Raw genomic sequence first — 57,982 nt, forward strand, 5'->3', positions numbered from 1 at the left:
CAAGCACTGAGCCACCTGCTCCAGAAGGGAGCTGTCAAAAAATTGTACTAATTCCAGGAAAACATTCTTAAATCAGGGTTCTACTGTAGTGTTTATGTTTATTTTCTATAGCATAAATAAAAATATATATGTAAAAATGATACTCCTATTTTGCGGATATAACTACATGGTAAAAGTAAGGTGTATCGAATAAATCCCAACCCAATAAGCACAACACACCAGAATTAAGTTGGAGACAGGCCGCAGCTTTATTGAGCTAACAAATAACTCCAGTTAAATACATGCATTAAACAACCATAGCCAGTCCCTGCTCACTGCCCCAGCTGTGTATAAATTTATACTATCCCCAGCCCTTTATAACTAACTCAGCGCTGTCCAACTGGCGGCCCGCCAGGCTGTATACTGCGGCCCGCGACACTGTGGCCAAATCTGAACTGTCTAGGCTGTGCGCGCACCTCCCCTAACTAATCCGATTACCAAACAGGCAGCCTGTGCGTCTCCACATTGAGCACTGTCTCCCGCGCCTTCAGTAAAGTCTCCCTGCTTGATCCAGTCAGTCTCCTCCGTGCTGATAGGACGGCCAGATGTGACGTCACAAGCCCGCCCCCTCGCGGCACAAGCCCCGCCCCCCGCAGGTCCCATTGTATTTGGCAACTTTCCCTGCGGCTGCGCGATCATCATCCAGTCTTTTACCACCTGCCATCTGCTGCCTCAACTTGGTCCCTAAACTTGCTGCCGATGCCTGCATCATACTACCAGAGCCTGCCCTAAAACTGGTGAGCCTAACTGCAGAAGTAATGATTTTTAGTGCAATACCCAGAGCACATGGGACAAATCTGGGCCAGAAGTCAGTGAACCAGTTGTGGGTTCATATTACATTTCAATGCTGGAGGTCAGTGTTCAATTTGATACAGGAGTACCAGTTGTTGCTGAGGGTTATTGTACCATTTTATGTGGGTTTAATGTGCCTTTTAATGAGTACTGTAAAATGTTTCCTTGTGTATAAATGTTGAGGATTATTCTGGTCTATATCAATCTATTGTGCTACTAAACCTGCAAAATTTTGTTTTGTAGTTTTGTATGTATGTATGTATAACTTTATTTAGAAAGCACTACAAGGATACACAGGGCTGTACAATTTTACAACAGATAAACTTACACACAGGGAGGACAAGTATTATAATAAATACAATAAATAAGTGTAAATACACAGTGCAATGTGGTATAATTTACGGTAGGAAGGAGGTCTCTGTCCTGTAGAGCTTACAATCTAAGTGCATGTATAAATATTTTGGGGTCCCACTGATCACTGAATCTCCTGTATTAGGGCACTATGCTAATCTGCACATAGTTAAGGCAATATTTTTCAAGATAAATACAGAGGGTGCTGGAGTGACTTCTTGACACTTCAAAATGCTGTTTTTTTGTGCAAAAGTAGAGGAAACAATATACCATAATCTGGCATGGAAAAATGTATGCACTACTATGGCTTCACTTTGATGCCAGTGGTACACCTGTTCTGTTCTGGTCTTTGAGTTTGTAGCAGTGCTGTGGCAGTGTATGTACCAGGCATTCTCTTACTGCTTTGTCAGCATATGTACCTACAGTAGGTGTGACTGGTGCATAGGTCCCCAGTTTGTGAATAAATGCTCCCAAAATACATTAATTTAGCTCTATGTGTCATTTTGACAATTTTTGCAATTTATTTATTGATTTTCTATTTTACACTATGAAATGGGGAGCTTGTACTTTGCAGCAGAGGCATGAGAAAAACATATTCTTACCTGTGCGCTCAGGGTCGGACTGGGCCGCCGGGACACCAGGAAAAATCCTGGTGGGCCCCGGCGGCCCAGTCCGACCTTTGCCAGCGCTCCCCCTACTGACTATTCCTCCCCTGACGCGTTCAATTTATACGCGCTCAGGGAGGACATCGGGTGGGGGCCCCTGGGGGGGTAGGGGACACGGCTGGCTGGGGCACCTGCAGGGCCCCCCGGTGGGCCCTGCACCCCCAGTCAGACCCTGTGTGCGCTAGCTCCCTCTCTGCAGTTTCTACAGATGCCAGCATGTGTGTTGTCTAAAAATGGGTGTGGCAAAGGGGTGTGTCTTGATAAGAGGGTGTGGCTTTTACATACATGGGCGTAGTCAATATTTGACTACCAATATCGGCCCCCCGCCACGTAGGTCAAAGAAATTCCGGCCCTCGGTACCACAGAAGTTGGACAGCACTGAACTAAGGGATAAATGCCCATTCTTATTTCAAATCACTTTCCTACAAACCAAATTTTTCTTTTTTTGAGGGTGAGTGGGTATGGGAACCGCTCTTGTCCAGCACTGAAGTAAGTAGGTTACCTCAGCCTGTTTGCCCCCACTATTTATAGCCTCTTCATATAGACCCTTCAAATCAATTATATGTATAATTATAATACAGGTATGGGACCTGTTATCTAGAATGCTTGGGACCTGGGGTTTTCCGGAAAAGGGATCTTTCTGTAAAATTTGATCTCCTTCCCTTAAGTGTACTAAAAAATAATTTAAACATTAATTAAACTCAATAGGATTGTTTTGCCTCTAAGAAAGATTAATTATATCTTGGTTAAGATCAAGTACAATATAATTTTTTATTAGGCAGAGAAAAAGTAAATTATTACTAATGATTATTTTGAATTATTTGATTAAAATGGAGTCTGCTGAACATGGCCTTTCTGTAATTTAGATATTTCTGGATAATGGGTTTCTGGATAACGGATCACATAACTGTATTTTTTTGATATAGGAATAAAAATAGTAGGGGTGCACCGAATCCCGGATTCGGTTCGGGATTCGGCCCAAATTCAGCCTTTTTTCAAAGTATTCGGTTTCGGCCGAATCCTTGCTCTGAGCCAAACCGAATCGAAACCAACAATGGGCTGCTGCTTCAGGTGAGCATGTATGTGAGCATGTATGAGTATGGAGGAAGGAGTGCAGTCATGGAGCTGCAGGGCCACCATCTTCTTTAATTGCCCTTAGAGACAGTGCCCCCAATAGAAAGTGCCCCCAATTGCCCCCATAGAAAGTACCCCCAATAGACCATGCCGTGCCCCCCCCAATTGCCCCCATAGAGAGTAGCCCCCCCATAGAAAGTACCTGCAACAGACCAAGTCATCGTCGGCAGCTCCTTCTCTCTTATGCGGCGGCGACAGACCCTTTTATAAGGTTGCGCCCGTGCGTACTGACGTCACACGTACGGACGAGGTGCAACCTTATAGAAGGGCCTGTTGCAGCCGCATAAGAGAGAAAGAGCCGCCGACGATGATTTGGTCTGTTGCGGGTACTTTCTATGGGGGGGACTACCCTTGCTGTGAGGGCAGTGAGGTTGGGGAATGCCCTTCCTAGTGATGTTGATTCTGTTAATGCCTTTAAGAGGGGGTTGGATGAGTTCTTGAACAAGCAGAATATCCAAGGCTATTGTGATACTAATATCTACAGTTAGTATTAATGTTTGTATATATGATTTATGTATGTGAGTGTATAGGATAGGTCAGTACAATATAGTACAGTATAATCTCTGCAAGTATGCATTTTATTTTTTTTTTCTTTCTTTTAACTTAATCAGTGCCTCAAAGGTATTGCTGAACCTAAACTTTAATGCTTTATGATCTAATTTATATTTATTTATTGGTTGCTGTACTTGTATATATGTGAATTGTTAATTGGTATTAGTGATGGTGAACATGATTATTTTTAGGTTTAAGTTTATGACATAGACTACTACTATGTGACTGTGCAAAAGTGACTGCTGCATGTTGTCTGTCTCTTTCTGATGAGTGTCACTAAGTTTAAGTTAGTTATCATTAGTTCAAGTTGCCAACTTGCCACTACCAGGAGGAATTCCACATATTCAAGCTATGCAAAAATGCAATGCAATTAACCCTTTTGACAGTTTTACTTCTTTTAATGTATAAATGATGATGATGTTGATGTGCACATAATGGCAAAGCTTTTCTTGTACTAAGTGACTACTACGAGTATAGTATTACTAGTATTTCATTATGCTTGATGCCTTTATTAGAACCGTCTTCAACAGTCTAGTCTTCAACTCAGTATGGCATGTACAGTCTGTGTGAATTCTGGACTTTTTCAATTCAATATGTCTTCTACAACTCCTCAATCAATAGCAGTAACACATTAAACATCTCTCTTTTTTATTTTATTTTTTAAAGTATAGCACAATAAAAAATTACAATCAATTTCAGTTACAGTTAGTCACGTACATTTTTATTTTTTTGGCAACTAAAAAGTGTTTACCATATATTACAATAATTAAACAAGCTGTAGGCAAAGGCTTGCTTTCTGTAATACCCTAGCCCTTCTCTACATATGTTTCCAATGTTTTCTGTAGCTTTAGTAAATGTTTTACTATCTACTCAATAGGATTCAATAGGATTCGGTTCGGGATTCGGCAGAATCCTTTAGGCTGGATTCGGGGGTTCAGCAGAATCCAAAAAAGTGGATTCAGTGCATCCATAAAAAATACTACCAAAACAATATTTAGTTAAACAGTGGTCAGTAGGTTGCCTTCATATAGACCTTAGTCATGATGTATTATATAATGATAATTACATTAAATTAAGCATCTTAGATTGATCGTCCCATTAATAGCAGCCCTGCAGGCATATACATTCATATAAATTCTGTCAATGCTAAAGACTGGGTGTAGCAGCATTATGATGCATTATGATTCTCATCCTTTTTTTCTAGATGTACTCTATGCAAGCCTATGCTTGTGTTGACGGTTTTTGATTGTATAATATTGTTAAAAGATGGCTCTTCCCATAATCCAGGCTACAACTGTACGTACCCAGTGGTACTAGTAGACTCAGTAAACAATAACATTAAAAAGTTTGCTTTCTCTATTGCAATTGGAATTTCATCATTTACAATGTCATCATGCAGGTTTTTACTTTACCCCAACAGTGTTCCTGCTTCTTACTCACAACAGAATGACCATGGGACTTTAATTTTATTTTTATTTCTGTTCAGGCTCTCTAATATTAATCTTACATTCTGACTTCCAACTGTTATATGGGTGACAAGACTGACAGCTGCAAAACTAGTTTAAAAAAAAATAAGGACCAACTGCAAATTTTCTTAGCAAGCCACTGTCTACATCATACTAAAACTTTTGCTTTTTACAGAAAAAAAATATTTTGGGAGAATATAGGGGCAATAGAAACAAGCATAATGATGAACATGTACAAACCTGCAGTGCCCAGGGTGATGGAGGCAATGAAGGAGATGCCTGTGAAGCCAGTCCATATCTTGAAACAGCATAGCATTCCCTGAGCTGCCTTGCAAATACGCTAAAGAAAAAGGTGTGTGGTATTTACCTCAACAATAAGTTGCTAAATAATGGTCAGTGTATTGGTCTATATTTTAGACCTTGTTCAGGACCACTCTACATAAATAATATATACTGTGTATGCATATTTCTATATACAGGTATGGGATCCGGAAACCCATTATCCGGAAACCCATTATCCAGAAAGCTCCAAATTACGGAATGCCTTTCTCCCAATAGACTCCATTTTAATCAAACAATTCCGAATTTTAAAAATGATTCCTTTTTCCCTGTAATAATAAAACAGTACCTTGTACTTGATCCCAACTAAGATATAATTAATCCTTATTGGATGTAAAACAAGCCTATTGGGTTTAATTAATGTTTTATTGATTTTTTAGTAGACTTAAGGTATGGAGATCCAAATTACGGAAAGATCCCTTATCCGGAATACCCTTGGTCCCGAGCATCCTGGATAATGGGTCCTATACCTGTATTATATATAGATACATATATTGAGACTGCCTGAATAATTAAAATGAGTAGCTAAGATTGATCGCCCTATTATTAACAACCCTGCAGACATACACATTTTGCCAATGGTAATGGTTGGGTGTGTCAGCATTAAAAAATGGCTTTTTACTATAATTTCTAAAATTAACTACAGATGGTATAAGGCTGATTTAATACAGACTTGGACCAATATATATATAAAGATATTAGTAGTTTCATACTGCTATATTGGACTTTCAGCTGCTCTCTCTTATTGTTGCTGTGCCAACAGCCCAGGCACTATCTCCAGTAAGATGCCACTGTGCGTACTGCTCTGTCAATCCTCTTGGGATCTGAAAGCTGTGCTGCTCCAACCCATCACTGCTTTCTAAAGGTGGCCATACACTGTAATATCACCTTATTTGTGAGGTTGCCAAGTGAGTGGATCTTCTACAAATATGCCCACCTAACAGTGGGTGATATCGGGCTAATTTGAGCGTTTGGCCCTAGAGCCAAATTTTCGAATGAAATGAAACGGCATAAGTACCATTGGTTCAGGGACCGAATAAAGAAGCTGATGCGGCCCCTGATTCAACAGTATATCAAACCTGCCCGATCGAGATCTGGGCGATTTTAGGTTAGATGTCAGACGGGGAGGCCTGTCATTGGTGCCCATACACGGGCAGATAAGCTGCTGAATCGACTGATATCGGAAGCTGAAATTGTCCCATGTATGGCTTCTAAGTGACCGACCATGTATGGCCTCTTAGAGTCCTCTAAGTCAGTGCTGTCCAACTTCTGCAGGGCCGAGGGCCGGAATTTCTCTCGCATACATGCTGGAGGGCCGCTAATGGAAGCCAGTTTTGGCCACTCCCCCATGTTAAACCACACCCACTTCAAACCACACCCGTTTTATCACAATGGTCGCTGCAGGGATATCAACCATCATTCATATGTTAAAGAATTATATTATGTCATATTAAGACACACCCTTAAATCCATATTACCTCCTCCCCTGTGGATAGCACAGCAACCTCCAGCATATAATTACACACCTTAGGGACCATTTAATGGCTATTTCCAACTGCTAACAAACTCCTAGAACAAACCCCTGCCAGGTTCACCTCCCACAGGCAGCATAGGGTAGGCAGAGTATGGCACACACAGGCAGCACTCTGCCTGTCCTATGCTGCCTGTGTGTGCCATACTCTCCCTGCCCTATGCTGCCTATGTGTGCCATACTCTGCCTGTCCTATGCTGCCTGTGGGTGCCATACTCTGCCTGTCCGATGCTGCCTGTGGGTGCCATACCCTCCCTGCCCTATGCTGCCTATGTGCCATACTCTGCCTATCCTATGCTGCGGTGTGAAGAGGTGAACAATGTGGGTGATTATAGCCTGAGCCTGAGGTGTGAACACTGCAGGGGGTGAACAATGCAGAGATTAAAAGGTGTGAAGAACACAGGGGATTACATTTTTAAACAATACAGAGGGATTACAGCCTGAATCTGAGGTGAGAACCATGCAGGGGGCCAGTTAATCTCAGTACTGATACCATTTAAAGCTAACACAAAATTAAGCCATCAAAGCAGCCAGACAGGTGGGGGGCCACACAGAGGCACTGCTCTAAGTGAATGACAATAAGCTCTCATTCGCAGTTTCTAGAAAAAGAGCAATATACAGAGCATTATTGGAGACACTGCCTGCAGACAGCTGCTAAGGCAAAAGCCCTGCTTAGCAGCATAAAATAGGTAACATAGCAAAGAAAAGTATATTGCAATAGTGCTCAGAAGAACATTCTGTGCATGGATACTTTAATTTCATTTTTGAATTAGATCTTCTTTAATAAAAATGAAGAAACTGTACTGGATCCATTATCCACAAACCCATTATCAAGAAACCTCTGAATTACGGGAAGGCCATCTCCCAGAGACTCCATTCTAATCAAATAATTACAATTTTTAACATTGATTTCCTTTTCCCAACTAATATATAATTAATGCTCTCCATATCCTGCATTTTTACATGAGTATGCCTTTCAAGTGTTTTACTGGCAAAGATTCAGATTGACTTCAGTACAAAGGTATTTTGAGACGTCCTGCTGGGGGAGATTTAGCAAAGGCAACTGAACGTCTCATGTGCCATCACCATAAAATTTTTTTTAAAAGGTTTTTAAGATCTCCCTTGTAATTAAGGTCAACCTAACAGCACTTAAAAATTCAGGTCAATAGTTCGGACACCTCAATTAATAGTGAGACAGATGGTTAATAGCTTGTAGCATTGAGAAAAATATATATTAGAAAACTAATATATGCAGAAAATCTTGCATGAAAAACCATGAAAAACATTGCTTTTAGGTTTGCAGAGAATCCAGGATTCAGTTCGGGATTTAGCAGAATATTATTTATCATATTAACACTTTTTAAGGATTTGGAAAAATACTTAGGGGCACATTTACTAAGACACGAATCTGAACCGAATTGGAAAAATTCCGATTTGAAAACGAACATTTTGCGACTTTTTCGTATTTTTTGCGATTTTTTTCGGCGTCTTTACGACTTTTCGGAAATTGACGCGACTTTTTCGTTACCAATACGATTTGCGCGAAAAAACTCGAAAATTCCAAAAGTTGCGCAAAATCTGGCGATTTTTTCGTAGCGTTAAAACTTGTGCGAAAAGTTGCGCCTTTTTCGTAGCGTTAAAACTTAAAAGGTGCGACGTTTCGTGCAAGTTTTAACGCTACGAAAAAATCGCAACTTTTTGCGCAAGTTTTAACGCTACGAAAAATCCCCAGATTTTGCGCAACTTTCGGAATGGCTACGAAAAACTCGCGTTTTTTCGCACAAATCGTATTAGTAATGAAAAAGTCGCGACAATTTTCCGAAAAAATCGCAAAATACTGATCATTACGAAAAAAACGCAATCGGACGCATTCGGCCCATTCGTGGGTTAGTAAATGTGCCCCTTAGTGTTAAGCCTAACTGAATCTATACCATTAAAGTCATGTGACTAAAGCACTTGACAAGTTAATCTGGCATATTTTTATTCACAGCTGCTATTTTTTTTTTACTTTACTCCATTTTAATTAAATAATTCTGATTTTTAAAAATGATTCCCTTCACTTCTTTAACAAAAAAAAACATTTAAATATAATCTCATAAACAGGTCATTTATGTTAAAATTATTTTTATAATTTTAATATCACCCCAAGGCGTGCATAGCAACAGCTGACCCAATAACAAGGAAACACTCTGTAAACCACTTCTGAACTAATGGTCGTGAATACTCATCTAGTGAGAGGAGCTTGTCTTCCCAGAATAGGAATGGGAAGAAGAGAAGTTCCAAGGCCCTTCCTATTTCATGATGAAACATGTTTCCGGAGTTGTTATCTGTGCTGGAGTGATCCCTCGAGCTGCTCAGTTAAAACTCAAGGTGAAGTTTAGGGCACAGACCTTCAGATATAGTTATTTAACAGACATTCTGTGACTTACAACCAGCTAAATTCAGCTTTTACTGCCGTTCTAAACTGTTCTTTAATTCACCATAAAACTGGAGTTGCATAAGCAAAGATGCAAATCGTATTTTTCAGCAGAAACAGTTTCTCATTATGAAGTGTAGCATTTGACTTCATGATTTATTATAAAGGGGTTGGCACAAATTTGAGATAACTTCCCTTATACAGAACAAACAAACAACTGCTTTATAAGGCCTGTAGTGAGGGGAAACATGATTCAATTTACTGAAATGCTTAACCTAGATTTGTCAGATCCTGATGATGGGAACCATATGCCCAGATTTCTGATTTTTGGCCACTGGTTGACATTTGTGTTGCACAGTGAAACGCACAGACATCTTGGATTTGAAGATGCACAATTTTGAAGGGAGGAATAGGAGAAGCCTTGTCCAGTAAGAAACACAGGACACATTGGAGGAACTGACATCAAGTGAAGGAATTGTAATCTTCACCATGCAGTGTTTGAGCAACTGGTTGGTGTGACTGATCCACTATTAGGTTTTATGGGTAATATATTGGTCTGGTTTATGTAAGGGGATGCCCCATAGCACCTGGCTTCATATAAGTAATGGACAGAGGCACTTCTTGACTATGCTAACTGGATATATAAGAGTTGCAGAGTGTTGTACCATGTTTGCCATAGAACAAAACCAGAAAATAAAGAGTAGGTGATACCTTTTATTGGCTAACTAAGCCATACCCCCCAACTGTCCCGCTTTTAGCGGGACAGTCCCGCTTTTTATGGCGCATCCCGCTGTCCCGGATAGTTCCATGAATGTCCCGCATTGCGGGACATTCATGGAACTATCCGGCACAGCGGGATGCGCTTGCTGTAGCCAGATGTTCTTGCTTCTTCTGCGGCTTCGTTATGCCTCTCCTTGTGCAGCGCGACAGGCCCTTTTATAAGGTTGCGCCTGTGGGTGTGACGTCATTACGCACGGGGCGCAACCTTATAAAAGGGCCTGTCGCGCTGCACAAGGAGAGGCATAACGAAGCCGCAGACGAAGGCTGCGCCTATGGGAGGTACTGTGAATGGGGGGCTACTGTGATAGGGCGACACTGTGTATTGGGGGGTACTGTGTATTAGGGGCTACTGTGTATAGGGGCACTGTGTATTGGGGGCTACTGTGTATAGGGGGCTACTGTATATAGGGGGCACTGTGTATGGGAGACTACTGTGTATTGGGGGGTACTGTGTATTGGGGGTACTGTGTATGGGGGGCTACTGTGTATGGGGGGGCTACTGTGTGTGGGGGGGGCTACTGTGTAGGGGGGGCTACTGTGTATAGGGGCTACTGTGTATGGGGGGGCAAAACTGGTACTTAGCTATAACTTATAACTGACTGCCTTCTCTCTATACTTGTATTTTAATGTAGGAGTTGCTGTATTGTTTTCCTTAGGTCGTTCAGTATGAGGGTATAGCACATTTTCGTCTGCGCCCGCCATTTGATCTATATAAAAGGGGTATTTTTTTTAAAATGGGGTGTGGTAATTGGGGCATGGCCACAAAAGGGGGCGTGGTCAAAAAATTTTGCCACGCTGCACGCGACAAATCTTTTTGTCCCTCTTTTCATTTTTCAAATGTTGGGAGGTATGACTAAGCAGATTAAAACTGTGAGCTTTCGGTGCTCCTTAGGTCCCTGTTTCTTCTTAAAAATAGTGGTTTGAAAATTCTATTGTGTTTGGACTCAGGGGTGCCCCAGGGGCCCCGCACCCTTCAAGGTGCCCCTGCCGGCCACGTCCCCCACACCCACTGGGTTTTTCCGGTGTCCTCGCAGCCCAGTTAGACCCTGTTCGAACTATATGGTGTCCTGATACAGTCTTCTCCTGACGGGCTTGCATATCAATCATTTTGCCCCAGGCCAATGCTTCAGATCAGCCCATTTTGGTCTTGCACATAAGTTATCAAATAGGACAAAGATCAGACTTTTTGGCAACCTTGCCAAACAAGTGAATGTAAAGTGAGTAGGGCTGGCACCTTTTTATATACACTAGACTGGCTGGGGCAGGGAGTGGAGGGGCAGGCCCACAAGAGGGCAGGTTGTGCTGTAAATGCATGGGGCTGTGAGTCATGACGTGTTGTCAATCCTTGAATAGTTTGCGGACCAGTTATTACACATTTGCTGGCAATGTGAATTGCTATTAAATTTGCAATACCAACCCTGGCTGGTATTTTACTGGCAGCTAAAATACTGCCCAGGTGGCAACCAACGTCTTCCACGGTGTAAGCGCGTGTTCCGTTGCGGAACAAACCACAACCAGTCTACCATCTGAGCGCAACAAAATCTTCAGGAAAAAAATACTGCGCATGCTCATTGAGGTCAACTCACTTAAGCATGCGCAGTAGAGAGCAACTGGCAGCAGGGCACGGCGACGTAAAGGGGGCGGAGTTTAAAGCTGCAAGAGGAAGTGACTGATCTGAGCTGGAGATCAGACTTAATGTAGACATACAAGCACCTTCTGGCTGCGTTAACCAATACTTACAAAAACGATAGTCTTCTCAGAGCTCTGTATCTGTAACTCACAGGGTAGCTCAGCGTTTTAGCTAAACACGGGAGACTTCTGTGAACTCACAAACTGCGCACTACCAGACTCCCGCCAGTAGGTGGAACTTATATACAGCACGTGAGGATGATGCAGGGTGTCACGTGTCAATGACGTTGACGGCGTTCCAAAAGGCACTAGGAACTAGCAGCTACCCTTAATGTAGGGATAGAGGTATGTTGTTTTGGGGACTGTTTAGAGGCAATTTAGAGAGTTGTTGGTATGTGATCTTTTACACCCCCAGCTATGGGTCTCTCTCACTCTCTCCTGGCTACTTACTCAGAATTAATCTATTTAGATTACGCTGTTTAGATTTGGAGGGGCAGAAAGGAACATATAAGCCTTGTGTGCCCCCTAACAATAGTATGCAGTAGAATATACTAATATGTATTTTGATTTTTTTTTGTATTGATCTTATTTTCTTTTTTTTTGTTATGTATAGAAATATTAACCACATCCTTCTGTTTCTTTTCAGATGAGGTTGCTTATACTGCAGCCAAATCTATTGCTCTGTTAGGCTAATATGTTATTATAATTTTATATTACTTAATGTCTCTGTACAGACCTCTCCTATTCATCTTCCAGTCTTCAAACATCTGCCTGGTTGTTAGAGTACATTTGACCCTAGCAACCAGATAGCTGCTGAAATTCGATAGTGGAGAGCTCCTGAGCAAAAGCTAAATAATTAAAAAGTGTCAGTGCTATCCTAAATAAGCATCAGGTCAACTCTTCTTACTGAATTATGAGGGTGCAACAACTTTCCGAAACTAACAATGACCTAAAAATGTGGCCATATTTTCCAAGACAAAACCCACATTCTTAAGCTCACAGTGATATAAAAATAGAGGGTTTAGTGAAATTGTATTAAAGCTAGCCTAAAAATAGGCTGCATCTCATAAAGTGGCCGTTTATATTGTCCCTCTTTTTTGGATGTCTTGTGTTCTTACCTGTGAATGCCACAATTAGGTAGACTTATATTACCAGTCTGTATGAATGCCACACTTCGGGTATGCTTAACAGTACCAGGCTATTGCCAGACTGTATTCAGGTTAAACTGGGTGAGTGCTTTATATAACCACCATTTAAAATGTCACACTGAAAGGACTGATTTATGCTACTAACCTGTATGAGTGCCTAAAGAAATGCCTCTCTTGCAGCTAATGTTGATCACCCAAATATAGCTGCTGGAGCAACACCGATATTCTGGCTGCTTCTTACTGATCAGTACACCTTATTCTGTACAAGATATGGATCTACAGGGCAATTGTGTAAGGCATGTAGCTATGAATCTGGTATGGAAGCAGTTTGTATGAGTATCTCATTAGGTAGTGCTTTATATAATAACTTTACAGTTACACCACTGAGTGATTACAGTCTGCAAGAACCACTGATGCAGCACTTTGACGGATATCTCCACTAGAGTCCATTTGAAGCCAATAATTATACTAATAATGATTTCCTTTTTCTATGTAATAAGCAAACAGAACCTTGTTTGGTTATTAAGCTGTGAACCCATATTGGTGGCAAAACAATCCAGTTGGTTTTATTTAATGTGTACATGTTTTTTTTATTTTTGCAGGCCAGGTATGGTGATCCAAATTATTAAAAGATCCCTTATACAATAAACCACAAGATAACGGATCCTATATATAATATGTAGACATAAGAATGTCACTAATACAGAGTAGAATATTTAGCTCTTCAATAGAGTTCAAAAGTGAAACTATGCTCCCATTTTTTACATGAGCTCATTCAGTTGGGCTTAAGTAAAAAAGATGCATAAACACTTTTTTTTTACACATACATGCCTGATTCGCACAAATTCTCTGTTTGCCAGTTCCCCACCTGCTTTAAGATCACAATGTGAGCTTAAAGCTCATCATCACATTTCTTTGCCCATTGCTAGTTCTTGCACATAACATGGCTTTTTTTATTCTAGGCTTGTGTGTGTAAGATAAATATACACATATTTATTTTTGGCTGCTAAGATAGTATTTATTCCCCTTTTCTACATAAGGCACTTGAATGATCTCACATTATGAGAGTGATTGTTAAAAACTTTAAAAAACCACACTATAGCTTTAGCTATGCGATTTGATTGTCCTGCTGGAAGGCAAACACCCTAAACTCTGGTCTCTTGCATACTGAAACAGGTTTTCCTTTAATCCTGGGTTTCCCAGTCGCTGACAATAAAAAACGTTCCCACAGCACAATGTTGCTGCTATTATACTTCACTATGAGGGCTGTGTTCTCTGGATGATGAGCAGTGTTAGTTTTTTTAGCAGTGTTATCACATAAAGTATTTTGCACTAAGGCTTTTTCTCACATTTGATGTGTGTCTTGCATATCTTTAGCAATTCCAAAAGTGATTTCTTGTGGGATTTTTTTCTGCTATTGCTTTCTTTTTGCCATTCTTTTATAAAAACCCAGAACCTTTGACTATCTAGTCTATAATTGGTCCATGGATGGTTCCTCCAATATCATCTATGGATCTCTCCAACTCTTTTAGGATCACCATTGGCCTCTTGGTTGCTTCTCTGACTAATGTCCCATTTGTCTGATCCCATGTTTTTGTGCATAGCATTCTCTATTGATTGTGCCATTTTCTTCCAGTTCCTTTATCACAGATTTAATGTTGCTCCAAGGGTTGTTCAAAGATTTTTTTCTTACAACCTAACCCTGATTGGAGCATCTCCAGACTGCACTTGTTTCTTAGCATCCTGTATCCTGAAGGTGTGGCTGGCAGCCCTATCTCAGTGAAGGTCCTTTATTGAATATTAAAGGATGTGGTTCCCAAGAGGTAGCATTACGCCTCGGAGGTCTCAGTGAGGTATATGTTGGGTTATAAGATTTGGGGGTGACTGCCTACTTCTGTCTCAGACAGCAGATATTTTTATGAGCTATGGGGAACCCATCTAAATGCATGGATCACAAAAAAGGTTTAAACATAAAGTATCTCTATTAAAGAATAAGCTACGTTAACTACGTTAATTTAGTCGCATCTAACCGGATCTTTTCATATTTTGTGTTTTTGATTTATGAAACATTTTGTTCTGCCACTTTACAGTTAAGAACTTTAACTGATGAAATGGATAATTGGTTGTTCCGGTATGGGGCCAGTTATCCTGAAACCTGTCATCCAGAAAGTTCTGAATTATGGAAAGGCCATATCCCATAGACTCCATTTTAAGGAAATAATTAACATTTTTAAAAAATCTAAAAAAAAAACTAAAAATCTTAAAAAGCTAAAATAGCAGCTGCAATCTTACCCAGAGACCACTGCTAGGGTTCTTTACTCAGGTATGGTAATGCTTTCTGCAGAATACATATACCGTTCTAGGTGGCACTAATGTCAAATGACTTTCCTTCTTTTAATGTTTAAATGATTTGTAGTAGACTTAGAGGTATATTTATCATGCTGTGTAAAAAGTGGAGTGAAGCATTACCAGTGATGTAGCCTAGGGCAGCCAATCAGCTATTAAAATTTCAACAGTTAGAAAACCAAAACAAAGCATATGATTGGCCGCTATGAGCAACATCACTGATAATGTTTTATTCCACTTTTTACACAGCATGATAAATATACCCCTTGGTATTGAGATCCAAATTACAGAAAGATTCCTTATCTAGAAAACCCCCAGATTACAAGCATTCTGCATAACAGGTCCAATACCTGTATAGAAAGATCAACCATAATAAGAATAACAGTAATTTTCTAGCCCCTTTAGTTGGGAGTTTACTGGCCTTATCAACACATAGTATTTTAAGTGGCAAGCTAGAGGCAATTTATTAAAAGTAAAGTTCCTATTTAATGATTTATTTTAGGGCTCAGGGCCACTCACTTCCACTAGTAGCCCTGTGCCTTGTATGCTACAGCCCCTCTCTCTAAAAGGCTTATCTTGTGGATTCCATGCTAGGGTGTTGCACATGCATAGGGGCTGATTTACTAATCCACAAATCCGAATCCCAAATGGGAAAAAATCGGATTGGAAACTAACATTTTGCGACTTTTTCGTATTTTTTGCGTTTTTTTTTTCGTCGCCATCGCAACTTTTTCGCGAATTGTTGCGACTTTTTCGTAGCCGTTACGACTTGCGCGAATTGTCGCAACTTTTTCGTATTGAGTGCTAGTAAACGGCGGGCAAACCTTTCCGATTTTTTCGCGACGGCTACAAAAAGTCGCGACAATTCGCGCAAGTCATAATGGCTACGAAAAAAAACGCATTTGGACGCTTTTGATCCGTTCGTGGATTAATAAATCGGCCCCATAGTGTTCCACCTTGGAGTGCAGGGTACTTCATGAACATCTTTACTCCAGGGTATTTTGGACAGGTATATCCCCCTCCCAGTGACAATAAAATGTAACTTTATATTCAAACACATGGACTGTAATTTCTATGTTCTGATGCTTAAGATAATTTCCTTTTTTGTTATTATTTTATTTGTGGCAGGGCAGCTTTCAGGCCTGCAGGTCTCAGTCTAGAGTTGCTAATATGTAGGCAATTCTATACAGTATAGACCAGTTGAATTTCGCTATGTCTTATAGTTTATAAAAAATAAATGAACTGAAGATGTTGTGCATACTTAATGCTTCACTTAATATGTAGCTGTGTTTTTTTTGTTTTTTTTTACAGCATGGAAAAAGTAGTAGTGAGTTTTGGAGATGCCCTCCTAAGGTCCTCAGATGTTGCCCTCCTTGATCCACCCCACTGGCTGAATGACAATATAATTGGATTTACCTTTGAGTTTCTGTCGTCATCCTTGCCTCCTTTGCAAGCCCAGCAAGTCTCATTCCTCAGCCCTGAAGTGAGCCAATTTATAAAGTGTTGTGGAAATGAGGCCTCGGATTTCCTGGAACCATTGGACCTGCCCAGCAAAGAACTTGTTCTGATACCTGTCAATGATAATACAGGCCCTGAAGCTGGAGGAACCCACTGGAGCCTTCTTGCTTATGTTCGACGATACACTGTTTTTCTACATTATGACTCTTCCCCTGGAACCAATGCACCACATGCCAGACTCATGGCCAAGAACCTTGATGTTCTTTTGGGAGGAAAACAAAATTACAGAGAAGAAGATGCCCCTGTCCAACACAATAGCTATGATTGTGGCATGTATGTGGTGTGTGTGGCGGAAGCACTAAGTGAACAGCATCTGCATGGTCATGATAGTATGTTCCTGCGCAATATCACACCCCAGTTTGTCACCCAAAAGAGAGTAAAGTGGAAAGAAATCATAAAAGGACTAAGCTGTAAGTCACTCAGTCACAACCTGCAAGTTTAAAGAACCCTAATATGTCTTGAGTCCTAAGCTATTGTCAGAAACATTAAGAACTTTGGAATAGATCAGAGAATACTGATTTGTTTGTATCGACTGTCATCTAGGAACAGAAGCCTATTATCTAAAATGAGATTTTACAGCAACTCTACAATCAAGTCCACACATTTCTAATAAAATAAACCTTTGCTAGAGGTATCATATATTTAAAGTGAATTTGCTACTACCATTGTGTCCCTCTTTGCTAATATAGGTGCAAACACTGTTTTCATGTTTACAAATAAAATATGGAGCTGGGGAATGTGCAGTGATAAGTAACCTTTTTTTTATGTTTGAAGTAAATTTGGGCAGATCAGTGGTGTGTCTATTGTAATTCACTTATACTTTAATTAGCCTTGGAGTGCTCCCAAAACCCCTTTTATATCTTCGCAAAGTTATTCTGCAGGAAGGAAGGCCAAACTTCCACTAATGGTTATTTTGTTTATCTTTAAATATGTGTTGGTCTTGGAGATGCTGCCCTTGTAAGAGGTGGGTAAGGATCAGTGTGTGAGACCAATGCTTTTGTAAGGAGGCAATGCTACCATTCAGGAAGGTGCCAGCCTATCAAAAGATTGGTAGTCTTGGCTGCTATAGGGGGTTTACCTTGAAGTGGTGTGGTGGCTTGGTCAGGGCTGTGGAGTCGGAGTCAAAGAGTCGGAGGCAATTTTGGGTAACTGGAGTCGGAGTCGGCAAAAAATGAACCGACTCCGACTCCTACTAAATTTAAATGGGAATAAAATAAAAAATAAAGCAAGTTTAAATGTCCCAATTCACAAACAGTCATAATTAATTACTTCTCTGCTATAAGAATAAAGCCCAATGCATGCAGTGCATAAACGAACACATTGAGTGACCATAAAGCATGCTTTTCATTGACTGTATGAATGTATAAAAAACATTAGCATATTAAAAACAGAGGAGTCAGAGTCGGAAGTATCAGAAACTGAGGAGTCGGAGTCGGAGAATTTATCTACCGACTCCACAGCCCTGGGCTTGGTATCAAAGATGTATCAAAACATCCTGGGTTGAAAGCAGTAGTGTATTTTCTACACTACAAGTTTTATGGGGAAAGTGCTGAATTTTTTGAGAGAATTTATTTTACCATAAAGATAAATTCAACACATTACTCTCGCAGCAGTATACTTAAAGGAGAAGGAAAGTAATTTTGACATTTATTGCCAACAGATTAGTCACAAAAGTGCAAGCTAGAACACTATATTTATTTTGCAGAAAGCTTTATACCTGAGTAAACAGCCATTGAAGCTCCCTCTGTTTGTTTAAGATAGCAGCTTCATTGCTGAAGCTCTGGTGGTTGGTAGCTCAGATTGCACAGAGTTGGGAGAGGGAGCAAATTCTGATGGGAGAGAGACAGGAGCAAGCTGCGCAGATACCGAAAAACATATTTACACAAAAGAAGAAAATAAATCCTGTTTCTTTTGGTAGAGGACCCAGTGCAGCGTTTCTGTGAGTGCTTATGGCTGTATTTACATAGACCTTTCTGATAAAGCTTACTTAGTTTTTACCTGTCTTTCTCCATTAAATTTTTAGTAAATTTGAGGTACCTATTGAAAATACCCTGTATTGAGGGGAACTTTAGCAGGGTTAGACCAAGAGAGAATTCGCATTTTACTAAATATGCCCTTAAGTAAGAAAAAACAACATCAATTTGCAAGGATTGCAGCACTCAAATTCCATAATGATAAAACTGTATATATTTCACAAAAGAATAGTGTAGATGTAAAGCAAAAATGGAGAAGGGCAAAATAATAAGCCCAGCCCTTTAAAACCAATGTTTTTTGGTTTCTATCTTATGTATATGAGTAAAAATGTATGTGGAACCTGGGCAGAGGCAATTATTGTAACAAAACTACATTAAAAAGCTACAAGTTAATAAGCTTGGCCAGTTGGGCTGTATAGTCATATAAAATATATCACAAATGTAAAAACCAGACAAACACTGTACGAGCTTGCAAATCTTTATTTTATTTGACATGAACAAGCATATGTAACTCATATGCAATTCATTGATAACAATAAAAATAAGTTGCCTTATCAAAGGGGACCTGTCACATCTGTATAATAAAAGTCCTTTTTAAATTAAACATTACACCCAAATTATATTTGTATTAAAACATCTATCCACCAGTTACAAACTTATTTAAACATCTCAGCTGTCAATCATATGTTGCCTGCCCCGCCTCTATTCCTCAGGCACTTTTTATTCTGCTTTTCCTTGATTTCACTGCCTTCCTCTCATTTCCCCTGTGTTCTCAATGTCTATAATTTATAACCAGTGCATGAGCATGGACATCAGATCCCCCAATGTGGCACATAAACAAGATTTGGGGATGATGATGCCAAGCTTGCCTTTATAACTGTTTACAAAATGGAGCCTGCCGCTTGCTGCAAGTGTGAATTCCAAGACTGAAGGAAACAAGATTAATATAATTTATATAGTAAAAGTAAAGTTTATTTTGCCTGACTAGCATAATACGTATGGAAATACATTCTGTAGTGGGTATTTTAATCTATGCAGCCCTACATTAAGGGGATAGTATTACTGCATTCTGTTTGCTTAAAAAGTGATGGGTTAGTGTAGACGGTAGCCTACTAAATACAGCAGCAAAGGCCCTTGTCTGCATTACACTGCTATAGTCTCCTACACGGGGAGTTTTGCACTTCTTTTAAAAACCAGCAATGGTCAAATGCACCTACACTGTTCAACTGTTTTTTCTGCTGTAAACCGCACATTTCTCTATTAAAAGCAGTGACATCAAAAAATCTGTTGACAACATATTTATAAATCATGAGTTGGGCCAAAATATAAAATAATAAAAAAAAAAATTTGTGGAAACAAGGGATTATCTCCTTTTAAGGTATCAATTTTTTCTTTACTGCAGTTCGGATTTTTTGACAGGCAGCAGGTCTGGACTGGAATGCAAAATGGGCCCTGGTAATTTAAGTACATAAAGGCCCAAACAGCCCCGTATGGTTGCTGTGGGGTATTCCCAATATCCCACAGCAACCATTCAGGTATTATCGTCTTTATTTCATTTACTTGTACATTGAGGGAGGAGGAGGCCAGCTCAACTACCTGTGATAACCGGAGCATTCATTATTATAAAATTCACAGGTCGCAGTCTGAGCCTGACAGGCAGTGAAGAGAGAAGTGCAATACAATGCAATGCAGTAGCTAGTAATTGCTTAGTACAGCTTCATTTATCTTGCTAGGCTGCCTGGTGCCAGAGATCACATAGAAACCCAGAACCGTAGCAGATCCCCAATAGCAATAAATACAGTTTGCATAGCTTTAGTGTTATACACATGCCAGTTGTTACATGTTTTCCAGAATCTTCATTTTTTTTTAAGCCCTTTCCCCTTATGAAGCAACAATGACAAAAAAAAGTCTGTTGAAAGACCTTAACACAGTAATGATACAACATAGGCACCATGCAAAGAGCTACAAGATACCGCAAATATGTGCAGGTATCAAACTCCTATATATATATATATATTTCTACTGGCTACTTCAATTAAAACCTATTGTGGAATTATACAACACGATTGCAAGGAACTTTTTAAAGGGAAAAATACGTTTTACTCCAATTAGACAAAAATTGAACAAGATGCTGTTAAAATTTTACAACAAGATCAGGAGTTGATTATACGCCCAGCGAATAAAGGGGGTTTTATTGGATCTTTCTTATTACAGACAAGAATTATTGCATCAACTATCTGATAGTGAGACGTATGAGAAACTTTTGAGAGATCCAACAGATACATATAAATCTAAATTGAGAGCGTTATTAGATATTAGTTATTAGATATAGCTATTACAGCAGGTTGGATCAGTGAGGATTGTTGTAAATATTTATCGGTTGAACATCCAAAATGTCCGATTATGTATACGCTTCCCATAAGAAGTATCCAAACCACCAGGTTGTCCAATTATCTTGGCAAGGGGCTCATTATTTTCCAATGTGGCTTGCTATATAGATAGCTTCTTGCAACTGCTATGTGCAAAATTGCCATCTTACATGTTAGCGTGTAAAGAAACTTTAATGTTGGGACATACAGGTAGTCCTCCCATTGAATTTTTATGCTCTTTACGTGAATTAACGCTTACGTGTAATTATTTCAGATTTGAGCAGACATTCTACTTGCAGAAAACTGGCATGGCGATGGGTTCCAATGTGGCCCCCTCATATGCAAATTTATTTATGGGTTCATATGAACGTGATTTCATTTATCCCAAGTATCAGAAAGAGTAAATACTATACTGTAGATTTATTGATGATATTTTGATCATTTGGCGAGATGAAATTTACACTGAATTGGCATGCTGATACTATTGATTTTTTAGATGTAAGACTATATCGCTCAGATGAGGGGGGGTGGGGTGGGTTCTACATTATATCGTAAAGATACAGATCGCAATACGATATTACATGCTCATAGTTTCTACCCTCCCCCAATTAAGAAGTCTATCCCGTATACACATATTTTGAGAGTGTTTAGAATTAACTCTGATTGGGCAACAGCAGAAACACAGGCATTGGAGATGTTGGAGCGTTTTTTGGACCGCGGATACACCCTGGATTCTTTGAATCTTGCATTTGATAAAGCTCGTAGGACATCTGAGCAGGAACAAACGGGGAGATGTAAAAATCAAAACACTCCGCAGAGAATGGTGTTTGTTACAGACTTTACACCAGTAAGGGATCAAGTGAATCATATAATGAAAAAGCATTGGCCTATTTTGCAGCTTGATTCTGGGTTGCCCTTTATAAATGTCCCACCACCCAGATGTGCTTCTCGCCGAGGTCGATCATTACGCGATATGCTGATGGTCACTGACCTGCCAAAATAAAACGTAAAGACTTGGTTGAACATACAAAAAGCTGGATGTTACTGTTGTGGGGACTGTAAAACCTGTGGATGCTTATTAACAGGTGACACTTTTTCACACCCACATCATGGGAAGAGGTTCCAAATACGGCAGAGACTGACGTGCACGTCTGATCATGTGATCTATTGTATTACCTGTCCTTGTGGATTATATTATATTTGGAAATGTATTACATCATTCAGGTTATGAATGAACAATCATAGATCCACTATATGGTTGGCTTTAACCACTGGTAAAGCAGATACTCCTCTGGCAAGGCATTTTATGTTACTGAAACACCCTCTCCCTACACTTCGGGCGATCACATGTACCACCGCTAACTAGAGGTGGTGATCGGGCAAAAAGACTGTTACAGAAAGAGGCAAGATGGATACATACACTGGGTACCATAGCTCCTCGGGGACTAAATGAGATGCAATCCAGTCATGTTTTCTTTGAGATTGGTTGGGTTCCCTATGAACATGTATAGATCATGAGAAGGCTCAATATGAGCAATTTACTGAAAGAGAATTGGTTAGATGTGTCTGGTCTATAGAGATTAAGATAATTACTGGGGGTTTATATATCTGGTCATGTTCTGGTTCAATGTCCTTGGTGAAAAGACAAATATCTATTGATGGGACCTTAAATGTTATAGGTGACTGATTGTGTTTAAAAATTGTGATCCCCCATTAAGAACCGTTATTGGAAACCTTTTTGAGTGGTTGGTTTCCTTTCCAGACATCTCTAGATAAAGAATGAACGTCATGAGAAATTACTTGTGATCTTTTTAAATGGTTTTAATCACTATTTACTTTCTAATCACTTTTTCATTTTTAATCACTTTTTAATGAAAAGATGTATTTGGGATAAGAAATTAGCACTTTTGTTCCCCTTTAAATGGGAGGGCATACATTTGGATATATTAACATGTTTAATTGATTGTGTAAAATGATTGCTTGTGCATACTATTTAAACCACTGTGGACACTTCTATCATCCTGACGACGATCCCTTGTGGATCGAAACGCGTCGATGTGAGTGTGGAGCAATAAAATTTGTTTTGATATTTTGAAGTATATTGAGCTGTGAGTGCTATCAACTGATCACGTGTGTGTGTGTGTGTATATATATATAAATGAGGGAACAGGTCTCTGCCCTAAGGGGCTTACATTCTAACATGTAGTAAAGAAATGCATAAACAGTAATGCTTATATGCCTAAGGGGAATGGAAACAACATTCTGGGAACTGTAAATAGTGCTTTTGTTTAGGGCACAACAGTGAGGAGGTGAAACATAAATATGCTTTAAATGGCAGGTAAGCCAACTCTCCCACTTCTCCTAGGTTCAGTAATAAGAACCATTTTACTAACCGTCTGTCATGTTGCTGCTGTCTAAAATGACAATTCAATGGCAATCAAACCTAGCAATGGGCAGATATAGTACTCAAGTCTATGCTGCATAAGGCTCTGGGTGACTGGGGAAAATTTTAGGGGCACATTTATTAAGGCACAAGTTCCACAAATTTAAAGTTCTTGATACAACCAGTAGTTTCATCTTACCAAGTCTGATCTACCTAGATGCCATTAAAAATCACTTTTAGCATTTATTATTAGTGGTGGTCTGTTGCAAAAAAAAAATTCAAACATCTTTATTATCCACCCCTTCTATTTCATAAGAACCAATGAGATGGGAGCCCTCCCCATCTAAGAAAATTGGCAACATGGGAGCCTTTTTTTCTATGAAGACCAGTTGTAGCATTGGAAAGGTTTACTGACAATGTAGGGCAATGTATATTTCTAATGTAGAACTAAAAATGTCATAACCACAATATAATTTTGACATTCCAGTGTATTTTGGTGAAATTTTACAGTTTTGCAAACTTTTCAGTTTTTGGTTTTTTTTTTTGACAAATAATAACTCCACCTGCTGAAATTCCAAACTGGAGATCTGTTGAATAATAACTCAAAACACAAAAAATAAAGAATGAAAACCAATTGCAAATTGTCTCAGAATATTAATGTCTAAGTCAGTGATCCCAAACCAGTGGCTCGGGGGCAACATGTTGCTCACCAACCCCTTGGATGTTGCTCTCAGTGCCCCCAAACCAGGTAGTTATTTTTGAATTCCTGACTTGGTGGCAAGTTTTGGTTGAATAAAAACAAGATTTACTACCAAATAAAGCCCCCTGTAAGCTGATAGTGTGCATAGAGGCTACCTAATAGCCAATCTTAGCCCTTATTTGGCACCTCCATGAACTTTTATGAAGCTTGTGTTGCTCTCCAAGTCTTTTTACATTTAACTGTGGCTCACAAGTAACAAAGGTTGGGGACCCCTGGTCTAAGGCACACTAAAAGTTAATTTAAAGATGAACAATCCCGTTAATAATTGATCTGTGATGTTACTGGCCTGCAGGAAAGCCATGGTTTAGCAGCAGAGTTCATGTAATCGCATGAAGGGAAGTTGGGAACTGGTTTTACTCTCCCATGATTTTGACACCATGTGACTTTTCAAAAAAATATATGGTGGCACAAATGTCTGAATTCCTAATGAAGTGTATTGCCCCAATGGTAATATAACATGTGCTGATGGAGTGAAATGTGCAGCAAACACAAAGACAGACTGAAGAGAAACATATGTGGAAGTCAAATAATGAAGAGAATGAGTTTCAATTCTTGGAGCTGGATTAGGGGAGAAAGAATATTCAAGATTAATATCAAGGCATTGCTCATCTTGAATTACAGTGGAGGAAATAATTATTTGACCCCTCACTGATTTTGTAAGTTTGTCCAATGACAAAGAAATGAAAAGTCTCAGAACAGTATCATTTCAATGGTAGGTTTATTTTAACAGTGGCAGATAGCACATCAAAAGGAAAATCGAAAAAATTACTTTAAATAAAAGATAGCAATTGATTTGCATTTCATTGAGTGAAATAAGTTTTTGAACCCTCTAACAAAAAAAGACTTAATACTTAGTGGAAAAACCCTTGTTTGCAAGCACAGAGGTCAAACGTTTCTTGTAATTGATGACCAAGTTTGCGCACATTTTAGGAGGAATGTTGGTCCACTCCTCTTTGCAGATCATCTCTAAATCCCTAAGGTTTCGAGGCTGTCTCTGTGCAACTCTGAGCTTGAGCTCCCTCCATAGGTTTTCTATTGGATTAAGGTCTGGAGACTGACTAGGCCACTCCATGACCTTAATGTGCTTCTTCTTGAGCCACTCCTTTGTTGCCTTTGCTGTAAGTTTTGGGTCATTGTCGTGCTGGAACACCCATCCACGACCCATTTTCAGTTTCCTGGCAGAGGGAAGGAGGTTGTCGTTCAGGTTTTCACGATACATGGCTCCGTCCATTTTCCCGTTAATGCGAATAAGTTGTCCTGTGCCCTTAGCAGAAAAACACCCCCAAAGCAAAATGTTTCCACCCCCATGCTTGACGGTGGGGACGATGTTTTGGGGGTCATAGGCAGCATTTTTCTTCCTCCAAACACAGCGAGTTGAGTTAATGCCAAAGAGCTCTATTTTGGTCTCATCAGACCACAGCACCTTCTCCCAGTCACTCACAGAATCATTCAGGTGTTCATTGGCAAACTTCAGACGGGCCTGCACATGTGCCTTCTTGAGCAGGGGGACCTTGCGAGCCCTGCAGGATTTTAATCCATTGCGGTGTAATGTGTTTCCAATGGTTTTCTTGGTGACTGTGGTCCCTGCTAATTTGAGGTCATTAACTAACTCCTCCCGTGTAGTTCTAGGATGCTTTTTCACCTTTCTCAGAATCATTGACACCCCACGAGGTGAGATCTTGCGTGGAGCCCCAGAGCGAGGTCGATTGATGGTCATTTTGTGCTCCTTCCATTTTCGAACAATTGCACCAACAGTTGTCACCTTCTCTCCCAGCTTCTTGCTAATGGTTTTGTAGCCCATTCCAGCCTTGTGCAGGTCTACAATTTTGTCTCTGACATCCTTGGACAGCTCTTTGGTCTTTCCCATGTTGGAGAGTTTGGAGTCTGCTTGATTGATTGATTCTGTGGACAGGTGTCTTTTATACAGGTGACTAGTTAAGACAGGTGTCCTTAATGAGGTTGACTAATTGAGTAGAAGTGTCTAACCACTCTGTGGGAGCCAGAACTCTTAATGGTTGGTAGGGGTTCAAAAACTTATTTCACTCAATGAAATGCAAATCAGTTGCTATCTTTTATTTAAAGTTATTTTTTCGATTTTCCTTTTGATGTGCTATCTGCCACTGTTAAAATAAACCTACCATTGAAATGATACTGTTCTGAGACTTTTCATTTCTTTGTCATTGGACAAACTTACAAAATCAGTGAGGGGTCAAATAATTATTTCCTCCACTGTAAGTAAGTGCTAGTGATACACAAAGTGCAGAAATTGCATTAGGATTGATATTTGGGCAAATATTTGTTATGGTGAACCAAATTCAAATCATGTAACCTTATAGCACTGGATAGCTGAAGGTTACTTCTTTTTTTTTTTTTTTTTTAAATTTGAAGACGCAAATATTTGTCCAAATTCATAAATGATAGATTTGGTACAATCCAATTTAAGGTATTTAAAGCCATAGGTTGAGGGTTCATTGGGCAGAGGATTTCGGTAACACCAAATGAAAGCTCAAGATGGGAAAGAGTGTGTTGTTTGAACGAATGGGATCCAATAGAATCGTTTTATTTTTTCTTCAAGAAAATCGGCCAGTGGCTGAAATTTTCAGTTGTTCCCTGACATGCTTGTCTCATTTTTACGCCTCGAGAGTTGCCTGCTGCATAGAGTACTTCTTACGCTGAGTGTGTTAACTGGTGTAATTGATTCAAGAAGGTCTGTAGCAATGTACCATGAACTTTATTTTTTCTGCTTTCAGTGTTAGAGTTTGTTTCTGTGGGCACAGAATGAGTCTGGGGTTGATTCATAAGGAGTGTGATGTATAACAACTGCATGAAAACATTTTGGGGAAAACATTTTTTTCCTGGGGCAGATGTTATGACCATGTGAAGCTCATTTGCATAAAAATAACCTAAGGCCACAGTCACACATGGCATACAGTTCTCTCCACCTGTGTTTTCTAGGCAAATGAAGAGAAAAGAAAGTAGCACATTAACCTTCTTCAAGGGAAAAACATAAATGCTACTTTCAAAAGAGGAGGGTTAAGTTAAACCTACTGCTCAAATGTAGAGATGATGTTCCTTTCCTGAAACACTATACTTTTTTTGCTTATGCCCTCCTTTTCTTTGCCATACTTCATTCAAACCTAAGTAAGTGGCCACTATCTTTATTTAACTGGGTGACAAATTCTTCCTACTGGCCTGTTCATTATAGATTGTTATAGCAAGGTCAGTGGTGGAAGCTCCTACAAATTTGACTGGTTGCAGATTGCAGTTATAGAGCGCTAAGAGAGACTTGATTACATACTGTTGGCAAAATTCGACATTATGAAGGGAGTAGGTAAACTAAAGAAGAACTTAAGCAAAACAAAGGATACAAATTCTACATATCTTTGTTTTGAGCTCCTGTACCTGTAAAGACACACAGGCAATTCTCAGTATTGTCTATGGCAGTGTATTGTCTGGCGTTTAGTAGCTGCTACAAAGTAGTTGTGTGTGTCTTCACCCTAAGAGCACAAAATGTTTATTTAAAAAAAAAAAAAAAAAAGGTTGGCAAGTGCCTTTATACAAAAACTCCAAGATAAAAACAGCCTATTCTCCTGGCCTGAAATATTAACAGGTCCCTTGTCCTGTGTTAGCAAGGGTGGCAAAACTATGCTTGAATGGATGGTTGTTCATGGATGGGTGGTTCTCAGCTGATGTCCAGCTCTGACCAGGGGTGTAATTAAGGCAGTCTACAGGCAGTGGGGATCATTTATAAACACTTGGGCAGTAACCCATAGCAACCAATCAGTGATTAGTTTTTTTTCAGCCAGCTGCAAGTTGAACAATGAAAACAAACATCTGACTGGCTGAGCTTTACAGGCATTTGCCTTTTTTTCCAGCCTAACGTACTTTATAAATGTCTAAGAAATATTATTTCATTCCTTCTGGAAAATAAAAAAAAAACACACACAAAGAGGCTGCATAAGCATTGATTTATTAACACTAAACTCAGTGCATCTCAGACAGGATGAAGACAACACAAAGCCTTCCCCTAACCACAAGCAAAACAAACTACGCAGCTGCTCGGACCAGAGATAAGGAGCAAACTTACTGCACATCCAAGGCAATTTCTTGCACAAGTGAAGGGCTGAGAAAGGAGTGTAATTACAGATATTGCTACACATCTTTCCATGTATATGTGGGCAGCACTTGCAATAACCGACTAACACAGGGAGTGTAATAAGCAATGGAACAATGGAATTCCGTGCTGCGCACAAACACTAATGTCTCTCTCAATGCCACAAATAAAGGGTATATAATCTGGCCTTCAGAGTTTATATCTGCAAGGTGATGAGTGCAGAAAAAAGGGGACAACAGATTTGGAGTTTTGTTAGCAGGTTCTCAGATTAAGGCACTGGAACCACACGCATGGTGTTGGTGAAACCAGAGCCTGGCCGCCAGCCAGTGAGTACGATCACAACATCCCCACTCTTGAAAAAGCCACGGGCTTTGCCTAGCAGGGAAGATAATAACATGGTATCAGTTATGTTGTCTTAAATACAAAGAATATGCAGAACTTACAAGCACCCAAAGCTTTGCTCATCACTACAAACATTTTTAAATTATAAAACAATTCAAGCACAATAAATTAAGAAACATTTGCCAAAAAAAAAAAGTAAAAATAAAAAAAATAAAAATATGCCTGTTTAACTTTTTTCCCCTGTAAATCATGCGCTACAAATTGGTGTCAGCCCCAGAGAATGTCCGTTGAAAATCAAATATGGTGGCCACAAAATCGTCTGTAATTGCTATGAGTTCAAAGGAGCAAAACTGAGCTGGCAAAGTTATGAGATTTGGGCAAATAAGGACTATAAGGTAGCGAAAATACTAAAGTGTTGCCTTGTCTTACCAATGTCCATTGCAAAGTTGACCCTCATATCAACATCCTCAGCCCATGCCTCATGCACTGCTTCTCTATAGAGGACAGGAAAAATGCCACGGTAGAGATGTGCCTGACGTGCTGTCTGCCCATTACGAGTCACAGCAATGATGGGTGCGCGTGGGCGGTACCGAGATACTAAATGTGCAGACCTATAAGGAGACATAACATAAAACAATAAGAAATAATATGAACATGAGTAAATGATTTCAGATAGTCTAGATGCACATAGTAAGCGTAAGAGGAAGAGGTTCATTGGCTATTCTACACACTGAAAACTGTTCAAAGTGAATCCGCTTACCCTCAGCTATTAATACCAGCAACGGTAAGGTCACAGAGTGAGATTCACAAGAGAAAGGTCACTTGAAATGGGAGAAGCACATTTTATGCTGCCAAAGCTTGCCCTGCTAATCTTCCACTACAGCCAAGAGCCTCGCCCCACTGCTTTCAGTAGAGGCAATCTGTTAAGGTAACCTTACTTCGTTAACCTTAACTTTGAATGCGATTTCAACATGAAGTAATATTTAGAGTCAAAGTTACAGTTTGCCTTTTTGAAAATGGAGCTTATTCATCAATAAATGCAGCCTTCAAAAATAATTAAAAACATGTATAACACATGTGATTAAAAGACCCATTTTTGGAGACATGCTCAAATATATGCCTACATGTTAGCCAGTTAGTACCATAAATGTGGCCATACTAGTACCAATTTGTTCCCTCCACTGACATTCAGGGCTGAATCTTCAGATACGGAGACAGAACCAGACAATTCAGCCCTTAACGCAGATTTTGCTTGGGCGCCTTCAACAGGGCCCAATCAAAATCTTTTGTCCCATCCAATGGACAAGATGACAGATATCCGAAGCTTTTGCAATATTGGTCATCTCGCCGATGCGCCATACATGTACAGAATATCGGTGCGTGTATGGCCAGTTTAAGTAGTTTTCTTTAATCGAAATTATTTTGATGATTGAATTCAATTTAAAGCAAACCCAGTTTATGATAATATTCTCTTATGCGGTTACTGAAAACAATGGCCCTAAGACTTAGTTATTGTTGCAGCTAGTTCAAATTGAGGTCCAATATTTGGTCAGGACCTTCCTCGATTCATAACAAGGCGACATATATATCTCCTAATTTTTCGACTGTACCATGAAGTCAGAAAATAAATGTTCACTCTTAAGTCGTACCATAACTGACCTTCTGTGAGTCAGTAGGAGAGTGAAAATGAATTAAACTAAATCTTGCACTAAGGGACATATCAGCAGTTAGATTTGAACGGTCACCTACAAGTTAGAAAACAAAAGCTAAGATGTTATGAACAACATTGGGGGCAGGCAAAACAATTTGGGAACCACTACTATGGATGTACCACTGAACATATAGGCATGTAGAGACTAGGCTAATAAACACTATTTTAGGATTGCTTGCAAAGAAAATGCTAGTAGCTGATAGCAGTAGAAGGACCCTCGCTCTATGGATGAAGGCACACAGAGCTACTAGAAGCAGCTACTTTTTTGTGGCTAATAAAATAGACAATGCTGATCATTTACTGATAATTGTTTGTGTGTTTTAGCAGAGGTAATTCTCAGTATTGTCTGGCAGGGTATTTTCTGGCGTTTGGTTGCAGTTAAAAGTAGCCGTTACTAAGTACCTCCGTGTGTCTTCGCCCTACAGGGTTAAGCACAGTTTACTTAAAAGGAAGCTAAACCCTAAAAATGCCATATATTATATACTGAACTTACTGCACCATCCCAAAAGGTTCACCATCTCTATAGCAGCAATGTTCCAGGCCTTTACAGTTATCGCAAGAGCTCCTTATCTAGGATTTTGTTAGCAGTGTCAGTCACATGCTCAGTGCGCTCTGGGCAGCTGTTGGGAAGCTAAGCTTAGGGGTCGTCGCAAATCGTCAAGCAGAATATAAGGTTTACAAATTGTCAAGCAGAATATGACATTTGCCTGTAATATAAGCAGATGCTACAAGGCCGATTATGAAAGTCTGATGCACTGCTTTTAAGGCTGCCAAGTAGTAATTTCCTGTATTACTACTCAACCTTATATCATGACATTTATATTTTATATAAATGGTATATTGTGAGTCAGTACCTAAGCTCAGTAACTGACAGCAGCACAGAGCATGTGCAGTGAATCGCAGAAAATAAGATGGGGAGCTACTGGGGGCAACTTTAGAGGCACAGATCTTGTCTGCTAAAGGGCTGTGATTGCCATGGGCTGGTACAGAACTCTAAAGCAAAATGTGCAACTTTTTTTTTTTCAAAGCAACACCCCAACCAATTTAATAATCATCTTTAAGAGGAACATACCCTTTGTTTATTAAACACATTGCTTTGTCTGTATAGGGCTTGTAAAGGTACAAATAGAACTAAGTATAATATACAGACATGGGGCTTTAAAAAAAAAAAAAAAATTACTTTGGTACCTTACCCAGTTTGGATCCATTATTCATATAGCAGTGATCTACTCCTTTTGCCTACCTGCCAGATTTAGTAAGCACGATGATGGCTCCACTGGAGCATTTGAATGATGACTCTACTGCTCCAACAGCAGTCGCTTCTGTGGGATCACGGGTCAGTGGGGACACACGTCTCAGTTCCTCAAACAACTGCCGGTGGAAAATGGCTGCTTCTGCCTCTCGTGCAATCTACCATTGGTTGGGTGGGAAGTACCACAAATGCCCATTTTTGGGAAAGGGGCATAAGCGAATGAAAGTGGAGGAGGAAGAGGATGGGATGGGAGACATTCATGAGTCAGGCTTCTGTTTCCTTTCCACATTACCTGCCTAACCTGAAATTACTTGACCAACACTCATACTTTTGACCTGCACCAGCTTGTAAGGGAGGAAGCACAAGAAGCCGCGATTATAAGCATGGGGGCGTTTCGCAGCCCTACCTGCCAGACTCTGTCATCACTATGAGCGCACTTGCTAAGCATTTAAAAGATGCCTCCACTGCGCCTAGAGCCATTGCTTCCGCTGGGTCCTTTGAGCTAGCAGTGGCACGGAAAAGTTCCTCGAAGAGCTGACGATGAAATGCAGCAGCCTCGGCCTCCAGAGCAATCTGTGGGCCGGAGGGGAGGACAACCAGGAAAACAGCATAGGAAAAGAAAGGGGACACAAACCAAAGACAGAAAATACAGGAGAGTGATTCTCTACACCAATTATGAAGAGTAACTGGTTAGTGGGCAAAGGTAGATTGCTTAGGAAGATTTCCACAGCATACAAAAAAAGAAAAGCAAGGAAAAACAAAAAAGGCACACATCCTTAGTCACCATGCTTATATGGCCAAAACAGGTTTTCCACCCAGGTAAGGCAAAAAAAAAACAAACCTACACCATCTGTTAGGAGCTTAGTTACATATGCCAAAAATTATGCACAGAACATTAACTACATTGGGTCAATGCCTACGGTTTACACCAGCAACTGAAGAAAAAATTGAAGCAGGTAATGGTTAATGGTACATTTGAATTCTGACCCAAATATAAAGCTGTCAATGAAAATGTGCCGTCCCTTGCATTTCCCATAACAAAAAATGGCAATAAAAGGTATAGGATTTATTATCCAGAATGCTTGGGACTTCAGATAAGGGTTTTTGTAACTTCTAATAAAAAAAAAAAAAGTTTTTGGATTTTTCTTCTTGCCAACAGTATGGATTTATGCCAACTTGGGACCAAGTACAAAGTAGTGTTTTATTACTACAGAGTAAAGGGAAATCATTTTAATATAACTAATTATTTGCTTAAAATGGGAGATATCAATTTACTGGGAAAGAGATCCAATACTTGAGCCACATTTTACTTTGTAGTGCAAGTTGAAGAAAAAGCCATGTAGCCTGGTGACTAGGAATCCAACACAGCAAAATCAGTCAGCTTGAATAAACTTCCACCCCCTGCACAACACCACACACACACTTTTCCTTAAGGGAAGAAGGGGGGGGGGGTACTGTAATTTGGTAGAGGGGAAAAGGGACTTGTTGTGAACCCAAAATGTAAATGGGAAAATACAAAATGCCCCTCCCACCTGAGAGTGCAGCTGTATGGCCAAACTCTTTGTTAAAACTCTACTATAAATGTAATTACAGAATTGTTGCGTCTCATGCACATCCATTTAAGGGGATGCAGCAAAGAAACCAATTGCTTGTTTCATGGAAGCAACTAAAACAAAGTTGCTTATTCAGTCCCAATGAACTGCTGTTTGTGCTTCACATTGAAGCAAAGCAGTCTATTTTGTAACTCATGTGCTTGCCCTCTCTTCCCAGGACCACAAGTGATAGTCACTGTCCCCTTACTTGTTTGCCTGGGGTACAGAAATTAAAGCTTCCTAAAACAAATTAAAAGGTAGCAAAAGGTTTAGGCAGCATGAATTAAAAGGTATTTATGGTCCAAATTCATGCAACAGCCCCTAGCCTCATGTAAATGTTGTAATAAATGGGAAGTGAAATGTGTTTAATTCTCCTTTATTGGATTTGGAGCCCTTTGCCTTTCCCTTTGTAGACAAGTAAATTCTGTCTTAATTCAGTTTAATTTTTCTTGGTTCAGATTTGTGGGACTGAAAATGGCTAATGCTAGCATTATATCAGATGTAAAAATACAGTTTTCCATGTAACTATATTTCGATATGATTTTGCCATTGTTTACAAAAATAACTTTCTTGGGTCATTTGCGATGCATAACAAAGCAAGTGATAATATTGGAGAAAAACGGACAGTAAAAAAAATGATGTAACTCAACTGAACGCAATTGGTTTCCAAGTTCCTAACTCAGTAAGCACAATAAATAATACAGTTGTGTCTCCAGGACAGGGACTACACATATGTTAGTGTGGAACACATACTCCTGCTGAAATACTACTTGAGCCCAAATTTAAAAAGTAGAATTTATGTGCAGGCATATTCTTCTCTGTGGAAGTTATACCAGAAATTTGGCCCTAAAGTTAACATACATCATTTTACTCTCCAATAAGAAACACACTCAGGCAGCATAGCAGAAGGGAAATAGAAGGAAGGGAAAGATAGCTGAAAGTGCAAGGCTGTGCAATTTCTCTGCAAGCGCATGTACTAAGCATCTGCAAAAAGACTTTGCATACCCTGAGCCATGTTTTCCAAACTTTTCATCTGGCAGCTTACAGCCTGGAATTTGAGGGGCTTGAATGATACTTGCTTATGGTATATTTAATAGTTCAGAGATTAAAATTTATATGTGGAAACATAGTAGGAAAATAGCAGGCGTGTGCTGTTTGGAGGTCTGCTGCTCAAGGAATGCAACTAGTGTCAGGACCTTAAGTTTTCAGCACAAAATGCTTTAATAGAAGATAAAAGATGGCCCTAGTCGAACAAAGCATACCTCAACTAATACTGATCACCAGAATCTGGCCCCTATCAATTATGCTGGTGTTTTAAAGCTGGTAGTGAAGGCTACTGGCCAATGGTCAAGCACAGGGAGACAAAAGGAAGGGAAGACATAAGTGCTGCAAAACATTTGCCATTAGCCATTGTGGGGGCACTTAAAATTCGCAGAGAACTTCTAATTGCGCAAAGCTCACAGCAAGCAACTAAGGGCAGCTCATGCCAAAAATCAACCACAACCAACCCAAATAACAACAACACACAACTAAACTGTATGCAACTACACAATATTTAGATATATTAGTGTGTATTTATCTGTATATAGACACATTTGTTGTCAATATGTGTAATAACTTCAACATTACATGTTTTGTAGTGTCTCTAAAAAAAAAAAATACAGGTGTTACAGAATCTAATATGAGCCTGCCCAAATACAACTGCTGAGTGAGCGAGTGAGTGTAAAGAACTGGGTGGCCTGGCAAGATACTCACAGCATGCTGCATGCGGACAGCCTCCAGTGGGTAGTCTCCCTTTGCAGTCTCCCCTGACAACATTATACAGTCAGCCCCATCCAGTACAGCATTGGCCACATCGCTACCTTCAGCGCGTGTTGGACGAGGCTTTTTAATCATGCTTTCCAGCATCTGTGGGTTGAGATAAGCATTGTATAGCATTATATTTATTAAATGACAAAATGAAAAACACAACTACCATGAAAGCATGGCATAAAATGAATCATTGCTACCTGAGTGGCACAGATCACAGGTTTGCCAGCACGATTGCATCGTCCAATCATCATCTTCTGGGCCAGGAAGACTTTTTCAGCAGGGATCTCAATACCAAGGTCACCACGTGCCACCATTATACCATCACTTGCTTCTAGAATCTCATCAAACCTATAGGGTAGACAGGGAGACTTCTCTACTACGTTTTTTGGTCAGATTTAAAAATGCATACACAAAACACTAAATCCTTCCAAGTCTGCCCCATTGGAGCTGTAAAATTTAACAATTTTTGGCTGCTACCTGTTTGAAACTGTGCTGTATAGAGTATGATATTCCTACAATTTACAATATTAGAACTTTACAGAAACTGCATATATGCTAGACCAACAGGCCAGTTTACTTGCTAACCAACCACCTCATTGCTATTTAAAAAAAAAACCCACTAAAATAAAATGTTGGAACATTCATTTTACTTGTTTTGCAAATGCAAAATAGAACCTATCTATATAAAAATGACCATTATGCACACTGGGAGACATACTAGTAGAAGGTACTCTGACACCAAGAGACCAATTCAAACACTCACAAACCCAAGCAATTCTCCCATGGTACTCATACTTCCAATTACGACATGCCCTCCAGGCACAATTTGGGGAAACGGTATTACTTCTCACCACCTCCAACATAGAACTAACCCTCCGAAGCCCCTCAACCAAAAAAAACTAATTACAACGCTATATGCACTCCTCCTGTCGAGAGTTAAGTCTCCATTTAGTACAGTCTACATAATGTGGCACAGAGACTTCACAGAGATAGATAAAGACGACTGGGATGAGGCCACTGACAAGGGCTAAGACTACCTTGTCTCAACCAGAGACAGACTGATACAATTTAAGATCATACGCAGACTCCACCTAACCCCCCCTGAGACTGTATCGTATGAACAGGCGTGAGTCATCCCAGTGCCCGAAATGCAATCCCCGGAGGCAAACTATATACACCTCCTTTGGCAATGCCAAACCATCCAATCCTACTGGGCACAAGTAATGGGTTACATCCAAGATAAAACTTCCCTCCCAAACAACCCAATACCCAAGGTCTGCCTATTGGGAGTGGTCGACGACCTCACCCCAACAATCCGCACGAGAAATCTTTTTTTACAATTTACTGTTCTATGCTAGAAAATGTATACTACTACACTGGATGGCTCAAGCACCCCCCTCCCCTAAATCTTACTAGAACAGTACTTCCCCTGCTCCAACTCACGTATATTAACAGGGGGTGACCCCAGAAGTACGAAAAAATCTGGAGGAGCTGGATAGATGCCACTGACTAAACCACTCCCCCCCACAATGCCCCCGAAGGCTCCCCATCGTAAGGACCATCACCCCAGACCAGACTGAATGTAAATGTTATTATATGTGCTATTGTATACACAAAACTCAGGACAACATGATGTAAAACAGCATGATGTTTATAAATGTTAAAATGTATGTATTGTCTTTATGATAAAAATGCAAAATAAAAACCTATGAAAAAAAAAAATGGCCATTATATTTATTTATTTAAACATACCTGCGCACGCCCTCATGGTTTTCAATTTTGCTGATAATCTTGATGTTTTTGCCTTTCTCTCCAAGAACTTTCCTCACTGCATGTACATCTGCTGCCTTTCGGATAAAAGAAGCAAAAACCATGTCAACATTTTGCTCCACACCAAACTGCAGATCTTGGATATCTTTTGTAGATACGGCAGGCAAATCCACAGCTGCCCCAGGGAGGTTCACTCCCTTCTTGCTTCCTAACATGCCCCCGTTCTCAACCTCAGTCAAGCAGAAGTCTGCACCTGAAGTAAAAACAGAAGACAGTCAGGGTATATGCAAATACAAAATATATATAAGGCCCCAATATGTATGTTAAATTAATTTAAGACAAAATGTAAAGTTTAAGAGAAGTGCAGTCCTACTAAAGTGTGTTATTAAGTACGAAACTCCTTGTAATATATAAAAAAAAAAAGCAGGCCTTAAATTCACTTAAGTGAATGCTGCCCTATCACTAATAGTGCATTGTTGTACCTATCTTGAAAAACCAGGATGTTTTAATAGCTATTCCAAAACATTAGTGCAAATGTTTGTATTTGCATATTACAATATATATATATATATATATATATATATATATATATATATATATATATATATATATATATATATATATATATATATATATATATATAGTCCTGATGGTGTCTGCACTCCAAGGCTTTTAGTATTCTGTGGGGTGCACAGCCAAAATCTGAGTATTTAGCATGAAATAATCCATGGCCGGCACACCCTTAAAATTCAAAAAAAATTTTATTGAAAACTCATTGTTTTTAAACAATGAGTTTTCAATAAAATTTTTTTTTAATTTTAAGGGTGTGCCGGCCATGGATTATTTCATGAGATATAGATATATATATAGATAGATATATATCTATATCTAGATATATATATATCTATATCTATATATCTATATCTATATATCTATATATCTATATCAAAATAAAACAGCCAGCACCAAGGGTCTTTGTGTTTCAAAAAATCTTTTGTGTATTATAATTGCATGTACAACCGACGTTTCGGTCCCTTTTGGGACCTTTTTATATATATATATGTATAGATAGTACCCTGCATTGGTAAAAACTGTATATGCTTCAGAAGCACTAGTTCAGTTTATATAAATAAGCTGCTGTGTAGCCATGGGAACAGCCATTCAATCTAAATGGAGCAAAAAAAAACAACAAAAAATGCATAGGTTACATAGCCACTGACAGATAATCTGTGTAGAATAATTGTTCTTACACAGGAAATAAAATGGGTCAAATGTCATTCACATCTCTAGAGCATAATAACATTAAAACCTCCCCTATATAAAATAGGAGATTTATTGCTGATAAGTGGTTGAGTTGCAGTTTCTGAATTTATGTAACTGTCATTTTCTTTTATAACTGATCACTTCCCACTGAAGTGAATGGCAAACACTGTGGCTTTAAAGGGGTAATTCAACTTTGTAATTAACTTTAAATTAGAAAACAGTGTAGCCTCACAGAGCAATAGTTTTTTTTGGCTGCAAGAATAAGTATTCCACTCCTCCCCCAAACAACCACAATCGGTGGTCAGTCACAATCCCCATAAAAGGAGATTAAAGGGTGCATGTCCTAACAGTTCATGGTGTATGATGACATTAGCAGGGCTATGGTCAGTTGGAAATAAAGAGTCATAAATGGAAACTGTTGTAACAGGAATAACACAAACTCACAACCCATAAAGAAAAATACTATAAATAGCTAGGCTTTATTTTACTAAATCTTTAGTGGTGTATCTGCATAAAACACTAACCAGTCTCTTTAACAAGCAAGGAAATAAGTCCATCATCCACATAGATCTTGCTGCCAGGTTTCACCACTTTTGTAAGGTTTTTGTAATCCACCCACAGTATATTCTCATCACACTTTTCCTGGAAGGCATCATCAAGAGTGATACGCAAGGTTGCTCCCTTTTTGAGCTCCACTTCTGCTGTACCACTCTGCAAAGAGAAATCAGGGAAAGGTTATTTTACAGAAAATACTTGGGAATGTCAGTCTTAAACGTCTGTTGGATACTTACTCCTTTGATGAGACCAGTGCGGATTTCTGGTCCCTTTGTGTCCAAGGCCACTGCCACAGGCCGGTAGTGAATGGGATTGGAAGAAAAGCTCTCGGTGGCTTCACGTACATTTTTAATTGTGCCAGCATGGTACTGAAAGAAAACAGAATAATAAGTAAAATGATATAATGATCATAACTTATTGGTAAACTGAAATATTTTAATATACATGTATGGGACCCATTTTAAAACGATTTCCTTTTTTTCTGTAATAAAACAGTACCTTGTACTTGATCCTAACAGATATAATTAACCATTTTTGGGAGCAAAACAATCCTACTGGGTATAATTATTGTTTAAAAACTAAACTACAACTACCATGCAAGCATGGTAAAAAAATGAATCTATGCTACCTTAGTGGAACAGATCAGATCAAAGGTTTGCAAACACCAAAGCTCCAAATTACAGAAAGCTCCAAATCTTGTAGATTGCAAGCTCTTTTGGGCAGGGCCCTCTTCACCTCTTGTATCAGTTATTGGTTGCTTTATATGTTACTCTGTATGTTCAATTTATGAAACCCATTGTACAGCGCTGCGGAATATGTTGGCACTTTATAAATAAGTGTTAATAATAATTACAGGGAGGTCATCTGCCATAGACTCTATTTTAATCAAATTATTAACATTTTTTAAAAATGATTCCCATTTTTTCTGTAATTATAAAACAGTACCTTGTACTTGATCCTAAGGTATAATTAACCCTCATTGGGGGCAAAACAATACAATTGGGTTTATTTATTGCTTACATTTTTTTTTTTTTTTTAGAAGGTATGAAGTTACAAATTACAGAAAGACCCTTATCTGAAAAAGCCCAGGTACAATTTTGGATAATGGATCTTATACCTTTATTTGTTTTAAGACACCACTAATACTAAAGCTACTAAGACGCACCAGTAATACTCAAGCTACCTTCCTGTACAGCAGGGGTCCATAACCTTTCTTACTAGTGAGCCACAGTCAAATGTAAAAAGACAACACAAGCATCATAAAAGTTAATGGAGGTGCCAAATAAGGGCTAAGATTGGCTATTAGGTAGCCTTTATGCACACTATCAGCTTATAGGAGGCTTTATTTGGTAGAAAAACTTGTATTTATTCAACCAAAACTTGCCACCAAGTCAGGAATTTAAAAATAACTACCTGGTTTGGGCACTGAGAGCAACATGTTGCTCAGCAGCCACTGGTTTGGGATCACTGCTATATAGGTTATATAAATATATCTTGGCTTAACAGGAAAGCATAATGTTGAATACATTTTAAATAAGCCTGTAGGTTACCCAATACTTTGATTGTAAGCTCTACAGTGAAACACATGGCACATGTAAGTGTATATATTTATTTTTTGTTTCTCTTGTTTGGATTTTTAAAATGTATAGTGCTGCATATACAAATTTATTCAGAGTATATAATTTACCAACATATTTTTATAGTTTGTGTTAGATCAACTTTAAGAATACTTTTCATTCCCTTTAATTCTTTTAAACTTGAGTATGACAAATGGTCTCTCCCTTAGTAATAGCTATGTGTAGCATAGTAAGTTGGGTACTCATGTCCATATGTAAATGTTTTTATATATATATGGGGAGTGTCTTAATTGTGCTCACCTCATGTGTTCCATGGGAAAAGTTCAGACGAGCAATATTCATTCCAGATTTTATCATCTCCTTTAGTATTTCCACAGAACGGGAGGCTGGGCCTAGAAAGGGAGAGGAGATTTATGACTGTGCAGTACATACAATAAATGTTGCCGAAAAATTTCTATACAATTAATGGTCACAAAACAGCATGGGCAAATCACTCTAAAATACATTGGCTTAAACTTCAAAATCTTTATTTTGTATATTAGATTTACAAATTATATTTCAGCCCTCAGATTATGCAAATGTCACTTTGTAAAAATGTTGACTTTTATCTGGAAAAATTGTGTGTTTAGTCACGCATATCAAAATGTAAAAAGACATACTGCTTTCAGTACTGTCAATTAAAACATCTTTCATGATGACATATTTCACAGCTCAATAGCCTGGTATTCAGAATATATCACCATGCTTCGTATACACGTACCAATAGTGCAGATAATGCCAGTGTTACGTGCCACAATTGGCTCAGAGTCTATGTCCAGACGGCACATGTGCTCCAAGAAGGTGTCTGCCATGGCAGCATGCAGCTGCTGGGTCTGAATGAAAGCACTACCTGCCTCAGACATGTTGACCTATAAAAGAGAAATAAAAATGATTAAAAAAAGTTTGTATTCATGAACAAAAAACTACTAAATGAAATTTTCTAATTCTCTAAATACTTTTTTTTTTTTTTTTAGAAAAATTCATTAGCACAACACTGAATGACACACAGCAAAGAAATCAGCAGAAAATATATAAACACAGGATCTATTATTATGCACCAAAAATTATAAAAATGATTTCCTTTAATACTAACAGAACCTTGTACCTGATGGTAACTATTTCAAATCTATGTTGGTAGAAAAAGAATCATTTGTTTTAGTTTTTTTTTTGTAGACTTATACCATATTATACCAAATATTGATCATTTATATACTATGATTTCGTCTTTTTTTTTTTGTATAAAAAGTGGATTTAAACCAAAATCACAAGCTTTAAAAAAAAAAAAAAAAAAAAAAAGCTTAGTTTGTCCTGAAACAAACAATATACAGTTTCCCTAGGTAACCAAACTATTGCTCCCAGAGAATACCCCTAAACTGAAAAAGCAAAACATATTCAACCATTGCTTGCCAGTTGGTAGCTGCATTTGAGGAACATTGCTGGCAGTGAAAGTTAGAACAAGCACACTCACACAGGAAGTTATTACTTTTGCCTGAAGACATTTAGAAGCTCCCTTTATAGGGAGCTACTAGTAGCAGCTACTTTTTCACAGCTATTTAACACCAGAAAATACCCATAAACAATACTAAGAACTGCCTCTGCTAAAACACATAGAGACAATTATCAGTAAACGATCAGCACTGTCTATTTTAGTAGCCACGACAAGTAACTGCTACTTAGTAGCTCTGTGTGTCTTCGCACTTAAACTCCTGGCAATAAAGACTAATTAAACGGGTTTGTGATGTGGAGGAGGTAAACAGCAGTCAAAGAGGTAATGTAGTGTAGTGGGCATGCATTAAAATTATGGAGGGGCTACACAGTCAGAGGGGATGGTAAAGTGGAAGTGTTATGACGTGGCAGAGGCACTGGCCAACGTGGTGATGTGGCAGAGTAGTGGGAAGTATCCAACCTTACCACTCTAAGTCTAAAAGGCAACTCAACTTGCAGAAAAACTCTAGTAACAGTGTTAGGTTGAATTTGATGAATTTATTTATTTATATATATTTTTTTAAACCTACCTCTTTGTCTAAATGAAACCTGCAACGGTTAGTTGACCAACTAGATGTAACTAAACTAATCTAAGTACAGGTATGGGATCCCTTATCCGGAAACCAGTTATCCACAAAGTTCCGAATTACAGAAAGGCCATCTCTCAGACTCCATTATAAGCAAATAATTCAATTTTTTTTTTTAATTATTTCCTTTTTCTCTGTAATAATAAAACAGTACCTTGTACTAGATGCCAACTAAGATATAATTAATCCTTATTGGAGGCAAAACAATCCTATTGGGTTTATTCAATATTTAAATGATTTTTAGCAGATTTAAGTTATGGAGATCTAAATTACAGAAAGATCGCTTATTCGGAAAACGCTAGGTCCCATACCCATATCTTCAGTTCAAATGACCTCTATCAGATAGTATTTATCATGATCTGAATGAAGGTAAATCTCGATATATGTGGTAAAGGGATTATTAGGAAGTCAGAACAGAAGAACAAAGGTGGCAGATTTACCAGACGATAGCTGACAAGATGAAGTGAGATGGGCTGGGCAAAGAGGAAGGGAAGAACAGTGGGTTAAGGAAAACTGGAAATAAGAGCTGCTACACCAAGCTCTAAACTAGTAGTACTTGTGCTGATCAAATTCACACCAGGGACTGTCACCACCCATATTTCTATTGTGCTTCCCAGCAGCAAACGTATGTCCCCTAACAGCTTTACCACCTGAGAGATAAGAGTAGGCCACAGCACCTAATGTCACAGGAGGGAGGGTGCTTTGTGGGTGCTGTTCGACTGGTGTTGGCTGTTTAACTGTTTCAGAGCAGTCCCAGTGTGCCAGAGTACGAATCTAGTGTAGATACTTTAACTGGCTCATTTGAGTGAGGTCTGTGAGCATACCAATATATTTTTCCTTTCCACTTTGCCAAAGAGTAAAGGGAATTAGAACATATAAGTAGGGAATCTGATACTGTAACTGCCAGACCGTACCCAAAGACATAGATGAGAGGCCCAGTCTGAAGGCCAGTTGGGATGAGATTAAGGTAAAATGTCTATTTTCTGTTCTGATACTCCTTAAATCCTATCTTTAAGGTTGGAGTGAGATTTGTGGTGTAAAACAGCAGTGTAGCAGTATTTCATATATCTAATCTGGTTTTGAGAAACTTTCTCCCTGTAGAATACATCTCTGTAGCTAAGCTTTATTGTAACACACAGGATTCTTTAACTCATCATTAACTGTATCAGAAAGTGTGGAGAGTTTTGCATAACGGTTCATCTTCCGGTAAAACACTAGGTACCACTGCAGGCTACACTAAACGCTTATATGTTTTCAGAATTTTTTTTGTTAATTAAATTTAAAAAACACACATGGAACACTGTATGCGTGAATTTCAATGGAAATTCAGTTTTGTTTTATTTTATTTTTATGCGCTTCCACTGAAATTCACACATACACTTTTTGAGGCTCATCTAAAGGGGAGCTGACACTAAGAGGAAGCAGCACGTGATTACGGTCTTCACTACATTGAATATTCAATATAAAACACGGACTTTCACCAAGAAGCGCTGGGTTTTTGAGTGTGTTTTCTCACTCTTAAATAACACTTACACATGGAACACTAGCTTGAAGATCAATACTAATTTAATATTCCATAAATCTTCTATAAAAGAGAGGAAATAATTTAAACACTTTTCCACAGTATTCAAACATTTCAGCTACATTGTATATTAAAGAGATACTGACACCAGAAATAAACCTTGTTTTACAATTATCATTACACTGTCCGTGCAGGCGCTTTATCATCTTGCCATAAAAGTATTTGCCTGATGCCTTACCATAACCTATCTGATCACCCTTGTTCCTCTATGAGGGGGCTGCCATATTTGTTCCACAGTAGTTCATTAGCATTAGAAGCTGTAACTGACAGGCTGAGAAGGGACAGTCATGCTAGCAAAACAGTCAGGTTTAGGAACTTTAAGTAACAATTACTTACAAAAGCAGCCACATCAGTGGAAAATTAGCAACATGCAAGTAGGTTTTTAGTGTCAGTATCACTTTAAGGCATAAATAATGTCTACCATATACATCAGCTTACAGTGAATGCAACTGTATTCGCAAAGGTATTTCCAGAAGACATGAAAACCCACACACAGATGACAAAGATATACGTAGAAAGTACCTGACAAGGCTGCTTTTCCAGCTTGCTTTCCTGAGTGAGACTGTGCTCACCGGCTTGGACCACTGCCCTTATGAGCAACTCATGTGCAGCACAATCCAGCCCCCCTTTACACGGAACATGCCACCAATCAGGCTCCTCCCTTAGACTAAGCCCCAGACCATACGTGCTGCTGAACATGTCAGCCTGAAAGCGCTACAAAAGTCTAGCCCTATTTATTTTGCATGAAGAGGTTAGCATCACTCCCAAACTCCCAATATAATAACTAATTATTAAAACAGTCATTGTTTCACAGACGCAGTGCAGATTTCACTGGTTTGTAGTATTATTAACAGAAGGAGCCAGAATATGTATGATTTCAAGCGATATCACTTTTAATGAAATGTGAAGCTAAAAGGGTGAAAGGGTTAAATATAAAAACACACACAAAAAGCCTTAAATCTCAAAAACGCAGTGAAATCCACTTTGACACAAACAATTTTTTATTCTTATACGGCACGTCTTAAAAAAAAAAAAAAAAAAAAAAAAAGGAAAATGCAGGAAAATACTTGTAAATCTAAAGCACTCATTAAATATGATCTCTGCAAAGCATGTACGAACAAGATAAACTTTTAAAGAAAATCACTAGAGCCCAACACACAGCTTTAGCTCAGAATATTCAGAAGATATGCCTGTGCATTGTGGCACCCAGCCACAGAGGGAGCACAATGCACATGTGTGAATGGGGTAGAACAATGGAATTAGCTTTATTCCACAATTAGATATTTGTGCCATAACTTCAGGGATACACAAGCTGATGTTTAACAAGCTGATTCTGCCTTTGCGTAGAGCTAGCATACAAGCAGAAATGCATATTGTAAATAGTAAAATAGTTACGATTTGCTAATTATAATATACCTTGTAATGAATGGGTAAGATTGGTTGAAATGATTGAAAAAAAATAAAAGGGAAACCAAATTGTGGGCAAATTATTTTATCCTGCCTGCTAGAATTACTCCTGACTATATTTAACATCTTTCAGGTAAAGTACATATATCTATGGCTGCTAGAACTTGCCAGATGAATATTAAATGCATCAGTGCTACTTTATAAACTATTCTGTGAAGCAACATTTTCTAAAGCTGCACCTCAATTGCCATCTGAGCAATTGGAAACTCCTGTCTGCCACATTCAAATCTGTCCATCCCACACCATGACTAACTAAGCAAAGTTTCCTCCCTCCTCTAAAACAACTTAAGTTTTGTAACGGGATATTACTCAGCTATTCCGTTGCATTGCACAGCATGGCAAGCCTAAGAGGATATGACATGTATCTGCATTACATTTTATTGGGGGGGGAATGTGTAGCAGGGAAACGGCTGTAAAACTTGCCATCCCATTGAGCATTATAACAAACCTTTGAAAAAATATTTTATTTTAGGGGGGAAGATAATGTAAAAGGATTACTATTATAAAGCAAATACATACATTTATGACTATTCAGTAGCGTGTATGGGAGGTATCTGCCTTGAAACTAGTAGTCAGCACTCACCAATGCAAATAAAAGGGTGTGCGTCACACAATAGCCACTTACTATCGGCCTTAGTCCAGCTATAGAAATAGACAGCACCAGCCGCTGTAATCTTCTTAAAAATCTTGTACTGTGAGCATGGGCTGTGAGGTTAAGACAAATTATGGGGGGGGGGGGGGGGGTCTGGCCAAAGCCCTTTGATACAGGGTGTCCCACTTTTGTTAGTGGTAAAGGGCAATAAACCAGGCAGTTGTTGACCTATATAATGAGCATTACTAGAATAGCTCAGCTGCTGACCCAAAGCTCCAACTTAAGACACCCTTAAAAAAAAAAAAAACACTGTAAATCTTTTTTTGAACCACTCTTAATATAGAAACATCTAAATCTATCCAACCCCCAGATCTCGCCAACTCCTTGCGACCTGGGATGCAGCAAATGGTAAGGCCTAAATTAGCTCCTTCATAGCAGAAGGGTCATTCATGCAACACTATGCCACATAGGAAAGGCACTGACATTTGAAACAGCCTGACATTGACAAGAGCGACTGATGCCAAAAGGTGAGAAGTCACACAGTATACTTAAACAAAGGTTGAAGGTTAACAGTTGCTTCAAAAGTCCATATTAATGAAGTGCAAAAGAGAGATCAAAAGTGTTGTACTGGTGGGATAAGCAATAACATTTTGCTTTGTGTCTGGAGTGTTATAACTGTCAGAGGGGGAAAAAACCATTCTAGAGGATGCATTCCCCTACAGCTAATATTAAATCATATAATTATGGGTAGTGCCACACTGCATTTTTACCTCTGCGCCAATTCCCTATCTGAAAAAGCATAGCTTCACATTCTTGTGCCAAAAAACTGTCCCGTGTGCACACAGACAGGGGGAAGCAATGGATGTCACTGGGCAGGATCAAAGCGGTTAGGCGGGGAAAAAGGGTGAATTGTTCCTTTTTTTGTTGCATTAGGAAAGAGTAATTCTAATCAACTTTAAAATGTTTATTTAACAAACATTTTTTAATGATTTAGACTTATTTGTAAATGCTGTGGCTAGCAAAAGTAGTATTTGCCTGTCCCTTTCCATCCACTGTTCTGCTGACTCTTGCAACAATGCTGAAAAAGCAAAAGCAAACTGATAAACATTTAAAAAAGGAAGGATTTGGATGCTGCAATGTAGAAAAAGGACCAAAGGGTGCCAATTTTTGCTACCTTTATCAGATTGTTATTTAAAGCAATTTGAAAACGATATACCGGTATATAGCTCATTAATAATTTGCTAAATTAATCTCAGATATTAAAACAGGTGCTCTGGCAAAAAATGAAAAAGCATCTTAAGCAATGTTAGTTGTATCTTTGCACTATATTTACAATGAGCGCCTTTCAGTATTGTTTCCATGCAGGTAGATAGATACTGCTTATTAGCCAGTCAGGATGATGCCAGATGCTGCAAGCTAAGTGTTTGCAATGTAATAGTGAACATTTGACCAAGGTCAAAGAGGACAGACGTGTCAGCCCCACCCTATTGTCACAGTATCTAATTCAATTCACTATAGCAACGAGTGATGGAGCAGCTGATGAGATAGCTGACATTTTAGTTTTAGGCCGTGCAATCTGCGGCCTCACCTACAGCATCGTTACTGGGATGTGGGAGATACGACTGTACGGCAGCTAGGCAGCCTTGCTTTGCGCAGAGCCCTGATTTAGAAACACTGGATCGCTGGGTAACGCGCACAAACGTCACTAAACGAATGCGATATACATATATCAGACATCTCGTATAACGTTGATTTAACAATGCTATAAACACGGGGCACTCGGGTTACAGAATTGCATATACTTAGGCATTCATTAATAGCAGCTGATAATTAAATAACATGATAATTAAAAATACAAGGATTTATGTAGCTCAATGGAAGTAGCTTTCTTCAGCATAAGAATCAAGCAGCAGTCCTGTCATAAGCTCATCGTTACACAACCCAATATGGATTTACCTGTGTGCAATCTACGTAAAGCAGCAAACAGTTCCGCTAACCGCACTGCTCTCCAACCGTCTGACAGATGCCGGCAAACTGTACTGAACAAGGTGATCCCCCGCAGTTACAACCCTCCCAACACCTGCCGCACAGATCCCTACGCAGCTGCTACTTCTGCCCTTTTAGTGCTCTAGATACCATAACTTCTCGTTATTATATTCTCTTAACACACTCATAAACAATGCGAACTACAGAAGGTCAGAATTCAACATATTTAGGACCCCCGAACGGATTATTTTTTTACATTTTACCGCGGAGGCATACAATGATTGAGACTAAGAAGTATGACGCATTTTTTTAATAACCAATCGGAGAGCAGAATAGGGATCAGTCGCCGAGAGCGTGTTCAACCGCAAAGCACGCATGCGTATATGTAAGCCGCAATATCCAGCGAGCTGTGATCATCTGACAATTCCAGGAGACTGCCGGTAGAGTACGAAATTGCACATTTTGCTAGGGGTCAGATTGTGTTAGGAGGCCATCTTAAATTCGTTTTAAAGGACCAGTAAGATTACCAAACATATTTGATGTGCTGTTAAATACAGTTATGTACTTAATAGTCTGTTTATGTTAAACTGTCTTTTTTTATATACATCTTTAAGATATTTTCAGACGAGATTATACCCCTGATCATTACAGGTCATAAAAGTAAGTCACATGACCATGTCACGGGTGAAATATTTAATATAAATCCTTTGCATTAAATATATATTTTAGTTCTGGATAAAATTGAATATGTAAATCAGCAGTTTTCAACCTGTGGGTTGAGACCCCTTTGGGGGTTGACAGACCCTTTCACAGAGGTTGCCTAAGACCATTGGAAAACATATATTGCTGATGGTTTTAGGAATAATTTTATAGTTGGGGGTCACCACAACATGAGGAACTGTATTAAAGGGTCTCGGCATTAGGAAGGTTGAGAACCACTGGTTTAAACCCTACAACTTCCCAGTTTATGCTGTTACTGGGCAAAGACCCATGTACCAGTTTATAGTTTTGCAGATGTGCCTTATTGGTTTACAGGTTGACTCCACCCTTTGCACTCCCAATATAGTGTTTAGCAAAGGGGTGGGTCTTTCTCTTTGGATGCCTCTGGTGTCTCAGGTGGAAGGTCCACTGATCCTGGGATCAACAGGGCCCCAGTAAAGCCATTTACCCTAGAGCAGTGCTGTCCAACTTCTGTGGTACCAAGGGATGGAATTTTTCTGGCCTACGTGGTGGAGGGCCGATAATGGAAGACAGCTTTGACCACTCCCCATTTTTTAAATCACATCCACTTTAAACTACACCCATGTTATCACAAGAGCTTGTAAGACCATACCCACATTAATGGTGATAGCACAGCAAAAACCAAAATGGTTGTTGTAGGGATATCACCCTTCATCCACATGTGAAAGAATTTTATTGAGAGTCATATTAAAACACACCCATAAATCCATATGCTGGCTCCTGCTCCCCTGTGGATAGCACAGCAACCCCCAGCATATAATTACACCCCTTAGGGACCATATAATTACTATTTCCATTGCTAACAATCTTCCAGGACCAACCCCTGCCAGGTTCACCTCCCACAGGTAGCATAGGGTATGGCTCACCCAGGCAGCATAGGGCAGGCAGAGTATGGCTCACCCAGGCAGCATAGGGCAGGCAGAGTATGGCACATACAGGCATCATAGGGCAGGCAGAGTATGGCACATACAGGCATCATAGGGCAGGCAGAGTACGGCACACACAGGCAGGGTAGGGCAGGCAGAGTATGGCACACACAAGCAGGGTAGGGCAGGCAGAGTATGGTGCACGCAGGCAGCATAGGGCAGGCAGAGTATGGCACACACAGGCAGGGTAGGGCAGGGAGAGTATGGCACACACAGGCAGGGTAGGGCAGGCAGAGTATGGCACACACAGGCAGGGTAGAGTAGGCAGTGTATGGCACACACAGGCAGCATAGGGCAGGGAGAGTATGGCACACACAGGCAGGGTAGAGTAGGCAGTGTATGGCACACACAGGCAGCATAGGGCAGGCAGAGTATGGCACACACAGGCAGGGTAGGGCAGGCAGAGTATGGCACACAGGCAGGGTAGAGTAGGCAGTGTATGGCACACACAGGCAGCATAGGGCAGGGAGAGTATGGCACACACAGGCAGGGTAGGGCAGGAAGAGTATGGCACACACAGGCAGGTTAGAGTAGGCAGTGTATGGCACCCACAGGCAGCATAGGGCAGGCAGAGTATGGAACACACAGGCAGCATAGGGCAGGGAGAGTAAGGCACACAAAGGCAGCAAACGACAGGCAGAGTATGGCACACACAGGCAGCATAGGGCAGGGAGAGTATGGAACATGCAGGCAGAGTATGGCACACACAGGCAGGGGAGGGCAGGAAGAATATGGCACACACAGGCAGTATAGGGCAGGGAGAGTATGGCACACACAGGCAGGGTAGGGCAGGCAGAGTATGGCACACACAGGCAGGGTAGAGTAGGCAGTGTATGGCACACACAGGCAGCACAGGGCAGGGAGAGTATGGCACACACAGGCAGGGTAGGGCAGGAAGAGTATGGCACACACAGGCAGGTTAGAGTAGGCAGTGTATGGCACCCACAGGCAGCATAGGGCAGGCAGAGTATGGAACACACAGGCAGCATAGGGCAGGGAGAGTAAGGCACACAAAGGCAGCAAAGGACAGGCAGAGTATGGCACACACAGGCAGCATAGGGCAGGGAGAGTATGGAACATGCAGGCAGAGTATGGCACACACAGGCAGGGAAGGGCAGGAAGAATATAGCACACACAGGCAGTATAGGGCAGGGAGAGTATGACACACACAGGCAGGGTAGGGCAGGCAGAGTATGGCACACACAGACAGCATACAGTGACACATTGCTGGCACTGCACAGAGGTGTGAACAGGTTAGCAATGTGGGTATTTACAGTCTGAGCCTTAGGTGTGAACAATGCAGGGATTAAAAATTGATTACATGTTTAAACAATACAGGGGGGTTTACAGGGCCAGTTAATCTCAGTACTGATACCATTTAAATCTTACACAAAGGTAATCTATCAAAGCAGCCAGACAGGTGGGGGGCCACACAGAGGGGGGGTCGCGGGCCGCCAGTTGGACAGCCCTGCTCTAGAGTACCCATCTATACTCTAGAGAAGTCAGGGAGCAGGTACCCCATGAATGAGGACCAGTTAGACACTCCGTAGAGCCTGAGGACTGAGGTATCTATCCAGACTGCCCTCCATAGTGGTGTAGTGCTGACCAGGTGCCTTTACCCTGCGCAGTCTCGAAAAGAGGTGGGATAAACCAGTGAGAATCCTCTCTTGTTGTCCCTAGAGTGTACTACTGTTATTTTCTGCATTTCATGGGTATGATCTAACCCTGTGAACTAATTGTCTGGGACAATAAACCAGGTTATCATTTGTTCATCAGCAAGAACCTTCTGGTGTCCATTATTTGCTATTTTACTCTGCACCTACCAGTTGTAGTTGCACTACAACTGAATCCTATGTTCCCCACGCTCTAAACCTATTCTAGCTGGCACTGCCTGTTTTTACAGCCAAATAGGAGTTACGTGTACATACCAATGAAGTTCTCAAATACCAACTGAGTAATAAGATTGAGTTATATCTTAAGATGATACCTGGGCACTAAACAGAGAAAGTCTCTCTCCTTCACAAATCTATCGGTAGGGCCCCCTCATCTTGGGCTATTATGAAGTACAAAGTACAATATAGGATCACTCAGTGTTAAGAGGTTTGACCTTAAATATCTCCCACTTCAACAATATGTAATCATTTAAAAGTATGCATGGAGCAACAGTTACTGTACTAATAAAAACTATAAAAAATAAAGTTAAAAAAAAAATATATTTTTTTTTTTCAGGTGCCAGTGGATAATCGTATATTAAAACAGTACAGTTTTGAGTACTGGATTCCATAACTCTGGCTTCAGTGAGGCGCAAACTAAGGGCATGGTCAGAAGCATATCTACACTTCTCTCAGCCCTGCGCTTTTCTACCTGCCTGAGAGAAGCGGATCCACTTCAGTACGCCGCTCTGTGTGTGTATGTGCACTAGAAGCAATGGCAACGGCCCAAGTGTGCGCAGATTGGCGGTGGCCTGGAAAACGTTTGCTTTTGTGTTTGTTGTACTCCCACACTTCTTTCTGTTATAGCAAAAACTTGCATTGCATTTATTCCTGTCATATGTTCATGAGTAAAAGCTTTGCAAAATGGTGGCTCAGGACAAAAGTCGGAAAAATGCAAATATTTATAAAAATGTATATTCCAATGCCAGAGAATGTCAGAGCTGTCAACCAGCATTAAATAATGTCTCAAAAAGACCTGGAGTAGATCATTATTTCCCTCATAACAAGGGTTGGCAACTCTAGAATGTGTCAATTACAGTCAAAGTACACAGTTCTGTTTTCATCCCCTTCACCCTGCTTCTAGTCCTGTCCACTGATTGCCCTTGCTGATTCCCCATGAACCCAACACCTACAAATCCAGTTCAACTTATGCTGATATCACTAAAAGTACTTGTTTACCTAAACCTAATATGGCTACCACTGACATATCATGAGAAATAGCAGGCCATACCAGATGGTAGGAATTGCAAAGACACCAACCCTGAAAGAGGATACATTAACCTCTTTATATTATATTTAATTTAGCTCTTGGTTAGAGGCATAGTAGTGTTTAATACAATAGTTGACATTGTTTTCTGGTAAGAGTAAAACTTATTTCAGTGAATAAAATATTATATTAAACTCTACTTTTTAAAAGTTATCACTTTTTTGTTGGGGAACCAAATTCCTGGTACACATCTAACGAAATCTGATATCTTTCTGTCACACAGCATATCTTGCTATATGACAGTGTTTTAGATACACTTAGGGGGAGATTTATTAAGACACGAACGCTCCGAGCGTATTTTTGCCGACTTTTTTCGCGCTTGCGCGACTTTTTCTTACGCCCGTGCAACTTTTTCGTAGGCTTGTGAAAAATTCGGAAAGGTTCTGCCATTGTTTACAATCGTTCGGTACGAAAATTTTGTGACTTTCGGATTGCCAATACGATATTATTGTGACTAATATGATTTTTTCATAAGCATTTTCGTGATTTTTGCGATCTTCAGGAATTATCGTATCCAATCCAAATTTTTCCCATTCGGGATTCGAACTCTTGTTTTAATGAATGGGCCCCTTAGGGTGAAGACACAGGGAGCTACTAGTATCAGCTACTTGTCACAGCTACAGGAATAAACAATGCTGATTATTTACTGATAATTATTTCTACATGTCTTTTAGCAGAGGCAATTCTCAGTATTGTCTATGGCAGAGTATTTTCTGCCGTTTAGTAGCCATGGAAAAGTAGCAGCTACTAGTAGCTCCGTGTGTCTTCACCCTTAGGATCAAGCTGGCTGTATATTGAAAGATCTGCTCGTTTTTTCTGCTCAAGCAAATCTTTCCCCAATATGCGTACTTGAGGTGAGCCATATTAGGCTGATGTGATTGTCTGGCCCTTGGCCCTTGCTTTCATATTTTGCCCAGATATACACAGACAAGTAAGCCGCTGACTCAGTCTGAAGGGGCTGAATGGGAAGCTTAAATCAACCCATGTGTTGCCACTTCGAGAGTCTGTGCCTCAAGACAAAATACCCTTTTTATAAATGGCTCATAAATATTTACTAAAATGTTATTTGTAATGCCTGTTGCTGATTATTAGTGAGAATGAAAGAGATAAGCTTAGTTATGAACTAATAATGTAACAAAAATAATGGACCCCCTTTAAAGTGTGTTTAAAAAAATCAAATGTATTATTACATAAAAGTAGATCATATTGTAGCATTATCCTTCTTTGGAGAAAGTTGCAAAAAGTAAAGAACATATTGTGAAAGTAGTGAGAGCTTGCAATAATACAGTCAGCTGATGTGAGGTTCACATTGTGTTGCACAGAGAATTGTTCATGGGCTACGTGCCCTAATAAAACTTGGCAGGAGAGTGCCTTCCTAAACAAATTTGTTTGTCAAGGTGACCTGCAAAGTTGATGACATACACATTTTCAGGGACAGACCCAGGTATTTAGTCTTTAATTCTCTGGAATTATGATTGAAAAGTTTATTTTGACTTATGCCCCAACATTTAAAATTACTGATGAGTAAACTTTTTTCCTGGTACAGTTTTGTGGCAAAACTTTTCGCTTCACTAGCACCATTTCTCTGAACAAATACATTAGAGGGGATTATAGGCAGATAGGGGGTGTTCTTTTTTCCCCGTAAAAACAATGCACCAAGCCACCCCTTTAGATTAGAGGAACGGAGTTTCCATTTGAAGCAGCGTAGGGGGTTTTTCACAGTGAGGGCAGTGAGGTTGGGGAATGCCCTTCCTAGTGATGTTGTAATGGCAGATTCTGTTAATGCCTTTAAGAGGGGCCTGGATGAGTTCTTGAACAAGCATAGTATCCAGTTGTATATATAGTTTATGTATGTGAGTGTATAGATAGGTCAGTATAGGTTGTGTGTGCTGGGTTTACTTGGAAGGGTTGAACTTGATGGACTCTAACCATAATTTTTCACGAATCCTTGCTTGGTCTGCAATCTGTTGTGTTGGGAACAAAAACACAAAGTATTTTAATAAAAGGGATGTTATCCATCATTGAAATATCTATGTGCTTGCCTTTAATCTATTGCTTTTGGAAGAAACTGACAACTGTTGTTGCATAGCAGAAAGGAGGTTGTCTAACAAGGTAGGGCAATGTATTCAGATAGTACACCAAAAATATTGGCTTTTTTTTACTTGCACTTTTTACTTACTTTTAGCACTGCTACATTATTTGATATACAGTATTTCTCAGCAGCATCTGTGGGCCTTTATGTATGATGACCCTTAAGGTGCTTAGCTGCCCGCAGTTGATCTCGGCTACCACGGGCACATAATCTCCCCAAAAAAGCCTTTCTGAAGGCATATAGATTGTTTCTATTTCAAAAGTCATGCAAAGTTTCCGGCAGGGGAAACCTCGTGTGACTTAGGAAAATGAAGCGATGCGTATGCCTTCCCACAGATGATTCACTTTATTGCCAGTGGGAAGGTATTTTGGGGAGATTAGTCGGTAGCGGAGATTTAACCACTGGCGGTTAATCTCCCCTGGGACATCGCTCTAATAATACTCAAGGATTCTGCTCAGCAGGGCCAAAGATAAGAAATGTATTAACTAATGTATAAAATTAGAACAGGTTAAGTCAAAAGACCCACACCCCCTAAAATAGCTCTAGGGCTCTAGGCAGACATAAAAATGTAAAAATAAATCTTAATTAGAAAAATTGGCAAAAATAAAAAATCTAAAGCAAATTAGAAAGTCTATCTTTCTGGTGTACTATCTGATACCAACTAAATTGAAAAACGTAATTCAATGGTGAATTACTGTATATACTCGAGTATAAGCCGATCCGAATATACTGTAAGCCGAGGTACCTAATTTTACCTAAGAAAACTGGAAAAAACCTATTGACTCGAGCATAAGCCTAGGGTGGGAAATGCAGCAGCTACTGCTAAGTTTAAATAATCAAAATAAATACCAATAAAATGACATTAAATGAGGCATCAGTGGGGTATAAGTTTTTAAATATTTATTTTAAAGAAAAACAGTAAACTAGCTCTGTAAGTGGAGAAGAGGGTCAACAAAAACAATATGAGTACTACCCCATGCTCATTGCGCATTAGCAAACTGGCAGCAGACCCGGTCCCGGAGGACACGTAAGGGGAAATAAGTATTGCTAGTTGGAGCGGGCCAGGGCACTTGAGGGTCTGGTTGCGGGTGGCCTAATTTGCACACAAAGGACAGAGGGTGCTAGTCTGGAGGGACCCATGGCACCTGACTCAAGTATAAGCCGAGAGTGACTTTTTCAGCACCCAAAATGTGCTTATACTCGAGTATACTGTATACAGTACTTCTTCAACAGTAATGTAATTTCTCCTTCCTATTTTGGCAAATTTACAGCTAAGCAAAATGCAGAAATTCGCTTATTACTACTTACCAACTGCAAGCAAAATTAGTGATGCTTGGAGGCTATATTGTTGGGCACCAGTGGCAGCAAGCCGGATGATTCTTTTTAAACTTAGATTTTACTCCAGAAATGAAAACAAATATAATTTGAAAGATGGGTAGCTGAGGGGAAAACAATGCCAGTGAATCCTTTGACTTAGGGTTCATAGCTGATGCAGAAACAAAACTTTTCAAAAAGCCTTCGCAACTTCGCATTGCATCTTCCTAGAAAGTACTTTGCACTTATTTAGCAGCACAATGTAAAACAGCTACAAATGGAAACTTGCTTCCAAAAAATAGCAGAAATCAAGAATACATTATGGTAAGTAAGTGAAATGGAGAAATGCACATCACTGCCATCACTGAGGGCATCAAAATGATATTTTCCATACATTTCTTTTCTCCGTATCCTCTTACTTACCTGTCTCTTTCTAATTCAGTTTTTATTTCTCCCATTTTCTTCTATATAAACTGTATGTACAACAAACAGGCTGACAGTAGACAGTTGGTTTTAAGTGCCATATCATTTAATGTGGGTCTCCATCAAAGCACGCCCATCTCTCTAATAATTATTGTGCCCCAAGCAGCCCCTTTGTGTAAAAAATAACTATTCAAAAGAAGTACACTGGTCCTATGACCTGAAGATCTGGGCTGAGCCGGCTCATACTGGGATTCAAAATAGATGCTGGCTTTTTCTGGCAATCGCCTTGCTGACACTAAAGAGTGGAAAAAAAATGTAGGTATTGATTTCACACAGGAAGAAAACAAAATCTCAGGTATTGGTTCATACATCCTACACTGCACAGCATACTACACTAATCTGAGCTGCTGTGGGTCACTGCTAATCAAGAAGCGGTGTATGCACTTCTTAGTTTTTACATTAAATATGTTTCTGGCTCTGGGAGCATATGGTTTGCACAATTTGACTCCCACATTCTGTGTGTCATAATTTAACAAAGTTTTACAGTACAGAAAATAGTTCTTTAGAAGCATGAAGGTAAATCCACCCTTCCCACTTGCAGCACCTTGCCATTCCTTTTAAAGGAAAATACCCTTCTTATGGAAGTAACTGTCATTCTTCACCTAACAGTGTCATAGTCTTGTGGAGCATATTTTCTATCTGAATTAAAGGGAAGTAGCTGTGTATGAAAAAAGGAATTCTGACTGCAACCAAAGTGCCATGTCATATAGGCCTTTAGAGGTTATTCTTAAAAAATGCTTGCTATATATATATAGAGAGAGAGAGAGAGGGGGGGGGGGGGGCACAGTAAAGAGTGTAGTTCCTCACAGTGCTCTGATTTTCTCAAATAGGACATACTGATTTCATTTTAACAGAATACTGCCATAGAATCACTGACTCAGCTATCTTTTCAAGCAGGGAGGCATATTTGTTGGGGGGGTCTTACAACACTTAGTTACAACACTAGTATAAGGGGAGATTTAGATATATGGCACCACTCTCGTGGCACCACCATTTTATAATGTTTCTGCATTCCTGGCAGCACACCTGGGTATCATGTTTACATCAGTAAGCACAGAACATGACTTCACTGTCTGCCTTACAATAGTGAAATTCATTTGCTTGAGGATTATTCTATCCCTCATGGGGCAGTGGGGGCCCACCAATGAAGTTTTGCCCAGGGCCCGTTGGTACCTTAAAGCGGCCCTTATGCCCCTGACTGTTCCTTTAGGTATTGACACTAGCAACCACCCTGTCTTGCATAATATGTGCTTCTCAACAAATACCCTGTGTTAGGGGATACATACTGCCATTAAGTTGTTATATCTCAGCAACAGATAGAAGGTCACAGGGTGGTTCCCTGGTTAGTACAGAGATGGACACTTTACACATTCTATGTTTGTTCAACCACAACATAATGTTAGCAGTTACTCCCTGCTGATGATTGAAGCCAATCAAAGCTATTAGAGGGGTGCTAGGAATACAGAGGGAGAACAAATAATTAATTTGTGGTGTATCAGATCTGTATGAAACATTAGTTCAAAAATGCCC

The 57,982-nt window shown here is 39.6% G+C and overlaps 2 protein-coding genes and 1 long non-coding RNA gene across 7 annotated transcripts; 2 read left to right on the plus strand and 1 right to left on the minus strand.

Annotated features, from left to right (window-relative positions):
- Nucleotides 1-11,674: 11,674 nt before the first annotated feature.
- On the plus strand, nt 11,675-17,448 carry senp8 (SUMO peptidase family member, NEDD8 specific). Of its 2 annotated transcripts, XM_012966102.3 has the most exons (3): nt 11,675-12,039; nt 14,479-14,695; nt 16,500-17,443. In XM_012966102.3, exon 3 carries the CDS (start codon nt 16,501-16,503, stop codon nt 17,146-17,148), a length of 648 nt encoding a protein of 215 aa, XP_012821556.1. In that variant the 5' UTR covers nt 11,675-12,039; nt 14,479-14,695; nt 16,500; the 3' UTR covers nt 17,149-17,443.
- Nucleotides 17,449-28,140: 10,692 nt separating this feature from the next.
- Nucleotides 28,141-48,004, minus strand: pkm (pyruvate kinase M1/2). 4 transcript variants are annotated; one of them, NM_001016470.3, is made up of 11 exons: nt 47,888-48,004; nt 40,940-41,087; nt 40,480-40,571; nt 38,839-38,970; nt 38,572-38,758; nt 36,767-37,037; nt 35,212-35,362; nt 34,958-35,110; nt 31,602-31,768; nt 29,077-29,258; nt 28,141-28,680 (listed from the first exon to the last, which is right to left on the minus strand). In NM_001016470.3, exons 2-11 carry the CDS (start codon nt 41,079-41,081, stop codon nt 28,574-28,576), a joined length of 1,584 nt encoding a protein of 527 aa, NP_001016470.1. In that variant the 5' UTR covers nt 41,082-41,087; nt 47,888-48,004; the 3' UTR covers nt 28,141-28,573. The 4 variants fall into 4 exon arrangements, with proteins under 4 accessions (NP_001016470.1, NP_001072532.1, XP_012822050.1 ...); NM_001079064.2 differs by lacking the exon at nt 31,602-31,768 and adding an exon at nt 32,017-32,183; XM_012966596.3 differs by lacking the exons at nt 31,602-31,768; nt 47,888-48,004 and adding exons at nt 32,017-32,183; nt 44,395-44,499.
- A 202-nt stretch (nt 48,005-48,206) lies between these two features.
- LOC116409759 lies at nt 48,207-52,702 on the plus strand. Its single transcript, XR_004222021.1, has 2 exons — nt 48,207-48,357; nt 51,814-52,702. It is a non-coding gene; the product is annotated as an uncharacterized LOC116409759 (long non-coding RNA).
- The last annotated feature ends 5,280 nt before the right edge of the window (nt 52,703-57,982 follow it).

The sequence above is a fragment of the Xenopus tropicalis genome, chromosome 3 (assembly GCF_000004195.4).
Source record: "Xenopus tropicalis strain Nigerian chromosome 3, UCB_Xtro_10.0, whole genome shotgun sequence".
Classification (NCBI taxonomy): domain Eukaryota; kingdom Metazoa; phylum Chordata; class Amphibia; order Anura; family Pipidae; genus Xenopus; species Xenopus tropicalis.

Bases quoted from the DNA above. Each gene is read 5' to 3' on its own strand.
- pkm (NM_001016470.3), bottom strand. From the start codon at position 41,081: ATGTCTGAGGCAGGTAGTGCTTTCATTCAGACCCAGCAGCTGCATGCT. The intron at 38,759-38,838 runs GTAAGTATCCAA...TTCTCTTTGCAG, and splicing joins GCACTGGTCTCATCAAAGGA to AGTGGTACAGCAGAAGTGGA. The intron at 29,259-31,601 runs GTAGGCAAAAGG...GTCTCCTTATAG, and splicing joins GTGCTTACTAAATCTGGCAG to GTCTGCACATTTAGTATCTC.
- senp8 (XM_012966102.3), top strand. From the start codon at position 16,501: ATGGAAAAAGTAGTAGTGAGTTTTGGAGATGCCCTCCTAAGGTCCTCA.